General features: G+C 38.5%; 2 protein-coding genes across 2 annotated transcripts; both read right to left on the bottom strand.

Annotated features, from left to right (window-relative positions):
* Positions 1-18,283: 18,283 nt before the first annotated feature.
* On the bottom strand, positions 18,284-23,541 carry gdf5 (growth differentiation factor 5; the record flags this gene model as incomplete). The annotated part of the gene is made up of 2 exons (XM_079840234.1): positions 18,284-19,149; positions 22,914-23,541. The coding sequence occupies 2 exons, from the start codon at positions 23,539-23,541 to the stop codon at positions 18,284-18,286; spliced, it is 1,494 nt and encodes a 497-aa protein (XP_079696360.1).
* Positions 23,542-38,755: 15,214 nt separating this feature from the next.
* On the bottom strand, positions 38,756-53,203 carry sdc4 (syndecan 4). Its single transcript, XM_079841638.1, has 4 exons — positions 52,940-53,203; positions 43,813-44,016; positions 43,247-43,442; positions 38,756-40,453 (listed from the first exon to the last, which is right to left on the bottom strand). Exons 1-4 carry the CDS (start codon positions 52,997-52,999, stop codon positions 40,293-40,295), a joined length of 621 nt encoding a protein of 206 aa, XP_079697764.1. The 5' UTR covers positions 53,000-53,203; the 3' UTR covers positions 38,756-40,292.
* Positions 53,204-72,089: the final 18,886 nt, after the last annotated feature.

The raw sequence follows: 72,089 nt of genomic DNA, 5'->3' as shown, positions 1-72,089 counted from the left end.
CCCAAACACTTGGTTGTTACGTCTGACCCAGGATCTGGGTAACACAAAAACTACCCAAACACTGGGTTGATACGTCTGACCCAGGATCTGGGTAACACAAAAACTACCCAAACACTGAAAAAATAACCCACAAAAATTACCCAGAAGGCTCAACCCAGGATTTGGGTAGAAAAAACAACCAAAGATGACCTTAAACTGGACAGTGACTTTCTTCTAGAGCTGCTGTACAGCCAAAACAATCTTTGTTGCATTATTCTCCTGTCATCAGAGTAAAGCTGCTTTGAAATAATCTGTATTGTAAAAAGCGCTGTATAAATAAAGGTGACTTGACAGATGAGGTAATTAAAATTATATTTGAGATTATATATAGAACTATATGAATTCCTTTTCTTTGCATGACACGTTGACATTACAGTACAGATGTTTACATTTATACATTTGGCAGACACTTTTATCCAAAGCGACTTACATTGTATTCAAGGTACACATTTTACATTTTGTCAGTTCTTGCTTTCCCTGGGAATCGAACTCATGACCTTGGCGTTGCTAGTGCCATGCTCTACTGTTTGAGCTACATGAAAGCTAAAAGCAGATTATAAGCATTCATGGAAATGAAGAGAAGAGTGCACATAAACATCACATCCTTTCGATGCAAAAACGTCCTTCACATAAAAATCAGGCTTTAATAGGCAAGTTGGGGAAGGTCTTGTTTTTGAAGTTGTGTTACAAGCTGTTCACACATTGAAAACTATAAAATCCTTACATTTAGTTAAGTAAACTTAAGCCGCGTTTCCACCGCAGGAACTTTGGGCTGGTACTCGGTGTGTTTTGACCGCAGGGTCTAAATGAAGTTCAGGGTTAATATTTCCTCCTCCGAACGGCCCTGCTCATGAGGCAGTACTTTATCAAAGTTCAGGAACTTTCGGGGGCGGGACTTGTGCGCTGATCATGCTGATTGGTTGAGCTCACACAGCATTTTATTTCAACTGGCATTTTTAAAAGTCTTCCAAGGTTTGTTCTGCGTTCAGTAAATATCAGTCTTGTTCTTTCTGTCTGATGGCGCGTGTTCGTCTCAGCAATCGCACGGTCAATGTCTGTAATAGCTGATAATAACATGCGTTGTCTAATTTTAAATCTAGCTTTATGAGCTTTCAGAATACGCTTTAGTATCAGTGCTCGTCTCTTTTCCACCATTTTGTTAATGACCTCTTATGTAAACCAATACATAACCAGCAAAAGCAGCGCTGCTTGAATCTCCTCCACTTGTTATTGTTGCAGACAGTAGCCACGTTTACATGCGCAATTTTTTGTCATTCCGATTAAAATCATTCCGATTGAAAGATTCGCTGGACTGTTTACATGAGACGTTATCTAAACCTATCTGGTGTTCACATGTGCTGACTTTCAGTCGGGATCATTGTCACATGCGCACACAGTTTGTCTGCCGCATCAGATTCGTAACATTAGTATCGTGGATCAATAGTTCTGTGTTGGTAATTTTTATATTTATTTATTTTTCGGTGGACGGACATGCAGTAGTTTAACCTAATTTATGTCCTATACAAAGGCTATTTCAACAGTTGTGAATGATGAACGCGGAATCAAAATTAATTCAATTCATTTATTTTGAAAAACACAAAATTAACTATAAAATGCACACAAATTATTAATAAAAACATATAAAAACATCTGATATTTCAGATGATTAAGGAAAGATAACATATATAGGTATAAATATTAACAAAAGTAATTAATGTAGACTGTGGGTAATGTTACTTAACCAATTTGAAGCAGTTGTTTAACTTTTTCTTTTTATATCTAACTTACGAGAAACAAAATGTCCTGCAGCTTGAATGTCCCCCATTGCCATGGTAACTCTCAACGGCCACCAGGACTTATACAGTTTTATAAAAGCTATTTATTATTTGTTGTAAAGTGTAAGAATCACCTCAGAAAAATTCATTCTTCTGTCAGGCGCAGTTGAAGCCTATAGGACAAACGCTGTCAAGATGAGATGGTGTCGCCAGGCTATGTCTGTCATTTTTCCAACATTATGTTCATAACATGTTACGAAATAAAAAGTTTAATACCTCAGAAAAATGTACTTTCCTCTCTTGTCAACATTAGCCTGGTGTGAGCGCGGCGCGCGCTCTTCAGTTGAGGAGGCGCGCGCTGTATATCACGTCACAGAAAGACGTGCACTCAAAGTAATCGGATCAGGTCGTTTACATGGTGGAATTTTTCGTTTGATCGGTTGATGAAAAGGTTTATCCCACCCCTCTCAAACCCATTACAATTTCATTCGGTTTGGGCATTTTTATTCCGATTGAGGTGTTTATATGGAGCATCCGTCTGTGACTGGGCGGAGCAGTCGTAGTAAAAGTTGAAATTCATACTGTAAGATTAATATTGTTTTTCACTGTCAGTTAATTGTAAAGGGTTGATTTCTATGGAAGCCGGTTTAATGTGAAAAATGTAATTGTGAGAAAGTGTAAAATATCAATAAAAGAAAAGACTTGAGATGAAAAGTCACAATTACACAAAAAAAATTATTTATGATGCTGTTCACTTTATTTAAGCAATTCATCTTGATTTAACACCATTATATCAGGTTTCTGGTTCAAATGTAAGTGATTCATGTTAAACTGACTTAAAACCGTTACTCTTTGACATAACTTGATGTTTTCATTTTGAAATAACATGTTTCAATCAAGTAACCCAAAGAAATAAGACTTTCACTTCCCATCATGCTTTGCAAAGGGGCTGAATTCGGAGAGTAAATGTTTAAATAAAGTGCTCGTTGATGCATTTTTAATAAGATGAGAAAATTTAGATACTTTTTAATGCTTAATGGTTTGTTATGTTGGTATTTAAACGTTTGTGTTATGATAGTGTTTTTGGAGGTTACCGTTGTGGTGAAGTGTAGAGCATGTGTTTGGGTTGAGGACCTACAAAAAACTATTAAAATAATTTTAATAAAAAAAATCTACTCTGGGCATGCCATGGATGTAACAAAACCATCTTCTGGCTAGCCAATAAAATCTTGTAAAAGGTTTTGTAAATGCACTTAAAAGCTATTCTTTGAATTAATGTAATTAAAACATGGAAAGGATTTCCATGTGATTAAATGGCTTTCTTTCAGCATTAAGCACTTTTGTTAGGATAACTTAAATAAATTAGTTGGTCCAAAACATTGCAAATGAGTTGGGCTGACACTATTAAATTAAGCAGTGCCTAACCATAGAAAATAAGTTGAATCAACCTTAATGAATTAAGTTGACCCAACGTAAGTACATTAAATTGAAATAACATAATTGCATAATGCTGAAATAAAGCAAGTTAATCATGTGGAAATACTTTCCATGATTTTTTTATGTTCATTCATAGAGTTATTTTTTTGAGTGTATGAGAAACTGCAATTGTGAAGGCTTTTTTCCACTACTATGCATTATTATATGATTAATTGCATGTTTTATTTGCATTGATTCGTTATTTTTCAGACCTGCGACCCTCCAGTTCCCACTCTTGTTCCGCGAGCAGATGTGCAATGTGGATTTAGTACTAAAGCTATCTAAAGTCTCACTGCTAATTCGTCTAGCCGTGACAGATCTCTACATGGTGTTCGGATGTCATTTAGCGATCGAAAATAGGAGGAGACAGATAAAATTATCTGCCTCCATTGGAATGCCTTGATGCATGTAAGCAGCTGCCAAATCCAGTGACGGAAGTCATGAAAGTATGCATGCCATTGATCCATCAGGCTCTCCCGTGTTTTCTCAACAGCAGATCTCAAAGCTGGGGGTGGAATAATACAGGCCAATCTGCAGAATGTCAGCACGGCAGCCAAAACCAGGAGGTCCAGGCAAGCTGGGGAAGGTTATGCATGAACGACAAAGGTGGTCTTTTGCCTGACCAAATGACATTGTATTGGCTGTGTTATCAAAGTTTGTCTGGCACCGACTGCTGATGCTACACTTGGCCTCCAAAACACGGCGCATACTGAAGGGGAATTCAATAGAAAATCTATATCTGCTGATAGTGCTGATTATTTGCATGCACTGTCTACACTGTAAAAAAAATCCACCTGTTTCAGGTTAAAGGGTTAGTTCACTCAGAATCATTTACTCACCCTTAACGGTCCAACCCTGTATGAGTTTCTTTCTTCTGTTGAACACAAAAAGAAGATATTTTGAAAAATATATTGAATTGAAGAAAAATACTATGAAAGTCAATGCCTACCGTCAACTGTTCTTCAAAATATCCTCTTTTGTGTTCAACAGAAGAAAGAAATTCATGGGTTGGAATAATAAGGGTGAATAAATGATGACAAAATGTCAATTTTGGGGGTGAACTATCCATTTAAAAAGTTTAGTTCAGTTGCTGGCTTACATTTTTAAACTAATCAAATCGAGTCATTTCAACTTAAATTAAAACTGACTTCAAGTTGAATCTTGTATAACTTTTGATGAGTTAAAGTAATGCAAAAAACATATGTTGCAATTACTTACTGATTGTTTCATTTTTGCAAAAAAATATTGTTGGTTTAAAGCTGCACTGAGTGACTTTTTCTGTCCACTAGAGGTCGCCTATTCAAAACAAAGTCGTAGTTTGATGACGCCCCATTTGAGCGCAGAATCTTGGGACATGTGGTCTTCAGCTCACAGCCGGTGGGAAAGAATCGGGATAGGATGTTGAAATCATGTTGATGGATGTGATTATTAACGTTACTGTAGTCTGAAGCAGAGCAGGAGCGAGTGTTGAGGAGCTGAGGAACCGCTGGAGCGATTGTTAATAAGATGAACGCAACACACACCTCGCGAGCAGCAGGACTTTTATTATGACACAGTCACTGGCGGGACTTTTATTATGACACAGTCGCCGGCGCCACTTCCGCTTTTCCACACAGCTCTGTTTATCATATTAGACACATCTGAGTGTGTTGATGATGTTATGACGTTACTCTGTGCGTTCGCTCAGCGGCTGCTATGACACTTGTTCACACTGCAGTGAGAGTAAAGCGTTTCTGCAGAATAAAACCGGAAACTGAGGGTAACGCAGAAAAAATGTTGATTAACCAATAATTCATTTTAAGTTATGAACGTTTTATGCAACTCTTTGCCATAATATGTCATCCTTTTAAGTTGGTGAGAAATTATTTGGCAAAAAGTAAATTAATGCAGAAATTTCTGGGTTTGGTGCTGAAAAACTGTAGGCTACTAAAGTAATGCATACATTACTGTAAAGACATTGTGGAAGAAAGGCTGCGTCCAAAATCTTAAATTGCAGCCTTCAGAGGCTGTACAGCAAGGCTGTAAACATGTCTTGAACATTGGGGGGGGGGGGGCAATTTTTTTTATTTTTTATTTTTTATTTTATAAATCATAAAGAAACAGAACAGTGAACGAAATTCTAGATCTAATTCTAGTTGGAAAATAATCCTTTTGGGACTATTTGCAAATAATATTTGCATTAATTTGTGTTGTGGGGGACAATTTGGCCATTTCTACTTATTGGGGGGGACTTGTCCCTAAATGTCTATGGTGGTTACAGCCATAGATATACATAAAAAAGGCTAGATGTCTTACGACGGAGTCTTTAAACGTCATCACCGGCGGCCATCTTGTCACAGGCAAGCTTTCTGGCGGGCTCTGTGGTCCCTGATGTAAGGTGAGTGATCTGAACACAAATACTCTTATCTCGCTGAAATCTTGACTGATTTACAAATGGTTTGGTTTCTTACAACCGTTATTAACGTGGCTATAATTCTGGATGCTTGAACAAATTATGAATAATTATTCATAAGTATGGAGTGTCATAACTACATCTCTGACGTTTATAACAAACCAAACAGTTTGAAAATCGGTAGAAAATTTAGCAAGTTATAGTTATTTAAAAAGTACATGCACCATTAAAACACACTGTTATGAGTGAGCGAGCCGACTGTGACAAGATGGCCGCCAGGTGCCGACGTCGACCTCCATTGGCCAGCAGCGCGGACGAGACATCTTTATTATGTATGTCTATGGTTATGGCCCTGCATTACAGCATGACCGAATCCAGCATCACTTCCTGTCTCCTGAGCTCCCTTCATCTGATCGTTTTTTGAAGGCAGCAGATGTATCCTTCAATGTCCCACAATCCTGTGCGTTCCATTCCAGGTGAGATAAAAAATAAAGATGGCGTCTGAAAGTGGCGGTTGGTGGTCAGTTTGTGTTTTTGACCAGTGTTGGGGCCAAACTGTCTAAGCTTTCGGACGCATCTATAGAGTAATTAACTTATAGAGAATTATTTCCTCATAGTTACTCATTAGAAGGCCAAGTTTGGGTCATGAACTTGCTGAGATTTTTTTTTCTTTGGTATTTAAATGAAAAGTGCTGTATATTTGACATAAATGCATAATATATAATTCTGCGTGTGGAATTCATAGGCTCTAGTGGAGTGTTTGGGTGTTACGTTTGCTCTCTTGAGTTTTAAAATCTTGTTAAACTCAATCCTTTTCCCCATCTAAAGAACAAAAAATCTTGTTTTTTTCTTGATCACTGCTTGCTTACATCTTTAATTCATTTTCCAATACGTGGTATCCTGCTATATAATGGAATTGTACAGGCATCTGTCAAGGAAATATAAGATTGCGTTGGAAAAATGTTAAACATCGGTCAAGGTTTCCCTGCCAGAACCGATAACAAGCCAACAAAAATGTTAAGCCTGAAAGACAGAGATGGAGGGAAAGAGAGAGATTAAGGTTTAGGAAACACACTCTCCGCTCAAAGCCGCAGGAACTCTATAAAAGTGAGAGAGTGTGCGTAGCGAGTGTCCATTGGCCGATGGTAATGTAGACGTGTTTTTGTCAGCTTTCCCAAAGTATCATTGTGAAATCTGCACAGGCTAATGGACGGGCAATTAAAGTTGTATTCAATTAGCTCCACGGGTTAAAACTACCCTTGAATCCAAGCGAGCAGGTGGTTCTGCTTAGATGTGGAAACAAAACACGTCTCCGTGAGACTATGTGATACTGTACAATCTGATCTAGTTTGACATTTTGCCACAATCCAGGGCCACGTAGTGCGACAACCAAAACTTAATCCTACAAACAAGCCATGTTTCTGCTTAGACAGGAGTTTTAATGTTTAAAAAATCCATGTTTTAAGAAATAAGGTACAAGAGGTCAATGTATAATAAAAGTTGCCTGGTAGGAGATGAATGTGCAATGTTTAAATCAAGCGACAACCTCCCGCAGTTTCTCTTGAAGCCAATATGGAAGTGACATATGCTGCAATTCATCGACTGGCCACTGGAGACAGACTCCAGAAGGAGCAGAATCTCATTGGGCTCATGTTAAAATGCCCAGCAGATTAAAACATGTTTACAGTCTGGTACAAATTGTGGTTTTGATCTATACGGCTAATTTTGCCCTTCATGACGACTGAGGGGGTGAATTTTTTTATAACTCATTCGTTTACATTATATAAAGCCTTAAAGTTCTGCATAATTAAGGGCGTGGCCACTTCGAGTGACATGTGGATTGTCGTTTGTCTGCTGTCTGTTATGGTGCGTTCACACCGGACGTGATTCGCGCGATTGATTTACAAGTTAAGTCAATGCAGAGACGCAAAATGCCGTTTTGAACGCGCGATTCGCGCGAATCGCTCAAGTTGAAAAATCTGAACTTTGGCGGATATTCGCACCGCGTAAACCAATCAGGAGCTTGCTCTAGTAGTGACAACAATGAGGAGAAAATCTGTATATTAATATCTGGTTCAGACAATATGATTATCACTGTGATAAGATTAAATGACATGAAACTCAACCCAGTCTCTTTTTGTTAAATGCAAGTTTATGTATGATCAATAATACAAAAGTATACAGTAAGTAAAAGGTATAATAAGCTATACATGAAATAAAGCAAACAATTCACTCAAACATTCAAAGTCAGTTCTAGTAGGCTAACGTTACAACTGTAACATACAGTTATAGCCTAAAAATAAACAATTAATGAAACTTCACTTTGCCCTCAGCCTAAACGATTTGCCTGGGAACAAATTATAGATCCATGAGACCAAAGATTGCCCGTTACAAGACGAATTATAGCTACCACAAATACGACGAATTTAACCACAGATTTGAGCTTTAAACAACTACATTATCGACTGAAAAAGTCTTAAAACTAAGTTGTCACACATTAACAGTAGATTTTAACAAAAAAATATGTGTAAACAAAGCCCATGTCAGCCATTTCTCAACGAGACGAGCCGCTGGCAGAAGCCCCGCCCATGACGCAAATTTGCGTCTGTTGTGCAGTGAATGTCACACGCGATTCGCGCAAATTTCACATGTGAACGAAGCGAGTAAACTCAAAATGTTCAAGCGTCCGGTGTGAACGCCACATTAGTCATCGCGTCACTTCAGCTCCGCCCATGTCCCGCCTTTTTGCCCATTTTCTGTTATCCGGGAGTGATATTTTTTTTACAGACTATGGTTTAAATGCATCATACACATTAAATCAGAATGAAGCAGAATTTTAGAGGTCAATGTTTTACACTTTTGAATTTTCAGAATATTATTGAATATTCTAAAACCAGACAATGGGCCCTATTTTAACGATCCAAGCGCATAGAGACGAGCACATTTAGGCCACGCCCACACCGGGGGGAACCAATCCAACTCTTAAAGTCCATTGACTTTGTATTGCGTGAAGCGCCTCCTTGTCCTTTCTGACTTATAACAAAAAACAGAACAATGTCTAAAAGCTGCGATGTGACCAGGTGTACAGCAAACAAGCTAAAAACACAGAAATACATTTTTATAAGCTGTTGACCCCCCCAAAAAACGAGCGTTTAAGAAGACAAAAGTGGATACAGGTAGGGTTGGGTACTGTTCACATTTGAACCTGTATTGGTACCGATAACCAACTTTTTTCGGTACTTTAGGGATGTTTACATCAATAACTATAAAAAACCTGTAAGTCATTTATAGAAGTGTTATTGACATTATGCCAGAGCTCCCCTGCTCTCTGTCTGCCATTGTCTGTGATGTTTGTATACTGTAATATTTACTAGTAAATATTAGGCTACTAGCTACTTAATTCAATTAATAAAAACAACCATATTATTATTTTTTCTTTTTAATTTCATTTCTATGAAAAGATTTCCCACAAATGATGTGTTATGTATTTTCTGGTAATCAAATAAAGACACAAAACATTCATTTAATTTATCTTTTAATTTAATTAAATTGTCAAACAAAGTTCTGCACAACTGAGCTTTATACGGTTAAAATTAAAACATGAAGAAAAATTGTAATTTATTACATAAAAAAGTTATGATAATTTATTATTATTACATTATTATTACATTGTATTACGTGTTAGTATTATTATTACATTGAGACGTAACTAAATTCTACTGTACAACAGTAATGTATTTTTCAAGTTAGCCAAACTTTTATTTTGACGGGTTGCAGTGAAGACCTTTGAGTTTCTGTGTGTTTATGATATGACTAGTTTTTCTCACACGAAACGGTAAAATGCTCATAAAGGGACTCAGTGGCTCTGGAGATGACGTTCGTGCGTACATGCCCTCATATGAGAAGCAGAGATGAAAACATGCGACCGCCACGCACGAATTTGAGTGAGTGTGTGTGTGTGTGTGTGAGGTAAACCCATAGACTGCAAACCGCGCGTATACGGCATTAATTCACACAGAGACACGCAGGATTCGTATTTAAATTGTCTTTTTGCGGTTTAATATTCACAGACACTAGTCTATATCACAAGATGCGTTCTCATGTACCGAAATTTGGTACCGATTGATTTAATGTGAATCGGTACTCGGTAGTACCGACGTAATTCGGTCGGTGCCCTTAAAAGTACAGAATTCGGTTCCCAGCCCTAGATACAGGCAATAAGATGTGAAGCTTCAGCAGGAAGAATGGGTCATTTTTGGATCCTGACACTCAGTTTGCCAATGTGTGCAGTAAACATTCTGTCACTGTTAAGTCAAATATCCAAATGTCAGTTTTATATATGATATTTCCTGTTGCTGATCGCGTTCCCCTGTAGTGTGTGTAGTTCTCAGCGTAATATAACATGTCGCACTCTGGGCCCTATCTTGCACCCAGCGCAATTGACTTTGTACACCGACGCATGTGTCATTCCTATTTTGCACCCGCGCAAAGCGCGCTTTTCCCTCCACAGAAGCACGTCGCTAAACTAGTGAATGAACTTGCGCTCCCTGGGCGGTTCAGCGCAAAAAAGGAGGCGTGTTCCGGCGCAAACAATCCCTGGTGCTATTTTGCTGTCCCATTAAACAATTGCGCCACTGACCAGAAAAAACCTAGTCTAAAGTCAGTGGCGCGTTGCGCGTTGTTCATTATGCTATTTTAAGGGCGCATGCTTGACCATAATGTATAGCGTGCACAACGCGCATACACTTTGCTCATGTAATCTACACAGATGCAACAGTTATTTTTGCAAATCATAAATTGTTACACTAAAAAAATATTAACACATGAGATGACGGAAATCATTGTGGTGTGCCACGAAGATGTGAAAAAATAGGCATAAATCTAGCTTACAAATGATTCAGGCTAATTGTAATAATTAAGGATAAGACCTGTTTGCCCAATAGTGGCAAGACATATATGTATATAAGGACATCTGACAAATTGGTTTGTCCGTCAAGAACCAGGAAAAAAAATCGACTGAAAAACTGGAAAAACTGAAAGACTGAAAAAAAAAAAGACTGTGAAATCACCTTTACCATAATGTACAACATTACAACTTCACTTCTCTGTCTTTCACTGCTCTTACAAGAACATCAGTCTCCTCGGCTGTGAACCGCTCCTGGCGTGCGCCTGGTAAATACGCCATAATAATAGCAATCCATAATGGAACTTGCGCACCTGCTTTTAAAGGGAATGTTGGATGACGCTCGGATTGGTTTATTCACGTTACGCCCAAACCACACCTATGAATAATGAAGCTACTTCAGACCAACCCATTTTAGATTTGCGCCGGGCGCAAGAGCCATTTATCCCGCCGGGAAAATAGCAACAGCGCCGAGACCCGCCCACAAAGTTACTTGCGCTTCGCGCTTTGACACTTGCGTTTCAGATCGTTAAAATAGGGCCCTAAGTCTCAATTGCCTTTATCCACTTTTGTGTCCTTAAATACTCGTTTTTATGGTCGTATTGTAGACATGTGTTTGTTTGAGGGGGGAGAAAGTGTGGGAGAAAGAGTAGGCTGTGCTTCCTGTACATAATAAAAAGTAATTTTGTGGCAAAAACATGGAAGTCATTTTTATCCTATTGTTTACAGTATTTATTTGCTTGGTCAGTGTCGTTGTGGGTTTTGGTTCTTCTGCCGTTGTCGGCTGCAGGAGCTTCCTTTGAAATAACAGAAATCATTCGCCGGAGTGATATGGAACTGTAAAGTGGTCAAAACCTGCTGGAACTACTTTCCCTGAAAATAATAGAGTGGTGCAGGTATAATGTCACTTTGTAGGCCAAAACGCAGAAGTGAGTTAGCATCGCACTGGTTCCCTCGATCAAAACACAACAGGATTTTCCCATTGGCTTCTGCATTATTGCAAAAAACAAGCACTGTGATCATTACAAGTTTATGATACTTACACGTTTTGTCCATCAAGATGATTATCACAGATGAACACAACTTTTATGAATTTTGAAGCCTAAATGCAGTCGCCAGAAGTAAAAAGCTAAAGGCTATAAACGGACGACACCACGGTCGCTCGACTTCAACGTCACCATCACTAAACTTCCCACAACTCTTCCAGTTTTTATCACAAAACATTTTCCCAGAACGTTTGAGTTAGACTAGTTTACAAGAGCACAATTATGAGCATGAGCGGACTGAGTTTGTTTGGCGTGATGACGTTTAATCTCCTCGACAGCTTCTGCAGTCCCATTAGCCAGTTGATAGCAACCACCTTTTTCAAGACATGTAACAGCTTAAAAAATCACGAGTGAAGTAATACTGATTTTATGTCATAGAAAAAAACCTGAAAGTGTCTTGAGCTTGTGTTCACCACAGACCTTATTTCAGCCATTTAACCAAAACCCCATTAAAAATACCTGGGTGGAACCGGAAGTGCTAATGCTATCTCGCTTCCACATTTGGCCTACAAATACCCCTTTTCCACCAGCATGAACCGTGTGCTAGTTCAGAGCCAGTGCTAGTGCCAGTTCTGAGCTGGTTCGACTGATGAGCCTTCTAAGTACTGGTTTGTCTTTCCACGGGCTAGAGAGCCGCCACAGATCCAGGTCTTACGTCACTGTATACGTCTCATCTTTCTCAGCGGGAAACACACACACACCAGGCTTGTTTGAGATGCATCGGTGCTGTGCTGACCGATCAGTGTATGATATCAAAACACTGCAAGAGCGATTCAAAAGCATAAGGAGTCGAATGCTCTCGCTGTACTTTGATGTCATATGGCGATCGGTCTGCACAATGTCGATGTATCTCGAACAAGCCTTCCATCAACAATGGCGAACGTTGCGTTATTATTGATGCACATGGCGTTACGATCCTACATTGGCATCAAAACACAGCGAATCAAACGCATTTGTGCAGACGGCGAGCTCCACGAATGCATTGGATTCGCTGTGTTTTGATGCCTCGCGAGCATTACTGAGAAAGATGAGACATATACAGTGACATAAGACCTGGCTCATGGCTCTTTAGCACTAGCTCTAGACGGAGATTACAATTGACCAGCTATTACACTGTAAAAAATTATTGTGATTTTAACGGTATTTTACCATAAAAATGCTACGGTGATAAACAGTTAATTGGTTAACAGAGAGTTTCCGTACTATATACGGTGAATAACTGTAATAGATCTAACCTTACATTTAATTTAATTTTACAGTAAAATACCGTTAAATTTACAGTTTTTGGAAGTGAAGTGAAAAAGAACAAGTCATTGTGTAATTTACAGTGAAAACCCATAAATTGACAATCCCAAAATTCCCTGCGTGACACTTCGGATTTGATGTATTTTCATTGCAATAACTATGTTTCTTCTTTGTTTTTTCTAATCAGTTGTGTACATTAGGGTTTTATGTTACATCTGATGTTGTTAAATTAATGTTTATTGCATTTTTTAAATTTCATGTGTTTTACCATGATGGTGTTTAGTGTTTGTGTGAATGACACTGAGCACCTTCTATATATTAGTATTGTCCTCTTAAATGCTGCTTGTGATGAGCTTTGATTCATCACGTGATTCTCATTACCACTGTGATTGGTGGTTGTCCGTATATATCAAAGGTACATAACAGATATTAGTATTTCAATAGGTTGGTAATTTAACATTATTTCAGTTAATGAAATATGTTTTTTTACCGTAAATTGTTTACAGTGTAAACATAATCATTACAATATAAACCTTTAAATTATACGGTTTTGAACTGTAAAATAAAATTTTTAACCGTAATTATTACATTATAAACCTTTAAATTATATGGTGCTGGCCCTAGAAACCTAAAACGTTACTGCCATATTTTTTACGGTAAAGTTCTGGCAACCACAACTGCTGTTTTTTTACCGTAAATTTTACGGGGATTTTTTTTACAGTGTAGCTCAATTATCTGCTATTTTAAAAGTGCCGATCACAAGTTTGTTTGTGTTGGTCTTGTTGGTCACGGTAACCCCAGCCCCTGACACAAGCGGTTCTTACTTCTAGCTATATTTTGGTGCTACTTAAGAACCACTTTTCCTGGTTCAGAGCTGGTGCTTTGGGTGTGGAAAGACAAAGAACCGATTTGAAACTAGACTCTGGCTCTGAACCAGCACCAGCACCAGCACCAGCACCAGCACCAGCACCAGCACCAGCACCAGCACCAGCACAGCCTCGGTGAAAAAGGAATAGAAGTGATGTCATACCCACTCTATAGAGACAGAGCGACACGCGTCATAATCTGAAGGCCACGCCCACCGGGAGGGAAAACAATCGAACGCTCTCCATTGACTTTGCATTGAAGCTGCCTCCTTGTCATTTCGGACTTAAAACAAAAAACAGAACAATATCTAAAAGCGGATATGTGACAAAGTGTACAGCAAACAAGCTAAACAAAACCCACAACCAAAAACCCAGAAGTTTTTATAAGCCCAAAAAACGAGCGTTTAAGGACAAAAAAGTGGATTCAAGCCATTGAGACTGAGCTCGACACGTTATATTACACTGAGAAGTACACACACTACAGGGGAACGTCATCAGAGACAGGAAATATAATAAACCTGACATTTGGATATTTGACTTAACAGTGACAAAATGTTTACTGCACACATCCGCACACTGAGACATACTGAGTGTCAGGATCCCAAAATGTACCCATTCTTCCTGCTGAAGCGTCACGTTTTACTGCCTTTATCCACTTTTGTCTCCTTAAACTCTCGTTTTTTTGGGTCTACAGCTTATAAAAACTTATTTCTGTGTTTTTTAGCTTGTTTGCTGTACACTTTGTCACACATCAGCTTTTAGACATTGTTCTGTTTTTTGTTTTAAGTCCGGACACGGATGCAACCTCACACAATGCAAAGTCAATGGAGAGCGTTGGATTGCCCCCCCCCCCCCCCCCCGTGTGGGCGTGGCCTAAATACGCTCTGTCTCTATTGCACACCTTAGAACGTTCGTCAACCAATCAGATTCAACAACCCCGTATATGCCTTCTGTAGCCACGCCCCTTTTCATCTCTGCGCTCGTTGTGTTCTGTTTTACGGTTTGTATTTCCACAGCATGAAGGAAAGATCTTACGGATTTATGAATGAACCACTCGTTTTGAAATCTCGGTCTACTGACATTTGTTATGACATTCACTTCATAGCTTTCATCAGCTCTACAGTAAGTAAATCCACTTCACTGGCTAATTACTCTGCCATGCCATAGAAATATACAGAGCTACCGCAAACATGGAAGTAAGACGAGTGTGTAAGCTGTGTGTCTTTGGTGCATAAGGTCTATCATCAGTTTTATTATTGTCATGAAGCGTCATCAACAACAAAGCTATATGTGGATCATTTTTTGGTCTAATGAGCAGTGCCATAGAAATCGTGCCAATGTCATCTTGTATATTTTGATTGTTTGTTCTCACAATTATTCATTTTCCTTTTATTTTGGACAGACAATTTTATTCATTTATTTATTTTACATTGAATAGAAAATGCCTGCAAAGAAAATCACTTCAAACTTGGTTTTCTGGGTCGTTTTTGTTTATTATGCTGAATTGTAAAAAATAAAAAAAACTTAGTTTAAAGTTTCCATTTATTTACAAAAAAAGACATAAACGATCTGTGCTATGGTTGTTGAATTATATTCACTCAATTTAAATGCCATGTAATTATAGACCTTTCTATATTTGTACAAAAAGTTTTTAAACCATTGTTTTGTTTCAAAATGGTTTACATCACAATATGCGTTACATGCTGTTACTCTGGGGAGTAACCTTCAACTGGATCATCATCATCAACAAACAAAATAATAATAATAATAATAATACACACGTTTATTATCCCTTTAGTTAGAGCACTTTAAAAGCAATAGCAACACTTTTCTTTTGTAAAACGAAGATAAAAAAAGAAATTTAAACCATTTACTTATGGCATTGAACTACATGACACTTTTCTCAAAAACACACATTTCAAATCAAGTTTCTTTAAAAAATACTTAAGAATGTCCTTCTGTTGTGCAGCTAATAATGTGTTAAACCTGTTCAACGCCTCTGGTGATGAGTAGTGGTGTATTTTCACCAGCAAGATTCACAAACCTAAAGATATAGTCTCTGCGCTAGTGTATAATATATACAATATGATGAAATATTTGCTGCTGCAATGAAATGCATTCCATCTAATGTAAGCTCCTGAATGGCTGTGGGTGGAGAGAGGTGACTGGGTGTAGTTTTGACCTCTACCAGCAGGGGCTGACTGAGCGTGTGTTAGTAGTGAAACCCTGGGCTAGTTTTGAAGAAGACACCTGCATTTGACTGGGGAATCCGAGGCGTTTTATTGGCACATTGACACAGGTTTGTGTAAACACATAAGTACAAAAGGCAACAGTGTGTGTTTGTTCTGAATCCTTGATGTCACCCTCCAGATGTTAATAATGATCTCTACATGGCAGGGTTGTGCAAAATTCAAAGTGGAAGAACTGGCTCACTTTCACTTTTCGAGTGATAATTTTAATAGAATGGGCCACACCCCACAGGAAGTGGAAATGCAACGACAGGAAGAGGAATGTGATGCATTTCTTTGAATTGCAGTTCAGCATAAGTGATGCATTCTTGGAAAATAAGTCCACAAATGGTTATCTATTAAATATGATGTATGATCTATCTATCTATCTATCTATCTATCTATCTATCTATCTATCTATCTATCTATCTATCTATCTATCTATCTATCTATCTATCTATCTATCTATCTATCTATCTATCTATCTATCTATCTATCTATCTATCTATCTATCTATCTATCTATCTATCTATCTATCTATCTATCTATCTATCTATCTATCTATCTATCTATCTATCTATCTATCTATCTATCTATCTATCTATCTATCTATCTATCTATCTATCTATCTATCTATCTATCATCCATCCATCCATCAACCTATCTACCCACCCATCCACCCATCCATCCATCCATCCATCCATCAACCATCTACCTATCCATCCATCCATCCATCCATCCATCCACCCATCCATCCATCCATCCATCCATCCATCCGTCCGTCCGTCCATCCATCCATCCATCCACCTATCCATCCATCCATCCATCCATCCATCCATCCATCCATCCATCCATCCATCCATCCATCCATCCATCCATCCATCCATCTATCTATAAAAATGTTCTATTTCCGTAACGAAAACTTTCCTGGCTAACCAAAAACAAATGTTACAAATACATGTTTTGGGAACATTCCCAGAACATTCTGGAAACCCAAAATAACATTCCCAGAACGTTCTGGAAATGTTCCTAAAACATGTATATGTAACGTTTGTTTTTGGGTAGCCAGGAAAATATTATATTCTGTCTGTCTGTCTACGTCCATTCATTTGTCTTTCATGCCTCTTATACAATATGGGACATGGAAGAATATGTCAAATATGATGAAAAAAGGTTAATAGAACATTTAGGGAAGGTTAGGGGAACGTTCTGCAAACCTAAAAAAAAAACCATTCTATTTCTGTAACCATAACTTTCCTGGCTGACCAAAAACAAATGTTACAAAGACATGTTTTGGGAACGTTCCCAGAACATTCTGTAAACCCAAAAAATTATTCCCAGAACGTTCTGGAAACGTCCCCAAAACATGTGTAACATTTGTTTCATGGTTAGCCAAGAAAGTTTTATATTATGTCTGTTAACGTTAAGGGAACGTTCTGCAAACCTAAAAAAAGAAGTTATATTTCAATAACGAAAACGTTCCTGGCTAACCAAAAATGTTACAAATACATGTTTTGGGAACGTTCTAGGAACCCAAAATAACATTCCCAGAAAGTTCCCAAAACATATACAGCTCTGGAAAAAATTAAAAGACCACTTAACATTGAGAAATCAATGGTAAGTGGTCTCAATTTTTTCCAGAGTGTTTTATATGTGTTTTTGGTTAGCCAGGAAAGTTTTATATAATTTAATGTCTATCCATCCATCCATCCATCCATCCATCCATCCATCCATCCATCCAGTCACAAGCTGCTTCTTTCTTTATATAGGTGTGAATATAATAACTGAATAAAGTGTAATATAAAAGCCGAAAGCTTTGATATTGAAGTTCTAATAATATTGATGTAATTTCCTTCAATGACTGTACATTTTCGAAATTTAATTTTCGAAATTTAATTTTGGAGTGATACGTTTTTTTGACTGCAACATTTCTGTTTCTGGATACATTTTATTAAATACCATTAAAATACCATTGGTTACTGGAATATCACATGTTATTAAAGTTAACCCTTCAAACATCAATGCTTTTTCCCCCTCAAAACTTTCAAGCTTAGTCAATCCAGTAATAAATGTTACTTTTTTGGATTCTACTTCCTTACATTCACATTCAAATTGCAATTCTGCATCCTGTGTGCTACCTCAGTTCTAATTAAAACTGGAATTTAATCTCAGTTTTATTCTGAATGGTGCACAACCCTGTTCCACGATGAATGCGTAGTCCAAAGCTGATGGACAAACGGAAGTCGCACTCTTGGTTTTGGCAATAAAATAAAACTCTTGGCAAAGAAAGTCTGTGCTGGTCTTCATATCTCGCTACCTGCAGCCACAGCTCTCCACCACCATGTCCTCGTACTGCTTGTACACCACGTTATTGGCGGAGTCGATGTACAGAATGCTGATGGGGCTGAGTCTGGTGGGGACGCAGCAGGTCGGAGGCGTGGATCTGGGATCCATGGAGTTCATGAGAGTCTGGATGATGGCGTGATTGGTAGGCTCCAAATGGGAGCGTATGGGAAAGTCGCAGACCCCGTCGCAGTGGAAGGCCTCGTACTCTAGAGGAGCGATGATCCAGTCGTCCCAGCCCATCTCCTTGAAGTTGACGTGCAGCTGCTTGCGGTTGCAGCGCTGTTTGGTTTGGTTCTTGGGTGGTTTTTTCCCACGTGGCAACGGAGCGCGACGCATGCGACGCTGGGTGAAGAGGTACTCGTACACCGTCTTGTTGTCGTGACCCGAACGGGCTTTGATCTCGTTGTAAAAGAGCCCGCGCTTTTTCGTACGCCCGAACACCACAAAGAAGGCTTTCTCCTTCGCTTGCCTTCCCGATCGGCCCATGCCGAGTAACCGCAAGTCAAGCGGCCGGCCTTGATCGACGGCTTCCAGCTCGAAGCAGAGCTGAGGAGCGTTTCTAAAGTCTTTGAAGTGTTTCCAGATGTCAAACACGTCCCAGTATGGAGCGCTGTGAGGGTCGATAGCTAGAGTATCCACCAGTACGCCTTTGTGCTTACCTGACGCACAGGTGTACAGTATTAGAGCCGCCCTGCCCTTGGCAAACGTAGCCTTACGAGAGTCCATGTGCTTCTTTCGGAGGATGCGCAGTTCTGCGCCCAACAGACCCTCCTTCTCCATCGAGCTGATGTTGAAGAGATACCGCTGGCGTCTCATCAGGGGCGCTCGGTCGTCTGCAAGAGTTCAAAGGTCAGTGGGTCAATAAAAATAGACTTTGCATTGCTTTATTAGTTTCAGATTAACTTGATTGCATCTAAGCAGAACACAAAGTACCGTGGCTTTTCAATACATTTTTAATTCGAATACTATGTTTTTTGGATGTTAGCACAGTAATAACATGTTTTTGTATAGTTTTGGTCATCTGTGAGAGTTGACAAAACCATGGTAATACCATGTACCATTTTACATGCACATGCTATCATGATAAAACTACACCGTTATAACATGTACCATTGGAATACCATGTTTTGGGACATTTTTTTGTTTTTGAAAATGGTTTTTGGACGTACAATGCCATGACACAATGTCATGTTTTAACATTTACTTTATGATTTACCATCGTGTTTTTTGCACATGATATTCAAGGTAATACTGTGGTTTTGTGGAAATATTTAATGTTAATGGCATGGAGATTTGGACATGAATTGTGGAAGATATTTATTTATAAAGGAGTAAAATGATCAGTCACTTCAAGCTTTTCTAAGAGCACCAGTTAAGCTTATCTCTGTCTCTGTGTGTGTGTGTGTGTGTGTGTGTGTGTGTGTGTGTGTGTTGCAGGTAAACCCTACGCTATGTGGACAAAATGTCCCCACAAATGTCCGAAATCCCTAATGTTTTGGTCCCCATGAGAAAAACAGCTTAGAAATCAGACTAAATTATGTTTTTTGAAAATGTAATGGTTACACTCTAAAAAATGCTGGATTAAAAACAACCCAAGTTGGTTTGAAAAGGGACAAAACCAGCAAAAGGGTTGTTTTCAACCAGCGATTGGGTTGTTTGAACCCAGCGGTTGTGTTAAATGTTTGCTTAAAACATCCCAATTGCTGGGTTTGTCCATTTTCAACCCAACTTGGGTTGTTTTTAATCCAGCATTTTTTAGAATGTAGGTTTAGGGGTCGGGTTAGGGGATAGAATAGAACATATAGTTTGTCCAATGTAAAAATCATTAGGTCTATGGAAAGTCCCCATAAAATATGAAAACCCAATGTGTGTGTGTGTGTGTGTGTGTATGTTCCAGGTTAACCCTAAGCTATGTGGACAAAATGTCCCCACAAATGTCAGAAATCCTTAATGTTTTGGTCCCCATGAGAAAAACAGCTTATGAATCAGACTAAATTATGTTTTTTGAAAATGTAATGGTTACACTCTAAAAAATGCTGGATTAAAAACAATCCAAGTTGGTTTGAAAAGGGACAAAACCAGCAAAAGGGTTGTTTTAAACCGGTGATTGGGTTGTTTGAACCCAGCAGTTGGGTTAAATGTTTGCTTAAAACAACCCATTCGCTGGGTTAATACAACCCATTCCCTGGGTTGAAACAACCCAGTTGCTGGGTTTGTCCATTTTCAACCCAACTTGGGTTGTTTTTAATCCAGCATTTTTTAGAGTGTAGGTTTAGGGGTCGGGTTAGGGGATAGAATAGAACATATAGTTTGTACAATATAAAAATCATTAGGTCTATGGAAAGTCCCCATAAAATATGGAAACCCAATGTGTGTGTGTGAGAGTGAGAGTGTGTGAGAGAGAGAACGCGAGCACACATTCTCTCTGCATGCAATGCGATATGAAGGCAGTGCATTATAAAAATCAAAAGGTTTCATTTTATCCAAGAACAGTTTGCTTTCAAAGACTATTAAAACCAGACGAACTCGGCCTGGAGACCACAACATACTGTAAACACAGCATTATTATCAACCTGCAGCTATTTACCAGTGTGCCTACCACCGTGACATATGGCTTTCACTAACATGGTCTGAAAAAACCATCTGAAGCGCATGGAGAGAGCAGAGAGAGTGCAACTGATTAGTGCTCTGTGTGTGTGTGTGTGTGTGTGTGTGTGTACTGATGTTGAAGGACATGATGTGCGGTGGCTTTTTAAACCAAAAATGGAAGTTCTGCCTTTGTTTACTCACCTTCATGTCGATCCAAACCTGTATGACTTTCTTTCTTCACAAAAGGAGATGTTTAGCGAAATGTTCCGGATGCTCTTTTCCATACGATGAAAGTGGAGACCTAAAATCTCCTTTTCACAGAAGAAGTCGTACAGGTTTGAGCCAGCATGAGGGGGAGTGAAGTGTCTTTTTTAGGGAAACTTTTCCTTTAGGTGAGGGAGGATGAACGATGCATGCAGTTCTTGCTCGAGGTCTACAGAGGATGTGGGAACTATAAATCTGCAAAGGGTATTTCACACAGCATAAACTAAAACCATTCAAAGCTTCTAAAGGAGTCCACCTCGCAGCTACAGAGAGCAGGGCCGTTTAAATGCTGCTTTAAACAAAATAAAAACATATTGAGGCCACCTACTTGTACCCGGCCCAGGAGTTTATTTACTTTAAGCAGAGGTCCATCAAAAGTCTTATGCCAGATGCATATTGACACAGTTGGTTTGGGTCAGAGACCGGGATAATAAAAAAAAGTGATTGTGTAGCAGAAATAAGATGTTTTCAACATTTACATCCACCGATTTCTCTTTTGTATAAACAGAAAGGGACAATTTAGCGTAAATGCAGTGGACGGGTAGTTGACGTGACATTTCAAGCAGTCACAGCAGACATTCGACAGGCTAGAGTTCATCTAAATCAAACATTTTCCTAAACTAATGTTTTTGTGCCATTGTCATAAATGCACTTTTCATGAGTTATAGGAGACGGTTATTCTTAGAAATCATTTTTCACACTGCAAGATGATTTAATAGCACTACGAAAGCTAAAAAAACTATTAAAGATGGTATAGAGACCTTTAACATACACATATCTTTATGTATTCATATAAATTTTAACTCAAAATCTTGACCGGGGCTAGTTGTCACACTTCCTGCTCAAGTGAATATTTTAGAGGATTGGCTTTTTGGGTCAGTTTCTGTATTGATACTTATACATTAAATGTCTTGACTACAAAAAAGCGGAAATATTCACCATTTGTCCAGGAAATTGATTTTATATATATATATACACTCTAAAAAAAAAAAAGGTTCTATATTGCACCAAAAATGGTTCTTGGCTCGTAATCATAGGGGAACCTTTTTTAGTGCTATATAGCACCAATTTTGGTGCTTCAGTGGTTCTTCAGCGGTTCTTCAGAGGTTCTTCAGTGGTTCTTCAGAGGTTCTTCACCGGTTCTTTGACTAAGGTGCTATATAGCACCTCTGAAGAACCGCTGAAGAACCACTGAAGCACCAAAATGGGTGCTATATAGCACTAAAAAAGGTTCCCCTATGATTACGAGCCTTTTTTTTTAGAGTGTATATATATATATATAAAACTTTATTTATTTTACTATATTACAATTAAAGTGTCCCAAAACAATGGGTTTTTTTTTGTTGTTGTTTTTTTGTGATTTCATGGATTTTTTAATACTAATTTAACTATATATTAAATATATATAAAAATATTTAAATTAGTATAAAAAAATTCATGAAATCACATGAAAATAAACATTTTTTGGGGACACTTTAATTATAATTAATAAAAAAAAGTGACCTTCCCCAATATTTTTTATGTGTTTTTATGATTGTATGTGTTCATTCGTTTACCTAACAGCTATAGCAAAAATATGAACAACATACAATGAAATATTATATTTCAAATATTACTTGAATATGTAAAATCACTGCTTGAGGGGACTTCCTGAGATACAGTCCTTGTGACAACTTGCCCCGGTCTATAATGTGCATACAACCCAACACTCCAATGCAACCCAGAATAAATATGTATTCCATACCTTGTCCTCTATCTACAAAGCTGGTGATGGTATTGGCCATCCCAGCCTCGTGCAGGACACTAGTATTGACCTCTCCGCTGGTCAGTGAGAAGTACAGGGACAGCATGTAGTCATGGGGCGTCACTAAAGGGTGTTTGGGCTCCGCACTGTTCTCCAGTTTTACTGCGCCTTTCGCTCTCAGATGGGCAGGGGCAGGTGCTGGTGCGATGCTTTTCATCTGACCGGCCCTGATCGCAGCCGGCGCGGCGGATTTCTGCGTGGAAACTCCTTTATTGTGTCCCGTTTGGTGTTGGATGCTGGAAGAGGATGCGACTCTCGCCGCATCCTTGGGTACCCAAGAGCGCGCGGCCTCCCTGCGCCCTAAACTCACAGGTACCGCGGCGCGAGCCGGGTTAGCCTCGGACGTTATCAGAGGTGGACCAGCCCGGATGCGAGAGATCTTCGCGTTGTCAGAGGGCTTAACGAGCGTCGTCCCGTTGCGCGCCACCGGTAACCGCGGGTTGGGTTTGGCCGCTCCGGTGCCCCTGTGACCGGCCACGCCGGCGAGGGAGAGCGCTCGCGGGATGAAGACCAGATATAACAGAGTCCAGAAGCCCAATAAAAGAGGGAGACTAGTCAGAACTTTCATCCTCTGATCTTCCTCTGAGTTTCGGTGATGGAGAAATGTCCAACAGCTCTTGGCGAACTACCATGAACGGGCTTGGAGAGGTAAAAATGAAGCTTTGGAAACGTCTGATCGATTATTCCGCGCAAACCATTGCCATGAGCCCCTCTCTTAAGAACCATAGTGATCCAGCTCTGTCGGAGTGGAGATCCAAGAGTAGGTACAAAAGCGCAGTGTCTCTCGTTGAAGTCCAGCGGTTCTGCTTGATATCTTGTAAGAGACTTGTTTAAAATCCCACTTTTTCCAAGAGGGAAGGATGGCGTAATGCGCTCTCTCCCTCACTCTCTCTTTCTCAGAGTTTGAACATCGTCCAGTGAAAACAGCACACACACACACACACACACACACACACACACAGAAACCTGCAGGTGCTTAAGTTGCGCGCAAAACCTGAGCGCAGGAATTGGAAACGGAATTCCAACGCAAACTGGCTTAATTACTCTCTGATGTCATGCATGCTGTCCAGATTTATTCAAGTGCAATATTTCTTCTTACAGCATGAGTCACTGAATACATAAAACCGAAAGCTTTGCATTAGGTCACCAGAATAAATCCTTGTTTATGAGCCATTGGTCAGATTTGATATGCAAATTACCATGCATTAAACATGACTTGATTTGCAAACCAATGCTATTAAACTTGATGTTATTCATGCACCCTTATTAAGAAATAATAGATTTTGATTTATTCTTCAAAAGCTGTGTTGACCATTCTGTGAAGTGTTTTGTCAAGTAGCCGAACCAAAAAGTCAAAAATATTATTTAAAGGCACAATATTTAAGATATTTGGATTAAAATATCCAAAAACCACTAGAACAGTGTTATATGTTTTGTTGGCTTGTATACTTACATTATTCCAAGAATGTTTAATCCAGAGAAATAAGCGATTTAAACCAGGACATGGACAGTATATATTTTATTTTGCATATTTAATTATATGACATTTATTATTTTATGCCTAAATTGTTTCTGTCTTTTGTGTATGTTAAGTCCAACATGTCCTACAACCAATACGCCTATATAGGTAGTTTGTCATTTCCATGAAATACGACCCACAGGAGCGTTTACTAAAGTTGTGCCCCTATCGACAACCGGACACTTTCATTTTAATGCTTTGTTTCCTTTTATTTGTGTCATATTTCAGGTTTTGCGTATCTCAATTGATAGAGCATTGCAAAATACAACATCATGTGATCATGCAATCGTGGGTTCGATCCCAGAGAACGCATGTGATCATAAAGTGTATATGTACTATAAATCACTGGGTTGATTTAGGGGTGGGTTTGGTATGTAGTTAATAAAAAATATTTTTGCTAAATGGAAATTTGACAAATGGTGATAAAAAGTCCACATATTGCATTTAAATGAAAAAGCATTTTTATTGGTAATGACAGTCATACGTCATTTCATGACGACAGACCATAGACTGTAAAAAAATATGGACGTAGTGTTTGTGACGTCACCCATAGGATTGTGAAGAGAAGTTTTGAAGCGCAAAGTATGGACAAGATGGCCGTTGCCACTCCCGGATAACAGAAAATGGGCAAAGAGGCGGGATGTGGGCGGAGCTGAGGTGATAACTAACAGACAGCAGATAAATGGCTATCCACCTGTCACTCAAAGTGGCCACGCCCTTAATTATGCAGAACTTTAAGGCTTTATATAATGTAAACAAATGAGTTATAAAAAAATGTTCACCCCCTCACAGTCGTCATGAAGGGCAAAATTCGCCGTAAAGACCAAAAGCACAATGTGTCCCAGACTGTAAACATGTGTTCTTCTGCTGTAAAGTTGGGCATTTTAACATGAGCTCAATGAGATTCTGCTCCTTCTGGAGTCTGTCTCTAGTGGCCAGTCGATGAATTGCAGTATATGTCACTTCCGTATTGGCTTCAAGAGAAAGTGCAGGAGGTTGCTGCTTGCGACAGATGTAACAGGACACTGTCATTATTTTTACGCCGGCTAAAGGGCGCATGACTTTAAAACGTAAACAAAGGTTGTAAATAAGGTGCTTAAAAAAACGACCTATAGAGTCGTTTTGTTTTGGAGGACAGTCTGATTAAGTCAAATAAAACTATTGATTTGAGTTAGCTACTATGAATGAATGTCTTTTATTATCATAATACACACATGTACAACGAAATTACAATTGCGTACCTTGAATAGAATTTACATCACATTATACACATGTAAAAAAAAAAAGACAAACGTCACTGTTACATAATTTCACAACTGTCTGATCAGAGCCGTGTCCTAGTTTATCAGAAAGCATTATTCATTGTACACTAAAATATCAAATGAGGTGAATGGATTTAGTTGCCACGTTATCACACTGGTGTAAGGTCAGAGGTCACAAGACCTTGTTTATGGGATGTAACCTCGACCATACATTTGTATTTAAAGCTGTGGAGAAACCGTTTATTTCCTCAAGTTAAATATATGGACTATTGGTAACGCTGTGTTAGACACCCACATAGACCATTCCAATCCTTCCCGAACACTGAAAAAAACCCACCTCCGTAGACAAACAGAGGAGGGAATGAGGAGTGTTGTGGATTGCGCAGGTGAGACTCAGGACACACACACACACTCACACACACACACACATAAACATGCTCATCCAGGGGTGAAAACCTCAGCGCTGGCCAGCAAACTGCCTCATAACAGTGAACGCAGCACATTTCCAACGGTCCGAGATGTGCTCAACGTCTCTCAGGATGTTTTCAGATGGACGGAGGAAACATGGCCTGTGGTTTACCCCACACACCAGTGGCATGGATCACCAGGAACAGTTATTTTGTGTGAATATACAGTCTAAAGACTAGTGAAAATGCTTTCATTTTGCATTTCTCTAACTTTCCCCACCAGCGCTTTTGAAAAAAGAAGTGTTTATCATTTTCACAATGGCCCCCAGAATGTGTTTCTGTCAAAAGAAAAAGAAAGAACAGACCCTGTGATATAAAAAAAAAGTCTAGCATCATGCATTTTTTTTAATCAGCACTTGAATGTGGGTAAGTTTCATAAAAAAGCAACACAAAAAGCAGAGAAAAAAAAAAATCACACTTTTGTCAAGACTGTTCGAAATCGCATAGTCTCTTGAGTACTTATTTTGAATAAGTAACTACTTCACGACTGCAAAAAAAAAGCATGTTCTTTGTACACTGTAAAAAATTTCAGGTCTCCAATTGAAAATTTTTCTAGTGACTGATCACATCTACATTTTTCAGTTGGCCAAATTGAATTTCTGTGAATTGATACAATTTTATACACAGAAATTAAATTTGGCCAACTAAAACATTTAGATGTGATCAGTCACTAGAACATTTTCAATTGGAGACCTGAATTTTTTTTACAGTGTAGTATGAATGTAATCCGTACATACTCTGTATAAAACAATGGACCGTGACATCACCCGTAGGTTTCTGAAGAGCATTTTTGAAGCCCAAAGTGGGCGGAGCCGGCCGTCGCCATCTTGTCAGCGCGTCACTCACGGATAACAGAAAATAAGCAAAGAGGCGGGACGTGGGTGGAGCTGAGGTGCCTGGTTGTTGAAACCACGCCCACCTAGCTCGACCATAGCCACAATCCACCTGTCAGTCAAGTGGCCATGCCCTTAATTATGCAGAACTTTAAGGCTTAATATAATTTAAACGGATGAGTAATAAAATAAATTTCAAAAATCCCCCCCCCCCCCCCCCCCCCACAGTTGCCATGAAGGACAAAATTTGCCGTATAGACCAAAAACACTTTTTGTATCAGGTTGTAAACATGTTTTATTCTGCTGTAAAGTTGGGCATTTTAACATGAGGGAGATACAGATTTGACTCCCTTTTGGAGCCTGTCTCTGGCGGCCAGTCGATGAATTGCATTAAGTCACTTTCTTGTTGGATTCAAGAGAGAGACCCGAAGGTTGCCGCTTGGATGTAGTACATTCGCCATGTCATTATCACGTGACCTACCAGCATCAGTTGCGTCACTTCACCTCCATTCACAAATCCTCTCCCGTGGCCTCATGGGATATAAAGTGTCCATCGTATATGCACACTTCAGAATCCCACCAGAAGTAGAAGATCATCCGGGTACTTTTTGCCTTGTGAATTTGGACATCCTTCTTTTGTCAGATTCTGTTTTTCACCAACTATACAATAGGGAAGTATGTGATTTCGGATGCAGCATCGGATTCAGAACTGATGGAGTAGATAGAGTCCATCAACACCCCAAAGCTTCACTGTCCTATGGCTCGTGGTGGGTAGACATTTCGTTCAGTAACATCAGGCAGTTTTGATTTATATGCGGTTTAATGTTGATGAATTATCTGACATATGCATCTGCTTACATATGCTATCACTTGTTTCTGCTTCTTCTTCGCATGTGTTTTGATCAGGAGATTCAGTGTCATAGCGCCCCCTTATCGTATAACAGTGAAAACACGGAAAGCTGGAAAATTCCATCAATGGCAGCGAAAGAGTTAATACAAATGTTCTCATTACAAAGTATACAGTTAAACCCATTTATATATAGTTGAACTGAAAATAATATAGCATGCGTTTATCATTTGGATTGTTTACCCCTCGCATTGTGTTCAGGTCACTTTCTTTGAATACTTTCCTTGTGGATAGACGACTGGGTCAGAGCATCTCCAAATCCGCAGCTCTTGTGGGGTGTTCCTGGTCTGCAATGGTCAGATCAAACGTGCTCAAGGAAGGACCAGTGGAGCACCGGCCACAGGGTCATGGAGGACCAGTGGAGAACCGGCCACAGGGTCATGGAGGACCAGTGGAGAACCGGCCACAGGGTCATGAAGGACCAGTGGAGAACCGGCCACAGGGTCATGGAGGACCAGTGGAGAACCGGCCACAGGGTCATGGAGGACCAGTGGAGAACCGGCCACAGGGTCATGAAGGACCAGTGGAGAACCGGCCACAGGGTCATGGAGGACCAGTGGAGAACCGGCCACAGGGTCATGGAGGACCAGTGGAGAACCGGCCACAGGGTCATGGAGGACCAGTGGAGAACCGGCCACAGGGTCATGGAGGACCAGTGGAGAACCGGCCACAGGGTCATGAAGGACCAGTGGAGAACCGGCCACAGGGTCATGGAGGACCAGTGGAGAACCGGCCACAGGGTCATGGAGGACCAGTGGAGAACCGGCCACAGGGTCATGGGCAGCCGAGGCTCATTGATGCTCATGGGGAGTGAAGGCTGGCCCGTGTGGTCCGATCAAACAGACGAGCTACTGGAGCTCAAACTGCTCAAGAAGTTAATGCTGGTTCTGATAGAAAGGCGTCAGAATACACAGAGCATCTCAGTTTGTTGTGTATGGGGCGGCACAGCCACTGACCAGTGCCCATGCTGACCCCTGACCTCCGCCCAAAGCACCAACAGTGGCACGTGAGCATCAGAACTGGACCATGGAGCAATGGAAGAAGGTGGCCTGGTCTGAGGAATCATGTTTTCTTTTACATCACTGGATGGCCGGGTGTGTGTGCATCGCTTACCTGGAGAACACATGGCACCAGGTGCACTATGTTGTTATTTTAAGGTGTCATTGTTACAGTGTAATTATTGATTTAAGTTCTGAGTAATATTAATTAACAACATGTACTTACTGTAGGGTTAGGTTGAGGGTTCGTTGTATGTAATTATGCATAATTTACTGTTATTACTATAGTAAATACATGCAATAAGGACACTAAAATGTTACCAAATAAAGCAATAACTGAGTGAACTTTTTGCACTCAAACACTGAGGGGCATAAGCTCAGATCAATGAGGCCTACAATCAACCAGTTCCAAAAATAAATGCAAAACGTGTGCCATTTCAAGAGACGACACGTTTACAAAAAGCCTGAACCCGATATATGATGATAATAGCACAGGGTTTACGCACTCAAGCTGACATGAACAAAACCTGATGTTCATGTTCTCCAGATGATCCAAAGATTGTCTTGAGCTTCAATAGAGGAAAGTATATCTGTGTATAAATAAATATGATGATTATTATTATAAATAATAATGAATGCCAGATTTTCAGTGTGCTCGCAGATATTTGGACCCCACCGTACGACTTTGACCCCCTTCACATTCCCCCAAATTGCCATGCTCCGCTGTATCTTTGTGCAGAGAAATGTGCTGTCGAGGTGTTAGACGTTGCAAAACCACAGACATTTCTCAGATGCAGTCGTGGACAAACGAAATAAAAGGGGCTCTTGTTCTGGAGGAGTTTTGACATTCTGCTAATACACATGTGGTCTCAACTCCACCTGTGCTTGCCTATCAACTCCAGTCAAACCCTTTTCCCTTCTTTTTTAAAAGATTTCATTCATTTCAATGACTTTTCCAGGTAATTAAAATTGACCTTTTTCACATTTCCGGGTTTCTCCGAAGCGGAAGTCGTCATAGTTGGGTGAGCGTTTATGAGTGAGAGACTATGTTCCCATTTGCTCAAATAGCAAAAGAAAAACTACACAATAATAACTTTCAAAAAGATGAGGAAAAAATTGAGAGAGATTGAAAAGTGCAGTCAGTAGAGAGAGAAAGAACAGTTTAATGCCACACCCTCACAGCAGCGGTAACTAGTTTCTTGTAAAAAAAAAGAAAGATATGTACATACATTTAAAAAAAATGCAAATATATAATATTTGCGATGGTGACCGTTAAAACGCGTCATTAGTCAATTTAACCGTCATTCCCGCAGCTGCTGAAGCCTATAGACCCTTTTCACATTTCCGGGTTTTAGTCGTCATAGTTGGGTTAACTATTGTAGTTGTTAATTAGAGAATACATTAAATATCTTTTTTGTGTGCCCATTTGCTCAAATAGCAAAAGAAAAACGCCACAATAGTGATTTTACAACTTTCAAAAAGAGGGGAAAAAATAGAGTGAGATTGATAACGGCAGTCAAAAGAGAGAAAGATGTTAATTTTTACCATCACTCCCATAGACTGTATTAGAAACACCCTCAGAGCAGCGGTAGGTTTTTTATTTATTTATTTATTTTTATGCAAAAGTAACAAAATACAAAGTATTAGTGTTACACTGTAAAAAAAAATTCCAGTCTCCAATTGAAAATTTTCTAGTGAGTGATCACATCTAAATTTTTCAGTTGGCCAAATTTAATTTCGGTGAATTTATGCAATTAAAATTCAAGAAATTCAATTTGGCCAACTGAAAATTTTAGATGTGATCGCTCACTAGAAAATTTTCAATTGGAGACCTGATTTTTTTTTTTACAGTGTATAAATGTACGTACATTTTTTTAAAATGAAAATACAAAAAACATTGCAGGATTTACGATATTGATGACCGTTAAAACGCGTCATCACAGTCTCTGAAAAGGGTCTATTAGAAACACCCTCAAAGTGATACAATCTTTTTTTATATATATATATTTTATATATATTTATATATTTTTTTATGTTTTTGCCCACCGACTCTATACACGATGTGATTGGCCTGACCAGAGTTTGGTTTTTCCAGCTCGCAAGCCAACGGAGAGTTGCTACAGTCTGTGAAAAGGATCCATTTAAGTTTGGCATGACTAGATATGAGCTCAATATTTTCATGTTTTTTCCTCTGCAGCTTGTCCATTCACCTCGTATTGCTGAAAGGGTTTGAGACACACCGAGCGTGATATAGACCTAATGCTGCCTTCACGAGCGAATTATCGTAAATTCAAGTTTCCTAGTCGGAAATTGGACACATACGCCCTATCAAGTCGTATTTACTACTGGTAAATCGGAGATAATTATGATACCGGGTAAAAATGGCTGAGGGGAGACTTAGGTTTCCACAACAGCCTTGTCTTGTCATTAAAGTAGTCCATATTTACATATTTAAATAACCATATCTGTATGTTTTATACACAGAAAGCTGACTATTTAGATAGCGCTGTGAATATGGTTGTCAAAGAATGGGATGCTACATTTTTATTCAAAATAGGCCTACATGTATTTAAATACCTTCAATAGGCCTACATGTGACTTTCATAAGATTTCCCCAAGAAACAGGCAAGAATAAACCTGCTGTCCTTCATGATTTCTGTTCTTTCAGACAACAAAGCACTTGAACGCGACGAAGTCGTGATCACGACTTCAGGAGTAGGAAGTAGGACATTTTCCGATAGCAGATTCATTGAATCCCTACCTGAAAGGATTTTCACACCAGACAAAAAAAAAGTTAAATATTGCCCCCTTTTGGACAAGTCCTGGTATTACGTTCAGAAAAATAACGGGAAACTAAATACGGGAAACTAAATACATGAGCCGTTGTAGGTTACTTTATATTCATTTTCTGTGTGGGTTTAAACACTAAATAAAAAAAAAAAAAAAAAAAAAAAAAACAGAAATACAAATAAAACAAATAAAATAAAATAATCCAGAATGGATAAGACAGGGGGACCAGTGTGGGACCTGTTGTTTTATTTGTAATTATTGAGTTATAGGCCTATTTTTCATTAATCGTTAAATAATAGTTTAATAAAAAAAAGCACCATTTAAGTATAATAAAAAAAATTCTATATAACTTAAAATATGTCCAATCCAATCTTCTGAAGCCTTATGATTGCTTTGTGTGAGAAACTGACTGTTTGACATTCACTGAATGTCCCCAAAACTACCATGCACAAACAGCTTGGACAATATTTTTGTAAATAATATAAAAATTCTCCTCAACGAAATTCTTTTAATGATTTATATAATCCGAAATACAATCATATACATCTGAAGGGGGGGCAGGCAAACCCATAAAGGATTTGAAAGCACAAAAACTTGTAATGTGTAAAACAAATCAGCAGATGGCAGTAGGAGCGTTTCAAATGCTCTCCACACCTCCTAAATCACACACTTCTCTACTATATAGTAGGTGAAAATAGCATGCTTTCTACACAACATGATACTGCCTGTATACGTACTACTTTAAAAAAATAATGCATGTCAAGCAATGTGTATTATGTAATGTGCTACATTTAGGCCATGCAACGTCATCGTCGGGTTTAATTCAGTGGTATCCAAGTTTCCTCTCCGAAATAAATCTAGCATTTAAATCTACATCTGCATATTGCAGAAGTAAAGAAATTAATAACTTGCCTTTACAAGATTTGCTTGCCTTGCATTTAAGATGCACACGACATCAACATCCTTGTATGATGAAATGGTTCAGCTTTAGCTTTATTTGCTTTTCTTGTTTACTTTCCTTGTCCGACTTAGTTTCTCATATAGACCAGAAATTTAAAGCTGCAGTCCGTATCTTTTTGTGCTCTAGCGGTTAACCCTTGTGCATCCTTATGGACATATTTGGCTTTTTATTTTATTTTGATCATGAGCTAACTGCATACATTTTGCCACAGGTGTGTATTTTTATTGGAATTTGACTATTTCACCCCAATTTCCTTTCAAAAATAAATGTTGCTCTAGGTACACAAAATACTTCCTCTTAGCATCATTTGGACAAAAATGTCCCCATTGAAACCCATTAAAACTGCAATTTTGAGCTTGTGGTGAGCACAAGCTCAAGACACTTTCACGTTTTATTCTATGACATAAAATACATAAGTATTACCACACTCGTGATTTTTTAAGATGTTACATGTCTTGAAAAAGGCGGTTGCTATCAAGTGGCTAATGGGAGACGCTGTCGATTAAACGTCATCAGGCCAAACAGGTAAACTCAGTCCGCTTATGCTCATAATTGTGCTCTTATAAACTATTATAACTCAAACGTGAACTTGGAAAATGTTTTTAGATAAATAAGAGTTGTGGGAAGTTTAGTGATGTTGACGTTGAAGTCGAGCGACCGTGGTGTAGTTCGTTTATAGCCTACCTTTAGCTTTTTACTTCTGGCGACTGCATTTAGGCTTCAAAACTCATAAAAAATGAGTTAATCTGTGATAATCATCTTGATGGACAAAACGGGATCGCTTGGGGTCCTAAAGGGTGGGGGCTACACGCATAGATATACATAATAAAGGCTAGATGTATTACGGCTCTAACGTCATCACCGGCGGCCATCTTGTCAAAGGCGAGCTTTCTGGCGGACTGTGTGGTCCTTGATGTAAGGTGAGTGATCTGAACACAAATACTCTTATCTCGCTAAAATCTTGATGGATTTACAAACGGTTTGGTTTCTTACAAACGTTATTAACGTGGCTATAATTCTGGATGCTTGAACAAATTATGAATCATTTTTCATAAGTATGCAGTGTCATAACTACATCTCTGACGTTTATAACAAACCAAACAGTTTGAAAATCGGTTGAAAATTGAGCAAGTTATGGTTATTTAAAAAGTACATGCACCATTAAAACACAATGTTACAGGTGAGCGAGCCGACTGTGACAAGATGGCCGCCAGGTCCGGACTTCGACCTCCATTGGCCAGCAGCGCGGACGAGACATCTAGCCTTTATTATGTAGATCGGGTGGGCGACCCAATTTGTCAGTACACAGAATTTCCGTGTTTTCACCATTATACGGTAGGGGGCGCTATTACACATCTTCCGAACGAGTACTGAATCTCCTGATCAAAACACATGCAAAAATTCAGAAACAAGCGATGGCATATGTAATCATATGCATATGTAAAATAACACGACCACCAACATTAAAGGGATAGTTCACCCAAAATTAAAATTAGCCCATGATTTACTCTCCCTCATGTCATCCTAGGTGTGTATGACATTGTTCTTTCAGACGAATAAAATCAGAGTTATGTTAAAAAATGTCCTGGCTCTTCCAAGCTTTATAATGTCAGTGACTGTTGGGTCATTTTTTAAGTCCATAAAAGTGCATCTATTCATCATATAACTGCTCCACATGGCTCCGGGGGGGGGTTAATAAAGGCCTTCTGAAGCGAAGTGGCGCGTTTGTGTAAGAAAAACATCCACATTTAAAACTAACTTGACCAAAATAACTAAATTCCAGTGGACCGCCGTATGCATCGATTTACGGCGAAAGAGTAACCCTTGATGCATGCGTACTGACAAACACAGAAGCGCAGAGGATAGAGCAAAAAAAAAAAAACACTGCTCATGAATTGGAGTCTAAAACAAGAATTTTTAAAGAGAAATGGCCCAGCCCTATCCGCGAGACGCGTCAATGCTTCTTTACAACGCATCAGGGGTCACTCTTTCGCCGTTAAGTCTCCACTGACCACCGGAAGCTAGTTATTTTATAGCCATTTATTTAGTTTTAAATATGGATATTTTTCTTACACAAACACTTGGCTTCGCTTCAGAAGGACTTTATTAATCCCCCGGAGCCGTGTGGAGCAGTTATATGATGGATAGATGCACTTTTATGCTATTATAAAGCTTGGATCAGCCAGGATATTTTTTGATATAACTCTGGTTGTATTCGTCTGACAGAAGAATGTCATATACACCTAGGATGACTTGAGGGAGAGTAAATCATGGGCTAATTTTAACCCTTTAAAACAGCATATAAATTAAAACAAAATATTCTGGGGGCCATGACATTTTAGTGAAAAGGATCAAAAAGGCGAGGCAGGGAAAGAGTTAAGCTACTGTCATTATATAGGCTAGTTACTCTTATTTGTGGAGTTTTGTTTCACAATCTTATACTTTCATTTTAGTGACAACCAGTCCCTCTTCGATCTACAGTAAATGTAAGGGTTTATTTTAAAGAGATCATCGGTTTTGTTTGCTCCACCTCTTGTGTAAACAAACCCAGGCTGTAGTTGAAAGTGAAAAGGCACCATTCATCTTCCAATAGCATTGCGTAATGCGTGAAAGTTTGAGACCTTTCCACGGAATAGTTTCTCTGAACCGATTTGAAACTAGGCTCTGGCTCCGATCTAGCTCTGGCTCTGCTTTGGTGGAAAAGGGGTATGATACGCATTCAAATGTCTAGCAGAAAACGTGTGAGTGTGTTAATGATGAAACTGTTCCTTGTGCTATGAGGAAGAAGAAAAACTTCCTTGTATAGTAGTCCATTCAACCGGTGACCGCAGGCATGCTGATTTCTCTCAATAGATAAAAGATAAATGGAGAACTCGTCATGGAAACATCACGATTTGCATCTGATTTTCAATGAGCATTAAGATATTTTGTTACACCACATCAGCAGCGGATATAATAAACCACAAGAGAACTTCCCCATGCAGGTCATGTAGTCATATCTGTGTGAAATATGAGTGAATAAGCTGCTGTTGACTAAATGGGTTTCGATTGTTTTTTCTAAATGTCTCAATCCTCTGTTTGCACTGAATTTATTTCATCTCTCATGGCTTTTTCAGGTCTAGACTGAAAGCGTGAGGTCAGATAGTGCATGTGTTCAACACACCCTGTCATTAACTATTATAATGCTGCATCATCGTACACACACAGGGCCTGAGACTAACTTTTTGCCACACCTGCTGCCAATGGCCGGAGAAAATTCTCATTTAATTTATATTTTTACCAGCCATGAAACAAATGAATCCTTATTAAAGTTACAAGAGTTATTCAGTCAAGAGCATCGAGTGATTTTTCTTTGTCTTTTGTTGTTTGATTGAAATTAAAAGCAATCAGCAGATTTATTAGGTCGCTGTCACTAATGCACTAACGCTGAGCTAATGCACAAATCCAATATACTGATACACATGATTATAAGCTTATCTCATGGCATGGGGACCAAAAAAATGCACCCAAAAGGTCCAAATTTACTGGTTATATGGGGAAATTTGGTGCCATAATGTGGGGAATACCAGGACCACACACACACACACACACACACACACACGTGTGGCAAGTTTTAGCAGATTTTTTTTTTTTTTCATGGCACATCATGGCCTGAATCAAGACATCCTGTCAATGTTTCTCCTTTTAAAAACAAAAACAGTTAATGTTCAAGGCCTCATGCATGACCCATAACACTTTTTAATCAAAACATTTTCTATTTTTATCCTTCAATCCAAAAAGAAAACAAACTCCCTCTACTCTCCGGGAATGCTCATCTCATTTGTTTTGGTAGCAGAGCAGACAAGTATCAGCATGCTGCACACACACACAAACACACACACACACACACACACACACACACACACACACACACACACACTTACAGTAATTTCTCTGGGGGGGGGGGGGGGGGGGGGATTCCCGATTTAACACTTGGCCAATTAGATTATGCATTAAAGACTGTCCCATCATTCAACAATCATCCATCACAAACAGGTTAATGAATAATATGCAAACCAAACCAGAAAGCAGACATTTTCAAACAGACTCTGAACTTAATGATCTGTGAGTGTTATGCAGTTTACACAGGACCTTCACAAGGCTTCTCAATCTCAGGTTCCTCTGCAACATTTTACCAGAGAGGTGGATTTAACCCAGAAATTGGGTTGTTTTAAGCAAACATTTATTGGAGTGCAAACATTTATATACAAATATTGGAGCGTTTCCCCTTTATTTTGAGAGGATAGTATAGAGTGGACAGGAAGCGAGGTGGGAGAGGGATCGGGATAGGTCCGCGAGCCGGGACTCGAACTCGGGTCGCCAGAAGCGCAACGGCGCTATATCGGCACGCTATTGTAAACTACAAAGGTGTCTAAAGTTTCTTCATTGTTACTGTAAATGACCATAGTAAACGATTACATGCAGGTATGACTTCTGCAGAACCATTCCTTGAAATAATCCCAAAACTTTATAGCCTATACACACATCACCCAAAACAACAGATCAATAAAAATATTTAGTGTGAAACATCATCTACCTTCTTTCCATTGGTCCTCAGTGATCCTTCTTCTCTGAGCCCAAACAGCAGCCTTCTGAGGTTCAAATCCAAGCCCATTGTAAATCGAAATGTTTCATACATCCACCTTTGCAACCCATTGTCCCGTTTTAGAGGCTTTCTGCACCATGAACCCTAAACTAATTCTTGACTTGATTCAGGTGTGCTTTAGGTCAAAAGTTTGTTCAATTATCCTTAATTTGATTATCTTTCACCACACTTGAAGAGACATGATGTAGATACAAAAAACGGATTTTTTTTCTTCCATAACACGTAATACCTGCTTAATACGCATGCCGTCACCATTTTCACAATTCACAGTTTTGCGTACACAGGAACACATCGACTTTTTGTGACTTTAGGAATGAGAGTATATTGCTGTTATTTTGTCACTTATTGAGCAGTCGGCTAACTGGAGCCATATACCTCCAGTCTTTGTGCTAAGCTAGGCTAGCGGTGTGTGCGTCAGACAGAGTTATGGCACGGAGATGAGAATGGTGTGTATGGGCTTATCTAACTCTGGGGGATACGGTGAATAAGATAAAGTCACAAAAAGTCGGCGTACGTGTTCCTTTAAGTTTACACGGAGATGCTAATGGTAGCGTTCTCCGACCACCAAAACGCCGTTGTCATGTAAATGAACAGCCATAACACATTAAATGTTTTTCAGTTGAAAACAGTGATGTGTCATCTCCTACATGAATAACTAATGATTTTTACAATGGAAATTAATCAACTTAAATTGGACAATGACAATTTCCTCAAGAGCCGCCTACAGCCAAAACAGTCTTTGTTGTATTAATTTCCTGTTATCACAGTAAAGCTGATTTGAAACAATCTGTATCGTAAAAAGTGTTATTGTAAAGGTGACTTGTCTTTCGCATACAGACAACAAACAGTGTCTAAACGGTAGTGACAAATTGGGTCCCCCCTTAAAAAGCTGGTCTCCTTTAGGACCCCAATTGGTTAAAATTGGTACTCTCTTTAGCGCCTGGTTATAATTCCTACAAAATCATGCGATAAATGCTGTTTCAACTACGTTATGACCATTTATGTCTGTATTAGTTAGCTTATATACTAGCTTAGCATACAGATAAGCGATTAGCCTGATAGCTTTATACACACATTTGCATTTACCCTAAATATATTATCTTTATGTGTTAAATGTCCAAATATTTCAGTTATATATAAAACAAATGTTCAATTATTCATAGGCTATTATTATTTATTAATTAACAGTTAATAATGTGTAAGTACTTAGGATAATCATTAACTGATAATTTGGGGAGACCCGATTTATCATGACACACTACTATAAGTATGCGCATGACATTTTCACAAATTCACGTTTTTGTAGTTTACACAGAGAGGATAACGTTATAAAAAACGCTTTCAAAAGTTGGCATTGCAGCCCCCAAACACTGTTGTCCTGTAAATTAACAGCCAAAATGCATAGTTTAAATTTTTTTTATTTGAAAATGATGTGTAAATGCCATGTGAAAAGAAACATTTCTTTTTAGCATGAAAAAAAGCTCAAGACTCTTCAAATGGTTATGTGCATAAAATAGCTTTATTTTCAACAGATCAGAGCCTGCATGCAGAAATCAATGATTCATTGACTTCAACATTAGATCAGTGATTTTATCTGGATGTGACCAAACAAAGCAGCAAATTTATCATTTTACACCATGCTAGTAATGCACAGCTTATTCACGCTCCCCTTAACTAATCCAGAACATCCTTCTACAAAACATAAATAGATTCGGCTTAAACTGTCTAAAAGAAATAGAAACTCTTAATAATAAAAAAAAAAAAAAAAAAAAAATCTGTTGAAAAGACTAACAGCCTTTGAATTTTTGCACTACTGTATATAAAACAAATCTAAAAACATAAAAATTATTACATGTACAACAGCTGAGAAAGGGGGAGAAAGACCCCCGACCTGAAGGCAGGCAATAAAATATGAGTTAAATTAATACCAAAAAATAAAAAAAGGAATTAAGAACATCTACAAAAACACTGAGAAAAAAAAAAAAAGTTAGTACTAACATTGGTCATTGTTCTTAAAACATTTTGCGAAAGATACAGACGCAAACCATCTGCTTTCAGATTGTATGCCAAAAGCAAATACCGGGATGAGATAAGAACAATAAAAACTGATTTTGGCATTTAAATATTTGGTAAATAAAAGGCTGTCAAGAAATGGCTAAGTACCAAAGTTTTACATTTTATTCAAATGGCTATATACAGATCCCTGGATGTACAAAGTCTGTTTGCAGTGAACTGATCCTCAATCATCAGCATCTGTACCGGTGGAAGTAGCTTAGCTGACAGTCAAGCAGCACCGCGGCGGATCTGGTCTCTCGACGTATAAAACCACCGCGGAAATTACATACAGATATGTGGAATGTACCATAACACCATGGTTGAAATGAGTATACGCGAGTCTAGTACACCGATTTCAAATTATGCCCTCGAACACATACTGCATGCCTTCAATTTGGTTTCACCTCTGATGTTTAATATGAGAATTAAAAAGGTTTTACAGCACAGATTAAAAAAAAAGACATATGATAACGTATAAGGCTACAGCAACCACTCCCTCTGTAGCACCAATCATGACACTGGTCATCATAACGGCGGATAAAATGGTCAATCCAAAGCCTTTAACATGTGAGCGCTCCATTGCACCTCGTAGTGTTTTATTTTTAAAAAAATAGACACAATGGGTCACAAAAAGGCAATCAACTTGAGAGAACAAAAAAAAGACGAGAATATCTTTCGAATCGGGCGGTTTGGCAACAGACGCGATCCTCTCCGAGTCACTGAGATTTCAATGCAAATGTCCAGTCAGAGTAAATTATTCGTGTGAGGTTCTCCTGCGGTTTGCGAGAGGTTGGCGGCGGCCCGTCGGGCCGAGGCACTGTGTGAGCTTATAGTTCAAAAGAGACAGAGAGAGAGAGAGAAGGGGTGTGAGGGTGAGGATGCTCATGCGTAGATTTCTGCGGTAGGAGCTTTCTTGTAGATGGGCGTCTTGCCCAGGTCGTAACTTCCTTCGTCTTTCTTCTTGATGCGGAGAACAAAGTGAACGAGGAGGACGATGAGGAGGATGGCGAAGACCAGACCCACTGCTCCGCCCGCGATAACCGCTAGAAAACAGAAATGGACAACGTGAGGGAGGCGTAATCTACGGACAAATCACACACTGCATGAGAGATCATATTTAAAAAAGACCTTGAAGTACTAAAATGACAATTAAAGGCACAATGTGTAATTTTCACCACTAGAGGTCGCTTATTCAAAACAAAGGCGTAGCTTGATGACGGGATCATGGGAGTTGTTGTTGTCTTCACCTCTACAACCGGTGGAAAAGAATCAGACGGGACTCAGGAATCATATTCATGGATGAGCTCATGTATTAAAGCTTTATTTACGTTACTGGATGGAGCTGAATGAGGCGCTGGAGCGATTGCTAATGAGAGACGAGAGCAGTGGAGCTTTTATTCTGTCAGGCGAGCACTTCCGCTTCTTCTGCTCATGTGTGTGTGGGGGAACGCAGCGCTGTTTTATCATATCACACACATTTGAGTGTGTTAAAGTGATGTTATAATGCTACTCTGCGCTACTATGAGACACTTGTTCACACTGCAGTGAGCGAGATCATATTAGGCGGTAAAACATGGCACTCTGTGCCGTAAATCAACAACACCAGATTTAAACAATAAGACTAACTGTGTTGAGCTGGAGAACAATCATTAGTTTCTGTCCATCAATGATCCAATCGGTGTCTAATAAAACACATCATATATTAAAGCGGCTTTGGACAATCGGAAATCGAGGGTAACGCGGGTGTGATGTCACTGATAGGCGACAAGCGGTCCGTGTCTTGGTTAAAACCGCTTATTTCTCTGGATTTAAACATTCTTGGAAACATTTAGGATACTGCAAGTGCACAAATCAACAAAATATATAACATTGTTTCTTGTGGTTTTTGGATATTTAAAAACAAAATCTTACATAGTGCCTTTAAAGCTATACAGTATATAAATACTAAAATTATATTAAAAAAATAATATTTTTGGTCCAACAATATTCATTATACAGGTTTACTTAGCATATTAAACAAACAAATCAAATATATTAAAAATATAAATATATTAAAGCGTCTTTGGCGTTTCCAAGGTTTCTACAAAATAAAACCAGAAAATCGAGGATAACGCGGGTGTGATGTCACTGATAGGCGACGCACGGTCCATGTCCTGGTTAAAAATCACTTATTTCTCAGGATTTAACCTCTTAACAAGCGCCCCATTTTTTAGGAATTCTTTGAAAACGATATACCCAAATGAAAATGTCTGCAGCTCTTAAACCCTATGGTCTATATTCATAAACCTGGTCTTATTTTAAACTAGACACTTGAAATATTGCTACCCAAGAGTCATAATAACTCAAAGTAATATGGGAACAGAGTAATATACATGTAAATATACATGTAAGTGACTCACGTTTTTTGTTTTTTGTTTTCACTTAGGGAAAAAAATATTATAATTTAATGTTAAGAGCCTGAAAATAACTTAAATATAAAACTGAATGTCTAATCATGTCATGATTCAAATATGAGGATGATTCTCTCAGTAATGTAGCTTCTGTGAGCTTTTATGTCAAGAAAAGTCTAGGCGTCATTTCAAAAAGGCCATTTATTTCAGAACATTTGCTACTGTAAAGAGTAGTTTTTCATTCAAATAAATCTGCAATAAACTGCAATATACTACTAATTATAATGGATAAACAGTTACTGAAAAACTAAAGCAACTATTTACAGAGATTACAAAGTGTAAAAAACTCATTTAGCTGATGGGAAGCGTCTGTGAGAGACAGCGCGCTCCACTGCAGTTGCGCCATGGAGAACGCGCAGCCAGCGCAAAAACAGTATTCACCAAAGCCTACTTACGCAAACTGCGCAAGATAATGCCTTTTGATTGGTTACTAAGTCCATCAATCAAACCTTTGTTGGAAAGGCATTGGCTGGGCACCGAGTGCCTTTATCCAACGAAAACCATGGGCGCAATGATTGACAGCTCACCAAGCCTGTAAGGCACTTCCTCTATATGATGCATCCCAGAAGAGTCTCTGATTGAAGGAGAGAGACGAGGGAGGGTTTAAAATACGTGGGAGAAGCCATTCTAGCAGGGGGAGTTTGCCAGACACGGAATAGAATCGATATTTCATTGAAAATGGACATGATTGATCACGCTAACTCAAAACTCTCTTGCAAACAACGGAGGATTTTTAGTTTTTTCCCTATTTTTTCGTTGTTTTGGATTAAAAAGTGGGATGCATTTTGAAGAATGGACTCTTACACAGAGATGTATGCGGGTGTTTATTGGATTCGTCCGATCTGATCTGAACGACAGGAGATGAAAGATGAGTAACGCTGATATTATGCTAATGTTTACATGGACGGTCCTTTAGCGTTTCATTTAACCCTTTCCTCTCTGGTGTATTTATTGCAAAAACAAGTTCAGAACATGAATCTTGAGTGTTTTAGCTTTCAAATGATGCATAGTTTGTGATAGTTGATTGAATATTTTGTATAAAACAAAAGTAAATAAAAGTACACACCCCCCCACTTCCGTCAACCCCCCCGTCCACGATCCGATGCGGGTTAAGAAGTTAAACATTTGGGATAATGCAAGTGGATATTTTAATCCAAGAAAATCTTACATATTGTGCCTTTAAAGCTATACAGTAATTTAAAAAAAATGGTCGTGTAAAATAATAACACAACTAATTAATAATAAATAACTAATTCACAATATTAATACTACCATAACAGTATATAAATACTAAAATAACATTAAATATTCCCATTTTGGTCCAACAATATGCATTATACATGTTTGCTTTGCATATTAAACAAACAACTGAAAGCATCTCCTCACCTGCGAGCACCTCTGTGTTGCTGAACAAGCTCTCTTCTCCAGCAACGGTCATGAGCACATTGCTTTCTTGGCCATTGTCTCGCTTTGGTGATTTATGCATGACCTCATTGTGTTGAACCAGAATATCCTCATTTATAGTTGGCCGTGGGGCAAATGGACCCTCAGGATCAGATATCCGGTTATTGAGGAGATCGTCCTGAGAGGAGGAAATGGTCACAAATTCATACAGCATTCAAATCAGTCTAAAAAAAATATGTCATTTAAACAACTGATGGCCTCATGAAAGTGCACAGTAGTCAAGACGGATATGACTCAAAGTAAAGAATCAGTGAGTGAGTCACTTAAGCAAACGAGTCATTTTAGACCAATGTGATTCAATTGAGAGTCACTTTGACATTCATTCAGAATATGAGATACAAATCAGATGACATTAATACAAAACCAGTGAGTAAAACGCATTAGAAAGATGCATTTCGATTTAAAATAATTAGTTAATTTCACTTGTCTGTGAAAATCCGAACAACTCAATTTGACATGACTAAGAAAAAAAAAAAAATTATAGCTACCTCGATAGAGATCTCTGAAGACCCAGAGCCTGACAGGTCATCATAATCATCCTCAACTTCATCATCATCACCAAAGTCATCCTCATCGTCAATTGGGTGTAAATCAGCAAACTCAAAGTCTTCATGTGGAGCGTCGCCGGAGGACTCCAGATCCTCATGGGGCGATGTGCTTTTCAGAGGTACCCATGTTTCTGTTTCTCGTACCTACAAAGAGAAAAGAAATCGTGAGGAAAATACACCTGGCACCAGTTTTATCAAAGGCAAATCATAAAAGAAAAATGCACAAATTCACTGTGTAAACAGGAATGATTTAAAGACCTCATGAAATCAACATTGGAGTTCGTTTGGGGGGTTATTTTAGTTTTATATCCCTTTAATACTTAAGCAGATTACGGTCCAAACCTTTGTCAATGGCATCATGACGGTTCTGAGATCACACTTAATTTAATTAAGACACACCAACACTTTTAATCACGTTAGCAGAGCCATTTGGCCAAGCACTGCGAATGGGTTTTAAACAACTAATGGACTGACGCTGCGTCCCAATTCACATACTATCCATCCTTCAAAAAATAGAATTAGTAGGTCCCAAATCATAGTATGTTGAGTTTTCCAAAGATACCCGGATGGTTTACTATTTCCGGTCAGAATCCGAAGTGCAGATCCATGCACACTCTAACGGCTGATATTGCCCACAACCCATTGCGAGTTCGACAAGGATTCGATTAGAACTACAAACTCTGATAAAAAAAGTGCTAAAAAAAACTACAAACATGGCGGATGTGTGAGTCCGACGGTTAAAGTCAGCATGAAATCAAATTTTACAATTCGTATTTTTATATTTAATATTGTAGTGTTTACCTAACCGATTTATCTGTGCACTTCATTCATTTTTAAAAATCATTTACCCTTATAATCTTAAATCAAATACGTTAACTTTCCCTATAAGGGAGAGCTGAGAAAATAAAGTTACAGAAATAAAGCCATAAAAGGCTTGAAATTAGTGAAATCTGTAGCATAAACCAGGAAATATGCTCAGTAACATATGTAAAAAAGATTTAGAGAAGAAATGCATTTATTTAAGAGATAGATCGCGTTTTTCTCCACAACTGAGTGCAAACTGGCATTCAAATCTGCCTCCATTTTGTTAGCAACGCCCAACTTCCAACGATCCAATCAATTCCCGAAGAACGAAATCAAGCCTCGCCCTACATTTTTTCTAATTTCAGAAGCCGTTTCACTCGGATATACGTCACAATAAGGAAAAAAAGACGATCTCAACTTCCGTTTCACGCCGACTTTAAGTAGAGAAGGTTAGATAAAAGGGTTTGATTGGGGAATTATCAGTATTTAAACTGACGGAAAGATATTTATTCAGTGTTATCCACATTATATTTTATAACTTTGTAATGATACGTTTGGCCGTTAACTTTTAAATGCATCATTATATTTAAACTGGAAACACATGAGGAGAGTCTCTACATAAAAGACCCACCAATTGCAGAATACATTTCTCTCCGATTCAGTAGGAAATGAAATTGAATGTGGAGGATTTAAACGGTGACGATGATTGACAGGGCAGTTTAAACAGTGACAGGATGCAAGTAACTCAGTTACACAGATGACGAAGTAGTCTCAGAGCTTGCATACTCTTCTGCTACACACTCAAAAGTATGTACTTTTTCCTTGACAAAAAGAGTACATACTTTTAGGTCGGCGAATTGGGAGACAGCATGAGTCTATTCTATTCTGACTGACACAAACCACACTACTGTATTATATTCACGCCAGTCTTGACCTTGAAGCGAGTCAGAGAGGTAAGAGCAAGTTAGCGCAGGTTTGCCGGCGTTGTGTAAAACAACGAAAGAATTCATCGGACAGGGGCTGAGGGTCTTTATCAGTCTCGCTCGCCTGCTCGCTGTCAAAAACAGATTTAATCAAACATTACGCACTGAAACGTTTCACATACCGCGAAATCAAAAACATTCATAATGCGCAGGTGCCGCCCAACCCAGTGTGACCACCGTAGTCAAATTTCAAACACACTTTAACGGGGATTTAGTGAGGCGACAATTACTTCAAGATGATCTTTAATACAAACGTGATGCTTAAAATGTCTCCAGTTGCTAAATGGAAGGGTTTTTAAAATGGAGATCGGGGCGGGTTGACTCATTTTCCAGGAAAACCAGGATCATGCAAAAACCACATGAAACTGCAAGTCAGCTCTAGCCTGCTCTGTTGTTTGAGGATAATAAAAGAAAAAGGGAGAGCGAGAAACGGAGAATGACAGAAACCACAAGAGGGTGTGGGGAGAGAGGCCGACATACTTTATGGTTTTCAGCTTTACAGTGCTGTGAAACCCCACACCGAAATCCCCCTGCATTATGAAATACTCCGCTCAGAGGAAGAAAAAAAATAAGCTGTCGAAGAAAGTACAGCGGATGCTCTCTGACTGCGAAGAGGCGTAAGGCCGTGGTTCAATTAAACCAATGCTTAAATTCCCATAAGCAACCCCTTAAATTCTCAGTAAACATGTACAAGCCACTTGAAAGAAATCCCACCGAGCAAACCAAACGCTCTAGACTAAGATGGACAGCTGAAGAAAGTCCCAACGCAGGAAATAAATGTTTTTGTTCTTCATTTCTCAGCAATAACCAAAAACCCCCCTCATTTAAAAGGAAAGTCGACAATGTGACAATGAGATAATAGCTCTGAGGAATAATAGCCAGTTCATTTATTTCACCCAAAATGAAATTCTGTCATCATTTACTCGCCCTGAACCCGTATGACTTTCATTCAACACAAAAGGAGATGTTTATCAATGTTCATGCTGCTTTTGTCCAGACAATGGATGGAGTCGGGCGCTGTCGAGCTCCAAAGAGAACAAAAAGCTGGTCTGAAAACTGGCGAACTGACATTTAAGTTACTATTCAACGTCGTTATCTTATTTCTGCTTTGATTTGGCATCAGTGTCCGCAAACGAAAGACATACAGACATTAGAACAACATGAGAAAGTTGTATTTTTGGGGAACTGTTTCCCAAATGTTAGCTGTCGAGATGATATGAAGATGACATTAGGGCTGGGCATACATTTTTTTTTTTCGATTAATCGTGAATTTTAAAATGTGGTCCGATTCAAAATCGATTCTCAAAGGCCACGAATCGATTTTTTCCTCATATTTATTTTGTCTAAGATTAACGTAAATCTAATTACTAGTCTTCTCCACTAGATGTCACATACATGCAAATGCTTGCCTTGCATTATGATCATTGTATTAAACTTGAGTGTTCACTTAAGCACGTACATCAGCCATTATAGACATATTCAAATCAGCTGAGTCAATAGACAGCGCAGGACCAATAATTCAAATCTAATAGCTTATATTATATACAGATTTCCTCAAACGTTAGTCAGCAGGTTAAGGTATTGTTGTTTGTTACCACGGCAACTACTTGTGTCCGGGTATGAAGGCGCTTCTCGTGTATGTAAAGTAACTGCACATGACGGGCGAAAAAAAAAAAAAAAAAACCAAGAAAAGCTTGTTGTGTACTGAAAATTGCTGAAAAATATTCCAATATTCCTTTTTATGTTGTTTAGGAATAAATATATCAATATCCATAAAAACTAAATTGTATAAAATACTTCTCAGATAAATTTTTTAGAATAAAGTTGTATTGTATTTAACATAATTGTATGCATTTGAAATATAGAGATGGGTTCTGTTTTAACCCCCTAACTGTCAACCTGGCGCGCTTTTTTTGATCGCCTTTTTTCCGTATAATATATTTTAGTAATTATCATAAATTAGGTATCAATCGAAAGCTTACGAACTCAAATCATCCTGGGAAATCCATTTTGAAATTAGACGTTGTGTTACCATGGAAATGGTACTTTAAATTCTTCTAGCGGGCTCCTCCCCCTAGTGGGCGGTGTCATGTTTCATATTACAACATTTATTTTAACTACTTTATAATCAAAATCTTTCCTAATCTTGACAAAACGCATATCGTCGGAAAGGTCTGAGTCTCAAGGTTCCATATTTGGTGATGGAAGTCACATATGGACAGGAAAATGCATACTTTTTTTTTCTTTTTAATGGAATTTGAATGACACCCAGTGGCTATTTTTATACATCTCATGGGGACTTTAATTTGTGATATCAACTTCAAATTTGGAACAACTTGGTTAGACATATGGCTTTGATTTTATAGTAATTTTAGATTAAAACTTTATTCTAAAATATATATTTTATATAAAATAAAAAAATAGTACAGTATTTTTTTATTTACAGTAACTTCCATAACTTTTGAATATGTTCATATTTTGAATTTCACTTCAACAATAATCTGCAGAGTGTCTTCTCTAAAACAAGACCGAATTTATGTCTATATTCCAAAGCATTCTTGATTTACAGCCCTTAAAGTTTGGATAGTGCATTTTCATGTGTATTCAATGTACCTTAAAATAAAAAGAGTTTAATATACAGGTACTTAATTTCTTTTTAATTACCCACTTGAAAAACGTATGTTCACTGTTCTTTTTTTATAAATATAGTATTTGTATTAAATCGATCGATTTGGAGCATCTGAATCTGATACCCAGCCCTAATGTCTATAAGTATGAGTGTGCTCTAGTAATGAGCTGTAATGCCGGAGAGCAAATTAACCAGCTTAGCAAACCAGGCCTCAGTCAAGACTAGCAAAGCTAGGGGCAAATCCGACCATCTGCTGACAAATGGTCTGGCATCTGTTCCTGGGAGTCACAATGGGAGAGAGAAGATACCACAATCAGTGACTTATCCAACAAACAGTGTGGTGGCAAACGGTCCCCGGTGATCACTCACGGTTTGAGTTAAAAGGACAATTATTAAATAACCAAGACAGAATTTGCTTTGTAAAACTCGGATGCAAAACAATGTGTGAAAAGTCATTGGTAGGTCAACACATTTCACAGATTTTCTCCGGAAAAAGTAGAACATTAAAGCGACAGTACCAATATTATCCGCCGTCATCTGTTGAAGACTCTCCTTGTTGTCCTTTCAGGTCACAATTAATTACAGCCCCAGTCGTCAATACAAACGGCACTCCTACCAATCGGATTTATCCATGTCATCTGATCTCCTCATGAGATACACTCCTCGCCCTACTTTGCACACTTGCACGTCAGGAGAATTCCTTCCACCTTTGTGGTAACTATTTATAGCTGCTTTTTCCCTTTAGACCCCCAGCTGAATCCCAACAGCGGGGCGGAACGGCTCACCTGCCTGTTAAACGATACGTCATTGTTTCAATCACACGACAAATTCTCACCCCAGCACCGGTTCAAAGAAGCATTAGAGTAACTAGATTAGACTTCGAAATCTACAACTAAACCAAACGAAAAGGACTGTTGAGCCCTACTGTCGTCAGCCCCCACAGGAAGTGTGATCACACTTCTATCTGTTAGTGGCTTTCATTAATGAAGCTTCTCACCATTAAGCCAAAGCCAGTTTAATACACAATGATCCGTTCTCACTAGCCCAAACAATCAGTAGTGTGTACGAAAACATGGAGCTTTCTGACAATGGACCTTCTTTGATTGGCTAAAACCTGAAGTTAACAGAGACTGCGATTGGATTATGGAGGTAAAAGTACCCTAAATATGATTAACTTGAGATTCACCAATAAACTATACACACATCGAAAGAATGCCATGCCTTTACACACACATGCATGCTCAAAGATACATATTTAAATCACTCGACTTTTACAGCAACTCATGTGAGAAATTAAAAGCATTAAGATTATTGGTTAGACATGGCCAAAAAACAATGACAATAAATGTGTGACCATTTAAAACATTATCATTATCATTTATGATCATAGTTATTAACCTTTAAACAAATGATCTGTCAATCAGGTCAATCTCTACATTGGTACATGAGAAGCATGTGAGTGCAAGAGAACAATTCCCTCCAAAACGACACCATTACCATACATTAAAGGGATAGTTCAGCCAAAAATTTAAATTAGCCCATGATTTACTCTCCCTCAAGTCATCCGAGGTGTATATGACATTCTTCTTTCAGGCGAATAAAATCAGAGTTATATAACAAAAGTCCAGGCTAATCCAAGCTTTATAATGGCAGTAATAGTTGCTCGGTTTTTAAAGTCCATATAAAATGCATCTGTCCGTCAAATAACTGCTCCACGCGGCTCTGGGGTGTTAATAAGTGTAAGTAAAATATCCATATTTAAAAATGTATTTCATTTTTTTCTATGGCTCTGCATCAGCCGTCCTCGCGCCATCACTTCCGGCGAATAAGGTCAAAATACATGCAAAATACCGGTGCGATCATAGATATATACATGTAGATTCCTCATTAGTGCCTGCGCAGATCAGTCGAATGAGGCATCTACGTATATATAAATCTTTGATCACGCCAGTATTTTGACCTTATTCGCCAGAAGTTATGGCGCTGGGAATACTAGATGACATTCGTCTGATAAGAGGTAAAAAAAAAAAAAATACTGTTGGGTTTCTCGCAGAAACCGATCATTTCGTGTCTTAAGACATCAGTGTCGCCACGAGCCGCAGGATTTGATAAGGATTCATACGTCTGTGTTTTTACTCTCATACTCTAAAATATCCCCATTGACATCATTATACGACTATCACACTGCAAAGGTTGGACTTAAAAATCTTCATTTGTGTTCTACTGAAGAAACAAAGACACCTACATCTTGGATGCCCTGGGGGTAAGCAGAGAAACATAAACATTTCGTTTTTGGGTGAACTATCCCTTTAAAAGGACCAGTAAAAGCACATTCAAACCACATCTGAAGACTCCAGGATAGTGCAAATTAGCAGGAGGGTGATTGGGACACTTTTTTTCCATTGAGATGACTTGGAAAAAGTGTCCCAATCACCCTGAATTCACCCCATGTGTTTTTAAATGGGAAAGACTAGGGACATCAATAGGGTGATTAGACTAGATTTCTTTAACTCAACGCCTGGAGACCTGAGAAACACCCAGACGGGTGTTTATTTGAAGAATGGCTATTTTCAGGAGTACAAAAATTTACACGGCCAGGAAAAGACAAAAGGCAATTGCTTAGGGGGAGGGTGTAGTCCACAAAGAAACCTAACTAGAGTAGGCAGTAAAGCTGATCAATACAGAAACACAAAAGCTGATGCCAGTATGCATTGACTATTTAAGCAAGTGTTATCATCCACATTGGACAAACTCAAGAAAGAGGAACTGTCATTATGAAGGACAGGTGGTGGCTGGTTATCATAGTTTCCAAGTAAAGCCCGTCTGGCGTATGGTTAATAGCTCCACAAGCAACAGACCTGGAACGGTGACGGATGTGGTCTGCTAAATGACTCTAGAACACACTGGCTTCCCTTTACACGGCCTCAAGATATTCCTCTGGACTTGCAAAACAAAAGGGCACAGCATAAGGCGTTGGAATAAACATTGAACGATGCATACACAATAACCAATATCCTTCATTCACCCAAGCAGCAAATAAAAACTTCTCGTTCGTTGCCAACATTCCTCCCTCAAAAGTGATTTAAGCAATGCAGGAAATATTATTATATGCCTTTCAACCGCCATTCAGATGAGCTTTGCACCCCCAAAATAGCTGAGTAAATAAACCAAACCTATTCAAATGCAAATCAACTCATCATTACGACATCTAGCATGGGCATTACACTTACATGCAATAATGTTTTGGTTATTATTGTGAAAAAGAACAATGATTATTGTTATAATCTAATCAATATCTAGTTCTAGTTTTGGCTAAACCAAAAAAAAAAAAACATGCCAGTGGCAACATCCATCAGGTGAAGTATTCAAATATAATAAACCCTGAAGCCTACTTTGCCTACTGAGGTTTAAAGTGTCCACGCCATGTTGAGTTTAAGCCATACACACTTGTCCAGCGGCTGAAGAGGAGGGACCTGGATGAAAGAGGTGGACCATTTAAATCCGCCGATGTGTGTGAAATCCCAAAAGAAGGGCTGGTCAAGGTCACAAGGGGTCAAATTCCTCAGGAAAACGCAAAAGAATGGAGAGGGAGGGGGATGAAAGGAGCACAGACACTTCTGGATGATTTTAAGGAATGCTGCGGCCTTCTCTGCCTCGAAGGACAAGCCTTTTGGGAGTGTGTTGCAACGTTCACACCCGAGATTAAGTCACACCATCTGATTTACTACGAACAGTACAGATAGTTTGCGGCCCGATTACTTTATTTCCCAGTGGATTACACAATAGCAGACGCGGTGTCCAAGGATAAAAGCTGCATCTGTTGGTGTCGAAGTGTAGATAAAGATCTGCGGCAACACCTTTCCAAAGGTCTGTGAGAATGGAGGCTTTGGACTCAAAGAATTTGCATTTTGACTTGTGTGAGGGTGTGTGTGTGTGTGTGTGTGTGTGTGTGGCTGACTGACCGAGCAAGCACACTGGGTGGCATTTGTCTTCCATTTCGGCTCCAAAGACATCTGCAGCAAAGCTATTCTTTTGAGTTATGAAAGAACTGGCCAACACAAAGCTGTGGCATCCCATTCACAGGTGCTCCAGTGGCTGATTCCATAATGAACAGATGGAAAATAAACCTCCTGGACTGAATCCAGTCTAATCAAATAAAGCTAAAAAAAATCCCTGCAGGCAAAAACTGTCACATGAAAGCCAGAGCTGCTCGTTTGGTTACTCAACAAACAAAAATGAGACTAGTTTGGTGCCAGAAAATTACTATCTTAACGTTTTATATTACATACATAGGCTACACACACACACACACACACACACACACACACACACACACACACACACACACACACACACAATAATACTTGTTTAATCATATAATAGGTTTATTTACCCATCACCAAACTCAAAGAATACTTGATTAGACGTTTGACAATTAAACTAAAGTTAAAACTATTAATCTATCCGTTCATTTTATTGAGCATATCACTTGGAAGCCTTTGTTGTTTCAACAGGTCTGTTGTCAGAGAGCTAATGCTTTAGCTAACACAAATAAATCAACTTTATCCCCCCCCCCCCCTTAAGTGTGATTATAGAACTCAAGTATAGCCAAATCATCTTAAATTAATGTAATATTAGTTAAAATACTCACCGATTCAGCGAAAACAGCCGCGGCCGCTGACAAAACCAACATGAGGTAAACTTTAAACATCTTCTCTTGAAAATAAGGAGCTCCGGTGATGAAAATAGTCAGATTCCGAAATGAATCACTTTTATAATTCGGTCCTTGCTTTGTTAGTCCTTTTTTATGCCGATCTGAGGGAAGTTTCACGCGTATTTCTCGCTACTGTCCTCTGTGTTGGTTCGCAGTATTCCTGTGTAATGATTGATCCCCTTTGGTTTTATTCACTAACTTAAACTCCGCCCCTTATCGCATACGCAGCCAATCAGGGCAGTTCAACCGGTCCCTGACGTAATTTACGGAAACTCCGGACGCAACAGGTTTACAGCACAGAACAATGTAAACAGCGGAATTATTATTCTATTAATCTCTTACAAATACAAAATCCTCTGACAATTTCACACGGTTCACGTTCTAAATGTCCGTCGTTAATTGGCCAATATGAAACTATAAAATATTGACGAGCACTTTATGAGGAAGTTATCTGGAAAGTGAAAATCCAGACGTTCATGGAAAGTTTCTATGACGAAAACCTTTGAACGTACTTTTTGGGGGTTATTTCCCTTAGGAGTTGTGTAAAACGAAAACAACAATGATATTTAGATGCTATTGTTGGTGATAATAAAAGAGTTCCCTTTTCTTTTTCTCCCTTGCTGACAGAAATTCCGGGCTTAGTTGGTTTTAGATAGCCTGGATTTAAAGGGATAGTTCACCCAAAAATGAACCATTTACTCACAACTAGTGTTGTTCCAAACCTGTACGAATTTCTTTGTTCTGCTGAACACAAAAGAAGATATTTTGAAGAATGTCGGTAACCAAACAATTGGACTTCCATAGTATTTTTGTTCCCTACTATGGGGTCCATTAACACTGAAAAAAATTATTTGTTGAATTTACAAAAATGTTTTATCGTAAGTGGTCGCAATCAATTTATTTTATCTAAATTTAAACAAAAACACATGCAATTCCACACAAAAATTACATTTAAATTATTTAAACTAGTACAAATTAATTATGCTTAATTTAATCGGGCCATAATAATTCTTTTCAGTGAACTATTTAGCTCCCCATATTCTTCAAAATATCTTTTTTTGTGTGTGTTCAGCAGAAGTTTGGAACAATTTTAGGTAAACGATAGGGTGGCCATTTAGTGAGGCAAGAATAATTGCATAGGAAATAGCCTACTCTATTCATTGCCAGACAAATTTGATACGATATATCTTGATGTAGACCTATGTGTAACAGAAGAGGCAAAAAAGAGTTAGTTTACAGTATTTGTATTTATTCAAGATATTGTGATGTCTGTTTCAAAAAACTGAGAGGATCCTGTCTTGCAAAGTGCACAGTGCCTGAAAACATAACATTTCTAGACTAACAATTAACAATTAATCTGGCACAGCGACACACTGGCATCTCTACTGGTTTTTGATATAAATTTGTGCTCTTTTGTCCATACTGGATTAAATGAGGTCTAACATACTTTCGGGATGTTAACGTTATGACATGACGTAGCCAGCACGTGGACGTTTGTTTACGCTTTTAACCAATGATATATCAGATATTTCAGCCGATCATTAGTTTGACCAGAGATCTTATGGCATTATACGCGTCCCAATAAAGATTCTAGAGCTGGGTTTTTTTAGGCAGATTCAGCGCAACTCCAAAATGGAGGACAAATGAGTGTCCGGCTTGAGGCTGTGCTGGACGCCGGACAGGAGGCTTAAAATCTAGACATATGGCCACCCTAGTAAACGATAACAGTATTTTCATTTTTGGGTGAACTATCCCTTTAACTGTTCAGCAGGTGACCAACCTTAAGCAAACTAACTAGGCTCCTAAAACCAGCAAGCCATCTTGGAATTATGGTATTACTTCTTTTCATTCTTTTCTTTACATAAATGTCAGTTACATTCAGAGGTTTAAGTGTTGCGTCATAGAATTAACGCTTGTCATTTCCACAAAAAGAAATGATGATTTGGTGCTCATCCAGCCACGATAACGGGAAATGTCTGAATAACCTTTCTCTTTCTTATCGCAACATGTCTGTAGCATGACTTTGAACTTGAAACCACTTTTACATGCCACAACATGATAAATGATCTCCCTAGTCCACTTTATTCATCTAAATCATCTAATTTCTGTAAAGCCAAAAAAATAAAATAATAAATGCTCACAAAGATTATAGAATTAGGCATTTCTGTAAAGTAGGTTAATCAACTTAGCAGATCAAGTGGTGTTCACCAGATGAGGTATAGGTCATATTATTTGACTAATTATTTGATATTATTTGGCAAAGACACAACTTTAGAGAAATAACATACACTGAATCATTGTTATACTATTAAACATTATTAATGCAAAGCCAACTACCTATAAATGTGCATTCATGCATTTCTACAGCAATTTCTACAGTAAATGTTGAAACAAAAAAAATCCCATTTGAAATGATCTTGTTAAAGGTATAATAACAAGATGTAAAATAAATATCTGATGTCCCCAGAGTGTGTATGAAGTTTTAGCTCAAAATACCCCATAGATCATTTTTTATACCATGTTAAAATTGTCACTTTTGGATGGATTTTGTGTGTGTCCCTTTAAATACAAATGAGCTGATGTTCCTGCCCCCTTTCAAGAAGAGGGCGGAGCTTCAAGAGCTGGTGTTAGCTGCTCCGATAGACCCTTTTCACTGACTGTGATGCCGCGTTTTGACAGTCATCAATATCGTAAATCCTGCAACGTTTTTTGTATTTTCCTTTTCTTTTTTTTATGTATGTACATTTATAACACTAATACTTTTGACTAATACTAATGCATCAAATTACAAAAAACAACTCACCGCTGCTCTGAGGGTGTTTCTAATACAGTCTATGGGAGTGATGGCAAAAATTAACATCTTTCTCTCTTTTGACTGCCGTAATCAATCTCACTCTATTTTTTCCCTCCTTTTGAAAGTTGTGAAATCACTATTTTGGCATTTTTCTTTTGCTATTTGAGCAAATGGGCACACAAAAAATATATTTAATGTATTCTCTCATTCACCGCTATAAGATTTAACCCAACTATGACGACTTCCGCTCTGAGAAACCCGGAAATGTGAAAAGGGTCGATTACCTCACGCAGACACGCACTGAAAATATCCGAAACTGTTCAGCCTTTTATGTTAAAAGTCGAACAATGAAGGAGAGACTCGAGAAGAAGTGACAACATGTAGAATGAGACGGGACGTTTCTGAATGGTTAGTTGATGAATTTATGGCTGATGTGGCGTTACTATCTTCAAATCATTAATTAGCATATTCTGTCATGATAATCTATAAACCGCTCGTGTGGGAACTGTTGTAAAATACACAGAGCCAGAGAATATCTGCTGCATGAAGAGAGAACAGGTGTAGTTTAGTTTAATTACGGTTATAACTTATGTTGTCATCTTGCTTTTATGACATGCTATGACAAGTTCGCACAAAATTGGCACAAATATCGCTTTCGATCTTTGATTCAGTATCAATTGTATATAGCCTACTGTACATATATGGAAAAATAAGTTTGCCTTAGCACTATTTTAAACGTTTCTTGGGTTAAATTATATGTGCTCCCATATTCACTTGTGTGTGCTTATATAAGTATCATTACAAATATTAGGAAGTAAGTTATTAACGTTTTAAAATTTCACATTTAAAGAAATCTAGTGTTTGATCATTCCTAAATATTTATTCAAATGCAGAACCTACAAATAAGTAAGCAGTTATGATCTGCAATACTTTTTTGAGCAACTAGATACATGTATATATACACTCACCTAAAGGATTATTAGGAACACCTGTTAAATTTCTCATTAATGCAATTATCTAATCAACCAATCACATGGCAGTTGCTTCAATGCATTTAGGGGTGTGGTCCTGGTCAAGACAATCTCCTGAACTCCAAACTGAATGTCAGAACGGGAAAGAAAGATGATTTAAGCAATTCTGAGCGTGGCATGGTTGTTGGTGCCAGACGGGCCGGTCTGAGTATTTCACAATCTGCTCAGTTACTGGGATTTTCACGCACAACCATTTCTAGGGTTTACAAAGAATGGTATGAAAAGGGAAAAACATCCAGTATGCGGCAGTCCTGTGGGAGAAAACGCCTTGTTGATGCTAGAGGTCAGAGGAGAATGGGTCGACTGATTCAAGCTGATAGAAGAGCAACTTTGACTGAAATAACCACCGAGGTATGCAGCAAAGCATTTGTGAAGCCACAACACACACAACCTTGAGGCGGATGGGCTACAACAGCAGAAGACCCCACCGGGTACCACTCATCTCCACTACAAATAGGAAAAAGAGGCGACAATTTGCACGAGCTCACCAAAATTGGACAGTTGAAGACTGGAAAAATGTTGCCTGGTCTGATGAGTCTGGATTTCTGTTGAGACATTCAGATGGTAGAGTTAGAATTTGGCGTAAACAGAATGAGAACATGGATCCATCATGCCTTGTTACCACTGTGCAGGCTGGTGGTGGTGGTGTAATGGTGTGGGGGATGTTTTCTTGGCACACTTTAAGCCCCTTAGTGCCAATTGGGCATCGTTAAAATGCCACGGCCTACCTGAGCATTGTTTCTGACCATGTCCATCCCTTTATGAGCACCATGTCCCCATCCTCTGATGGCTACTTCCAGCAGGATAATGCACCGTCACAAAGCTCCAATCATTTCAAATTGGTTTCTTGAACATGACAATGAGTTCACTGAACTAAAATGGCCCCCACAGTCTCCAGATCTCAACCCAATAGAGCATCTTTGGGATGTGGTGGAACGGGAGCTTCGTGCCCTGGATGTGCATCCCACAAATCTCCATCAACTGCAAGATGCTCTCCTATCAATATGGGCCAACATTTCTAAAGAATGCTTTCAGCACCTTGTTGAATCAATGCCACGTAGAATTAAGGCAGTTCTGAAGGCGAAAGGGGGTCAAACACAGTTTTAGTATGTGTTCCTAATAATCCTTTAGGTGAGTGTATATTAAAGAGCCATACAGGCACCTGGTGGATAATGGCATTACAAATTAAATTTATTATTTTTCTAGCCACAAAATGACTCTAATTTTGAATTGACTTTAAAATGTTTTTACTTTGAATTGGAATTCTCTATTTTAACCTTAATTACTACACTAATTGTAATATAAATAATAAAAAAATATTAGAAGAAAAACATTTTAAGTGGTCATTAATTGACAATAATTATTGCATAGTATTTAGTACCAAAAGATATTCTCAAAATATTCAATAAATATTATTGAACTAAAATATAGAACATTTATTTAATTGACAAATAGTTAAGGTGTAAAGTCACATTTGACCATCAATGAGTATGAGTAATTAGTAAGCAATACCTGAGGGCTAAATACAAGAAAAACATTGACGTTAATGTTAACAATGTTGCATCTCCATCACTCTCCATAATAAAATGATACTGTAAATATGGTTGACGTAATAATAAATGCACACTATGCTGTACTGTTTACCAAAACTTGATGCAAACACCTGTATAGTGAAGCTGTTGTCTATCCGCTTAAGCCATTCAAATGTATTGCCACAGTGCTACAAGTATTGAGAGCTCCATGAACCACGTGACCGCGCGACTCTGCTCTGGCTTTAACTGTTATGCCACATTAAGTGCGCCAAAATTTTTAAATGTAAAAGCTTAGACTTTGTTTAATATCAAAAGCAGGGTTGGCAATTTTGCGTGAGATTAAGTGGGGCAGAGTGAGACTGTGAGACTGAGCCTAAAAGCGTGTGAGAGTTGGCAACCCTGTGCAATACATGTGAAAAGACGGATGCGATAGCTTGAGCGACTCCCAAATTTGCTCGACTACAACAACTCTTCCTCTTACAAATATATGGCCTTAATTGTGTGTTCCCGGGGGCGGGTTTATGTACATTTTAGGGTTAGTGATGTCACTAACCCGTCAAGGAGCTTGTGTAGTCTCTACCAGGCGTTTGTTTTAGTCCTTAAAAAGCGATTTCTGTAAAAGAAAATATCTCCCTTTGCTTTGAACTTTGAGCGTCATAACTTTGCAGATGTTGCTTATGCTCAAACAGCAACATCACACACTCACTAAAGTAAAAAAAAAGTCAAATCATAATCAACCACCCCTTTAAGTAATATTTGTCCTCTGAGGAATCTTGTGGTATGCATGATTATGGTATATGTTCTGCACATACAGCAAAGTTTACTACAGGGCACCTTCAGATTGCTTGTAAAACAGTGGAAAGGTTGTAAAAAGTAACAGCTGCATATCTGACCTGGTGCTCGTGAGGTCTCAGACTGTCCTATATTATGAAGTGAGAGAAGAATCTGGCCTGATTTCCGTCTTGATTTGTTTAGTCTGGGTCTAGAGTACAGTTTAAACAACCTGTTGGAAGTGTTCTGAAAAATGCAAGAGATGAACACGTTTTTTGAAAGGTATTCGCCTTAAGAATGAGAGTGCGGAGTGAAACGCATACAATGGGAGAAATACGACATGGGGGAAAATGGACGTTTGACAACAAGAATAGCAATCAATCACAATGTGCATAATGTTCCTTATTATTTCCACACACAAAAAAAAAGATGCATGCATGCATATTATTACCCGAAAGTCTTGAAATGCACAAAGCAAAATTGCATGAAGCTTTTTAGCAGTGTGTCATGGTTGTGAACTGAAAGTTTGTGGTGAATCCTTCGCAGATTTTTCTTATCTCACTTTCAATCATATGGACCAGTTACACAACATATTCTTCGACATGTACTGGTTTGTGCATGAATGTGATGTGCAATGTTGCCGTCGTTTACAATCATTTGGTTCTATAACAGCTGATGTTGATCCAAGAACAACAATGGAAAAGTTTAGGCAGAGGCAGTAAACACTGCAGCTCGGGTCAGCTCGTTGTGGCAATCAAATCCACATGGTGTACATTAGAGAGAATTGCCTGGCTCAGTGCTGCTGTACCCTGGCCTTCCCCACATCCCCGCCTCGACTTTCACTCAGTCATAGTCCGTCTTTTGTCTCCATTTAAAAAGCAAATTCCATCCAACCTCTGACATAGTCTGACACACATTCCAATTCAAGCACAACAATGGAGGCCTTTGTGCCGCGCTGCTGTGTGTGTGTGTGTGTTTGCTTTTCATTTTTTTATTACACTCTAGATGGGCTAGAAAGTTTAATCATTTTCTCTAGCCATATTGCTGGTATGTGTGTGATCTCACAACTCCCCTCCATTACAAAAAACACAACTGAAGAAGAATTTATGACTGTTTATGATGGGGGGAAAAAAGTATGAAGTTCTGTGTGGTCCCTTCGCTTTCAGACTCTTTCTTGCTTTAACTTGGAAAAATAAATATTATATAAATATATATATATATATATATATATATATATATATATATATATATATATATATATATATATATATATATATATGTATATATATACATATGTATATATCACGATTAATCTTTTAACAGCCCGAATATATATATATATATATATATATATATATATATATATATATATATATATATATACATACATACATACATACATACATACATACATACATACATACATACATACATACATACATACATACATACATACATACATATATATACATGAATGTGTGTGTATTTATATATAAATAATAATTAACAGAGTACACACACATATATTATGTAAACACAAACTTTTATTTTGGATGCGATTAATCGCGATTAATCTTTTGACAGCCCTAATATATATATATATATATGCTGTTGAAATTGGCACGTTAAAGGTGCACTATGTAACATTTTTGCAGTAAAATATCCAAAAACCACTAGGCCAGTGTTATATATTTTGTTCTGTTGAGTGCTTACAATATCCCAAATGTTTCCAACTATTTGTAAATTGTGAGAAAATTGCTATTTTAACCAAGAAACCGGGACGTGTGAGTGAGTCGCCTGTCGATTGCTTCATATCTGCGTTCCCCTCGGTTTCCGGTTTAATTTAGCAGAAACGCTTTACTCTCACTGCAGTGTGAACAAGTGTCATAGCAGCCACCGAGCCAGCGTAACGTCATAACATCATTAACACACTGGTGCAGCATTCCAGTTCGTTTTTATTATGCCCTTCACTCGTTAACGCACATTTCTGCCCGAGTCCTATCCCGATTCTTTCCCACCGGCTGTGAGGTGAAGACCACATGTCCCAAGATTCTGCGCTCAAACGTGGCGTCATCAAACTATGCCTTTGTTTTGAACAGGCGACCTCTAGTGGACAGAAAAGTTACATAGTGCACCTTTAACACATGGAATTCATTTTTTAAGTTTAACGTGTTAAAAATATTTAATGCAATTAACGCAGCGTTTTTCTATCATCTAGCGTTACATTATATGATCACACTCTTATTCATGCAAATGCTTTTAAAACATTGAAGCGCGACAAGACAGAAGAGAACACGCTGACTGTGAATGTCCTGACACACACACACAACAAAATTTTGTTGAGTATTCTCATGAGCAGTCTTAAATTAACTTAAAGAGTTGTGAGGAAATGAGATGTGCATGACAGCGCGTCAGATCCGCGTCATGTTCGGCAGCGGCAGATCTTAAAGGGATAGTTCACCCAAAAACAAAAATGTTATGTAACCCTCAAGCTATCATAGGTGTATATGACATTCTTCTTTCAGACGAATACAACCAGAGTTAAAAAATGTCCAATTGGAGCCCAAAAAACGGCATCCATCCATTATAAAAGTAATCCATATGCCTCCGGGGGGTTAATAAAGGCCTTCTGAAGCGAATCGATGGGTTTGTGTAAGAAAAATATCCATATCTAAAACTTCCGCCAGACCGTCTTCCATATTCAACTTATAAAATAAGCGTAACTGGCGCGACGTAAGCGAGGCGTTACACTTTCTGCGTAAGTTGAATGCGCTAGATATTATAGTTGATCTACCTGTGTGTGTTGTCTTTCTTTGCTTATTTTTTGTTTCTTTTAGCAATTTTTAGATATTTGTAATTTTCATGCTTTATTATTTGTGGTGCTTCTATAAAATTTAGCTTTAAAACTAAGTTTTAGTTCTTTTAGGCACATTTCTGATATGCTGTCCCTGTGAGAAATGCAATTAGTGTGCAGTCGGAGCAGGTGTGGAGGTTGTGACATTCTTTGAGAAAACTTGATGTATTAAAGTGATATCTTTAAAGTGTTTAGCGCACACAATCCCTTCTAATCTCTTTCTCCTGAGGGGGTGTAACACGTGAGAAGATGTTTGTGCTTGTCGTAGCTTTTGTAAACTACTCATTATGACGTTAATAAGCTCATCACAAAAACACATGCCACAGAAGACTGGCTTTTTGTTTGTTTTTCTTTATCTTCCTCCATCAGTTTACAAAGGGCGCAGCCCACATTCCTATCATTAACATAATTAACATATTAATTGCTCAAGATGTAAAGGAACTGTTATCTGTGTTGATGAACGATGAGCTGTTATCTGACCCAGATGGAATAGGCATGGACTCCACTAGACCCCTGAAGGTGTGCTGTGGTATCTGGCACCAAGATGTTAGCAGCAGATCCTTTAATTCATGTACGTTGTGTGGTGGGGCCTTCATGGATCGGACTTGTTTGTTCAGCACATCCCACAGATGCTCGATTGGATTGTGATCTGGGGAATTTGGATTCAAACTCGTGCTCAAACCATTCCTGACGCATTTGTGCTTTGTGGCGGCGCATTATCTGCTGAAAGAGCCACAGCCACCAGGGAATACCGTTTCCATGAAAGGTGTACATGGTCTCATCAATGCTTAGGTAGGTGGGACGTGTCAAAGTAACATCCACATGGATGGAGGACCCAAGGTTTCCCAGCAGAACATTGCCCAAAGCATCACTGCCTCGTTGCCGGTTCACCACTGTTCCTTCCTTGGAGCACTTTCCTGAAAATAAAGTTATTATTATTATTTGAAAAAGAAAGGACACCCCATTCAGATGTGTGTTAATACAATGCCAAGGAGGAAAGCCATCAGCAATGATCTTAGAGAAGCTATTGTGCCATCAATCTGAGAATGGTTATACGGCAATTTCCAAACAATCTGAAGTCCATTATTCTACAGTGAGGAAGATTATTCACAAGTGGAAAACATTCAAGACAGTTGCCAATCTTGGACCTCCCAGCAAATTCGCCCCAAGGTCAGACCCTGCAATGCGCAGAGAAATTGCAAAACACCCAAGAACTACAACTCAGGCCTTAGTCAACATGTTAACAGTTAAAGTTAATAACTATAGAAAAAGACTGGACAAGTATGGCATGTTTGGACGCTCTTCTCTCTAAAAAGAACATGGCAGCATGGCTTGGGTCTGCAAAGCTGCATCTGAACGAACAAACTTTTAATTCAATTCAAACACTTGATTTGTCCCCAAGGGGCAATTTATGGTCACATAGAGTAACATAAAACAATATCACTCTAAAAACACTGGGTTAAAAATAATAAAAATTTGCATTGGGTTAAAATAACCCACAGTTGGGAAGGTGCTATACCACCTCATAGTTGGGTTACTCGTTGGGTTATTTTTAACCCAACATTATTAAAGGGTTAGTTCACCCAAAAATGAAAATTCTGTCATTAATGACTTACCCTCATGTCGTTCGACACCCGTCAGACCTCTGTTCATCTTTGGAACACAAATGAAGATATTTTAGTTGAAATCTGATGCCTCTGAAAGTCCTCCATTGACACAATGTACTTTACACTCTCAAGACCCTTAAAAGCTACTAAAGACGTCGTTACAAAGCCCATCTCACTACAGTGGTTCTAAAATAACTTTATGAATCGGCGAGAATAGTTTTTGTGCGCAAAAAAACCCTAAATAACGACTTATATAGTGATGCCGATTTCAAAACACGGCATCATGAAGCTTTGAAGCGTTATGAATCAGTGAGTCGATTCATGATTCGGATCGCGTGTCAAACCGCCAAACTGCTGAAATTTGGCGATTCAAACTGCTGAATCGACTCACTGATTCATAACGCTTCGAAGCTTCATGATGCCGTGTTTTGAAATCGTCATCACTATGTAAGTCGTTATTTAGGGTTTTTTTGCGCACAAAAACTATTCTCGCCGATTCATAAAGGTATTGTAGAACCACTGTAGTGAGATGGACTTTGTAACGACGTCTTTAGTAGCTTTTAAGGGTCTTGAGAGTGAACCGTGCCATTGTGTCAATGGAGGCCTTTCAGAGCCATCAGATTTCAACTAAAATATCTTCATTTCTTTTCCGAAGATGAACGGAGGTCTGACGGGTGTCGAACGACATGAGGGTAAGTCATTAATGACAGAATTTTCATTTTTGGGTGAACTAACCCTTTAAGTGAGTATAACTAAGGGGGAAAAGACACAGCATGGTAAACCATGGTCAGAGATGGTTGGGAATTTAAAAGCTGCACAACTTCAGGAACAAAGGCTGCTTTCCTCCTTTGTGTCCTACAGCTTGGACAGAGAAGCCGTCGCCCTGAGGGGAGCCACTCAAAAACAGATTTGGGCTTGTTTTGCAGCCACAGGATCTGGGCACAGTCATTGAGTCGACCATGAACTCCTCTGTAGAGCAAAGTATTCTAGAGTCAAATGTGAGGCCAACAGCTAAAGCTTGGGCCATGCAACAGGACAATGATCCCAAACACACCAGCAAATCCACACCAGGATGGCTGAAGAAAAGAATCAAGGTGTTGCTTCGGCCCAGTCGAAGTCCAGACCTCAAACCTGACTGGAATGCTGTGGCAAGAGCTGTGCATAAACAAATGCCTTCAAACCTCAATGAACTGAAGCAGCGTTGTAAATAAGAGCGGGCCAAAATTCCTCCAGAACGGTGTGAGAGACTGATAAAGTCATCCAGAAAACGATTCCTTCAACTTACTGCTGCTAAAGATGGTTCTACAAGCAATTGAATCATTGGGGTTTAAAGGGTTAGTTCACCCAAAAAATGAAAATAATGTAATTTATTCCTCACCCTCATGCCTTTCCACACCCGTAAGACCTCCGTTCATCTTCAGAACACAAATGAAGATATTTGTGTTGAAATTCAATGTCTCAGTGACACCTGCATAGCCAGCAATGACATTTCCTCTCTCAAGATCCATTAATGTACTAAAAACATATTTAAATCAGTTCATGTGAGTACAGTGGTTCAATATTAATATTATAAAGTGACGAGAATATTTTTGGTGCGCCAAAAAACTAAATAATGACTTATATAGTGATGGCCGATTTCAAAACACTGCTTCATGAAGCTTCGGACCGTTATGAATCAGTAAATCGAATCAGCGGCTCAGAGTGCTAAAGTCACGTGATTTCAGCAGTTTGACACGCAATCCGAATCATGATTCAACACTGATTCATAACGCTCCGAATCATGATTCAACACTGATTCGATACACTCTGAATCATGATTCAACACTGATTCGATACGCTCTGAATCATGATTCAACACTGATTCGATACGCTCCGAATCATGATTCAACACTGATTCGATACGCTCCGAATCATGATTCAACACTGATTCATAGCGCTCCGAATCATGATTCAACACTGATTCATAGCGCTCCGAATCATGATTCAACACTGATTCATAGCGCTCCGAATCATGATTCAACACTGATTCATAGCGCTCCGAATCATGATTCAACACTGATTCATAGCGCTCCGAATCATGATTCAACACTGATTCATAACGCTCTGAATCATGATTCAACACTGATTCGATACGCTCCGAATCATGATTCAACACTGATTCATAGCGCTCCGAATCATGATTCAACACTGATTCATAGCGCTCCGAATCATGATTCAACACTGATTCATAGCGCTCCGAATCATGATTCAACACTGATTCATAACGCTCTGAATCATGATTCAACACTGATTCGATACGCTCCAAATCATGATTCAACACTGATTCGATATACGCTCCGAATCATGATTCATCACTGATTGTGAAAGCTCTGAATCATGATTCAACACTGATTCATAACGCTCCGAATCATGATTCAACACTGATTCATAAAGCTCTGAATCATGATTCAACACTGATTCATAACGCTCCGAATCATGATTCAACACTGATTCATAACGCTCCGAATCATGATTCAACACTGATTCATAAAGCTCTGAATCATGATTCAACACTGATTCATAACGCTCCGAATCATGATTCATCACTGATTCTTAAAGCTGTGAATCATGATTCAACACTGATTCATAACGCTCCGAATCATGATTCAACACTGATTCATAACGCTCCAAATCATGATTCAACACTGATTCATAAAGCACTGAATCATGATTCAACACTGATTCATAAAGCTCTGAATCATGATTCAACACTGATTCATAACGCTCCGAATCATGATTCAACACTGATTCATAACGCTCCGAATCATGATTCAACACTGATTCATAAAGCTCTGAATCATGATTCAACACTGATTCATAACGCTCCGAATCATGATTCATCACTGATTCTTAAAGCTGTGAATCATGATTCAACACTGATTCATAACGCTCCGAATCATGATTCAACACTGATTCATAAAGCTCTGAATCATGATTCAACACTGATTCATAAAGCTCTGAATCATGATTCAACACTGATTCATAACACTCCAAATCATGATTCAACACTGATTCATAGAGCTCTGAATCATGATTTAACACTGATTCAATACGCTCCGAATCATGATTCAACACTGATTCGATACGCTCCGAATCATGATTCCACACTGATTAATAACGCTCCGAATCATGATTCAACACTGATTCATAATGCTCCGAATCATGATTTAACACTGATTCATAAAGCTCTGAATCATGATTCAACACTGATTCATAAAGCTCTGAATCATGATTCAACACTGATTCATAAAGCTCTGAATCATGATTCATCACTGATTCATAACGCTCCGAATCATGATTCAACACTGATTCGATACGCTCCGAATCATGATTCAACACTGATTCGATACGCTCCGAATCATGATTCAACACTGATTCATAGCGCTCCGAATCATGATTCAACACTGATTCATAGCGCTCCGAATCATGATTCAACACTGATTCATAGCGCTCCGAATCATGATTCAACACTGATTCATAGCGCTCCGAATCATGATTCAACACTGATTCATAGCGCTCCGAATCATGATTCAACACTGATTAATAACGCTCTGAATCATGATTCAACACTGATTCGATACGCTCCGAATCATGATTCAACACTGATTCATAGCGCTCCGAATCATGATTCAACACTGATTCATAGCGCTCCGAATCATGATTCAACACTGATTCATAGCGCTCCGAATCATGATTCAACACTGATTCATAACGCTCTGAATCATGATTCAACACTGATTCGATACGCTCCAAATCATGATTCAACACTGATTCGATATACGCTCCGAATCATGATTCATCACTGATTGTGAAAGCTCTGAATCATGATTCAACACTGATTCATAACGCTCCGAATCATGATTCAACACTGATTCATAAAGCTCTGAATCATGATTCAACACTGATTCATAACGCTCCGAATCATGATTCAACACTGATTCATAACGCTCCGAATCATGATTCAACACTGATTCATAAAGCTCTGAATCATGATTCAACACTGATTCATAACGCTCCGAATCATGATTCATCACTGATTCTTAAAGCTGTGAATCATGATTCAACACTGATTCATAACGCTCCGAATCATGATTCAACACTGATTCATAAAGCTCTGAATCATGATTCAACACTGATTCATAAAGCTCTGAATCATGATTCAACACTGATTCATAACGCTCCAAATCATGATTCAACACTGATTCATAAAGCACTGAATCATGATTCAACACTGATTCATAAAGCTCTGAATCATGATTCAACACTGATTCATAACGCTCCGAATCATGATTCAACACTGATTCATAACGCTCCGAATCATGATTCAACACTGATTCATAAAGCTCTGAATCATGATTCAACACTGATTCATAACGCTCCGAATCATGATTCATCACTGATTCTTAAAGCTGTGAATCATGATTCAACACTGATTCATAACGCTCCGAATCATGATTCAACACTGATTCATAAAGCTCTGAATCATGATTCAACACTGATTCATAAAGCTCTGAATCATGATTCAACACTGATTCATAACGCTCCAAATCATGATTCAACACTGATTCATAGAGCTCTGAATCATGATTTAACACTGATTCAATACGCTCCGAATCATGATTCAACACTGATTCGATACGCTCCGAATCATGATTCAACACTGATTAATAACGCTCCGAATCATGATTCAACACTGATTCATAATGCTCCGAATCATGATTTAACACTGATTCATAAAGCTCTGAATCATGATTCAACACTGATTCATAAAGCTGTGAATCATGATTCAACACTGATTCATAACGCTCCGAATCATGATTCAACACTGATTCATAATGCTCTGAATCATGATTCAACACTGATTCATAAAGCTCTGAATCATGATTCAACACTGATTCATAACGCTCCAAATCATGATTCAACACTGATTCATAGAGCTCTGAATCATGATTTAACACTGATTCAATACGCTCCGAATCATGATTCAACACTGATTCGATACGCTCCGAATCATGATTCAACACTGATTAATAACGCTCCGAATCATGATTCAACACTGATTCATAATGCTCCGAATCATGATTTAACACTGATTCATAAAGCTCTGAATCATGATTCAACACTGATTCATAAAGCTCTGAATCATGATTCAACACTGATTCATAAAGCTCTGAATCATGATTCAACACTGATTCGATACGCTCCAAATCATGATTCAACACTGATTCGATACACTCCGAACAAACACATCCCTAAATACAGCTATACATCATAGTTCAAAACATAATAATAATGAATCATCTCTGAACATTGACTCTCAGTCATCATTCACCTTTTTCTCATGGTTTCTCAACAGAATTCATAAAAGTATAGAATATAATATCATATTTCTAATAGTGTGACATCATGCCCCGCCTGCACAACTGGGATTTAACCTCGTCTCGTGTCTTCTGCTGGTTCAGCTTTAAAGAACCATCTCAACTGTTAAATAACAGGCAGATATAAGATTACAATAATATCAGATTTGTCTCATTTTAAATAAACACAAAAAACTGATGAATTAACTTCAGAAATGTACTTTTGCTCTGGTTAAATAAATGTTCAGTGATATTTTGCAAATATTTTTTTAATTATGGCACAATTATTTCTCTATATAGTGTTGAAATGGCAACTAGTAAATACACTGAGTTTGATTACTAGTAAACACACTGGGACTAGTAAATACACTGAGACATGGCTTCTCCATTTTGGCTTTTTGTTAAATAAATAATGATTGTAATATCATATTGTGTTGTTGTTCTTCTGAGGTTGTTGCTGAAGACCAGATGATTGTCCTGATACTTAACCATGGAATTCAAAAGAGTGCCCTTCCTGTTTCACAAATGATTCTGTGGTGAAGTAAATACTACAGGAAAAACGAATGAAACAGTTCGTTCAGACAATAATTAACAAAACAAAGTACATTATATATTAGTACTCAATTTAAGCTTGTAGAATATAAACATTATAAAATAAACTACTCAACTTTTCTGATACTGGTCTTCCCATCATGCACTAGGGCGTGAATAATGATAATAAGGTTGATTTTCCAGCTGTATTTACACTGTTTTATCATTACATTTGTTTGTTATAGGTTTAGTAATTTGTCATTTTGTGACATTTGGAGTTCATTTTTTACTCAAAATGACTCATTCATACTCAAAAACAATCCAATGTTACCGTCCTTGTGTACCACATTGAGATCTCCGTGTTCACGTCATTTCTATAATGTGGTGTCTACACGATATCTATTGTATTATTAACTTCGATGTTTCTAAGTAAAGCATACACTTTAAAAGTGTGTTTTAATTCAGTCTTATATTGTTTGAGTAAAAAGTATTGAATGTATTGAAAAGTAGAAATTACTCAAACTTTTACTGGCAAAGTTAAAATTACTTATTTTATTTGTTAATTTGACTTAACTGAGTTAAGTAGAGTATACTTAATTCCATATGTGAAATAAAAAAAAATATATTCATGCAAAAATGCACATTTTGTTTATTGTTTTTTGTTCAGTGTATTAAAGTACAAACAACTTGGCTGTGGAAGTATTTCCAACTTACATTGAACTGACTTTTTTTGATGAGTTAATGTAAAAACAAATGTTGTCATAACTTATTAATCATACACTCTAAAAAATGCTGGGTTAAAAACAACCCAAGTTGGGTTGAAAATAGACAAACCCAGCAATTGGGTTGTTTTAACCCACCGATTGTTTTTTTTAACCCAGCAATTGGGTTGTTTTAACCCACCGATTGTCCGATTGGGTTTTTTAACCCAGCAACTGGGTTGTTTTAACCCACCGATTGTTTTTTTAACCCAGCATTTGGGTTGTTTTAACCCACCAATTTTTTTTTTAACCCAGTAATTGGGTTGTTTTAACCCACCGATTGGGTTTTTATTAACCCAGCAATTGCGTTGTTTTAAGCAAACATTTAACCCAACCGCTGGGTTTCAACAACCCAATTGCTGGGTTTGTCCATTTTCAACCCAGCTTGGGCTGTTTTTAACCCAGCATTTTTTAGAATGTATAATTGTTTGTACAGTTTATGCATGTATTCAATAACGTACTCAGTTTTTATATTAATTTCTTATCTATATAAATATGACAAAGCATTTTTCACATTCAGTTCATTAATATGAGAACGCATTTTGCTTTCCCTTTTCAGTTAATTTATCTTCTTTGGAAATGCACACAAACATACACACCCACTTCTTTTTTTTTCTACCGTGGTATCACTAAAGCACCATCCATTTTCCATTGAACTCTGGACTGGATCCTCCTGCTCTTTCTAATCTAACCAGCTCTGTATTTTCTCTCTCTCAAATTAATTTTGTTTGCACTTTCCCTTTTCATATCGCTCTCTTTCACCTTATGGAAAAGAGATAGAGGCGGTAGAAGGTCACTTTGTTGACAATAAGCCATAAAAACAAGCACACAACAGCTCCAGTTCACCCCCTCCACCCACATCCGCCTGCGACATGGCCAAACCATATATAGAAGAACACACAGTTCCCTTTCCCAGCACATGCTAAAAGTCACGGAGACGTCAGTACTTCCTGTGCAAATGCAAGGAAATGGAATTTAGGAGGAAGCCCATTGGGGGTGAAACAGCAGGAGACGTGCGTGTGTGTGTGTGTGTGTGTGTGTGTGTGTGTGTGTGTGTGTGTGTGTGTGTGTGTGTGTGTGTGTGTGTGTGTGTGTGTGTGTGTGTGTGTGTGTGTGTGTGTGTGTGTGTGTGTGTGTGTGTGTGTGTGTGTGTGTGTGTGTGTGTGTGTGTGTGTGTGTGTGTGTGTGTGTGAGTGTGTGTGTGTGTGTGTGTGTGTTTGAGTATGGAAAAGGATACGAGAAACACTATGTGGTAACTGAGCAAAGCTGTGATAGGGGAATTGTTTGGAATGACTGGAATTTCCTGCTGAAAACGTCACATATGCTCCACAGGTCAGCCACAGTATGTGCAGCCCGAGAACTGCCCGATGAGAAAATAGCTAACCATAAACGATGAGTCAAAAGATTTCACAGGAATGATATTTGACCCCGGCGCTCTGCCGTATCCTGTGATGTAATCTCTTAAAGGGTTAGTTCACCCAAAAATGAAAATTCTGTGATTAATTACTCACCCTCACGTCGTTCGAGACCCGTAAGACCTCCGTTCATATTCGGAACACAAATGAAGATATTTTTGTTGAAAGCTGATGCTGAGAAAGGCTTCAGATCGGCCTCCATTGGCATTCAGTACATTTACACTCACAAGACGGATAAAAGGCACTCAAAACATCGTTACAAAGTCCATCTCACCACAGTGACTCTACAATAATCTTACGATGCGACGACAATAGTTTTTGTGCGCAAAAAAAATCAAAATAACACATTTTTCCAACTTGTTATTGCCGTACTTCCGTGTGTGCCTCCACGACGC

This window comes from Gobio gobio (genome assembly GCF_949357685.1).
Source record: "Gobio gobio genome assembly, chromosome: 17".
In the NCBI taxonomy this organism is placed as follows: domain Eukaryota; kingdom Metazoa; phylum Chordata; class Actinopteri; order Cypriniformes; family Gobionidae; genus Gobio; species Gobio gobio.
Note: the sequence above shows the minus strand (reverse complement) of the source record. Positions and strands in the feature narration are given on the sequence as shown.

What these genes read in the sequence shown, in the direction of transcription:
- sdc4 (XM_079841638.1), bottom strand. Translation starts at nt 52,999, where the DNA reads ATGTTTAAAGTTTACCTCATGTTGGTTTTGTCAGCGGCCGCGGCTGTT. An exon ending in CTTCAGAGATCTCTATCGAG is followed by an intron (nt 43,443 to 43,812) that starts GTAGCTATAATT and finishes TCCTCCTCTCAG; the next exon opens with GACGATCTCCTCAATAACCG. An exon ending in CAACACAGAGGTGCTCGCAG is followed by an intron (nt 40,454 to 43,246) that starts GTGAGGAGATGC and finishes TCTGTTTTCTAG; the next exon opens with CGGTTATCGCGGGCGGAGCA.